Consider the following 72,089-nt stretch of genomic DNA (forward strand, 5'->3'; position numbering starts at 1 on the left):
TTAAGCATATTACATTGTTTTATCCACCAATTAAAATGCGGGCATCATACATTATTTATACAATTCATATCGGGTATATAACACTCGCTAATTATTCTTACCCTATTTGTTGTGGAATATCATATTACATCTTCATTTGCAAATCAACTTTACTAAGGTGGCTTTAGTGCAATTTGTATCCCCAAATCCGTTTATTTACACTACAGTTAATTTCCTACTACTGTACAACTGCAGTTGATCACATTCTAAGTATACACATTCATAACTATTTAAAGTGAGAAAATATTTATCAGTATCCAAGTTTACATTTATTTATATCTTTTTTTTATTTTTTTTAGTGTGTGTGCTATTATGGTTCTACACTTTATAACTAGAGCAATCATTCTTTGATTGTGCAATTTATAAAATATACCATACATATCAACTGGCTTCAACCAATCCATTGTTACCAATTACTACTTCCACCAATATATATATCACAAATATCCTACCCGTCAGCGTGGCTTCTGGAATTGTACAGGCAATAACTAAATTAAACAGACCTGTGTGACGTGTCAATTTTTAGCTTTTACATCAATACATCCACAATATTATGTAAATGGTTCTCAAGAAGCAAGTCTTCCAATTTTACAGATCTTAAACTTAGCCAACTAAGTAGGATCGACAGGCCTTTTGTAATACTGACACTGTAGCCATCTACTCCAGATCTTTTCAAATGTAATCTCAGCCTCACGGGAGATATCAACATATTTCTCATGAGCTACGATTGAATTAATAAGTGCAATCCAAGCATTTACTTCAGTTCCCCGTGGTGCCATCCATAGCCTAGCTATCATCACCTTAGCCAATGAACACAGAATAAAAGCACATATTTGAATGCATGAATCTAAAACATTAAACTCCAATATCCCAAGGGAACAAAACCTAGGAGTTAGCACATTAACCAGTACTCCCATATTTATTAACACTTGAATTACCCTACTCCAACAAAAACCCACCAAGCCCATAGCAGATGTAAAAAGTTCCTGGAGCACCAGCACATTTTGGCCATATATCGGAATCTTGACCAGCAAATTTCATAAGTCTAACCGGGGTGAGATATGTCCTCTGTAATATGAACATTTGAATTTGCTGAAATCTTATTGAGTTGTACTTTGTAGCACATTGGGAGGATGCCAGTGCCGTGTTCCATGCTTCATCACTTATTAGGCCAATATCACGCTCCTATTTATTCTTAAACCTGGGAAGATCCTCCCAATGATAAGCACTTAACAATGACCCATAAATACAGGAAAACATTTTTCTGGAACCAAGGTCCCTTATGAATTTTTTAACAGGTGAATCTACTATGCACTGAAATAGTTTATGGAATTGGGCTGATAATGCATGTCTCAGCTGTAAGTACCTATAGAAATATGATGCTGGTATCTCAAACTCTTCCTGCAGCTGAGAAAATGATTTCAATGTCTGGGAGCTATATACTTGACCTATAGAAGATATTCCTATAGCACTCCAGGCCCTATCTATGTGCAGGTAACTCACTCAGCCCTTTTGAGTTTATCAGGAGTGTCAGGATCTAATTCCTCATATTCCATTACTCTAGTTGCCAATCCCCAGATTTTAACTGCCTGAGTAATAATACCTGGAACTATACGGAAAAAACTCCCTGCAAGCAAAGTTTGCAATGGGCTATGTCCTGAAGTAAATTGTGATATTAACATATCTGTCAGTGTGTTCCCAGATTCTTTTCCTACCCATTCTCGTAAATGTGCCAATTGGGCCGCAATATAATATAATTTAAAATTTGGAAGTGCCAATATACCCTTTTACCTAGCTCTAGTGACCCTGTTAATCTGGATCCTTGGATGCCGGTTACTCCCAACCAGCGATGATACCAAACTATTCAGTTTCCTAAATATGGATTCTGGTATATATAATAGAGACTGTTGAAACGGATACAAAAATTTTGGTTGGACCACCATTTGTACTAGATTAACCTGACCCATTACCGTAAGAGGAAATTTGTTCCATGATTTTATCTTGGCTTTTACATTTTCGAATAATGTCTGTATATTAAGCAAAACAAAGTCTTGTGAAGGCATTGTTATCCATACACCTACAGTAGGTACATAAAGCTATTGACAAATTTAGGAGGCACATTTATATAAGGAACCAAGGGACATACCCCTGAAAATGGGAGAATATGTGACTTTCTTTAATTTGCACTGAAACCCGAGTACTTCCCAAAAGTTTGGATCATCTCCAGGATTATAGGAATACATGTTACATAGTTGGATAAGAAAATGAATAAATCATCAGCATATAAAGCAACTGTATCCCTCCTGTCCCCTGCTCTAAACCCCACTATCTCAAATCAAATATCGCAAAATGTTCTGGCTATAAGAGGAGATAATTGGATTGCAGCCCAACACAATTCTAAGTAAATTTTCCCAAGGGTGTCTTGAAATCTATCTATCATCTCACCATAGAACCTGCTACATAAGTGTCTTTAAAAAACACATAAAACTACACATACTAGTATTTGCCCAATTAACTGACTACTAAAAACCATAATAAATCTTTATCATTAACATTTCCTTTTCTACCAAAGTGCTTTCTTTTCCTACTGCTGAATTGTTCTCCTGACTTTCATTGGCCACATATTTTATGACCGGCAGCCACCAGCACTGGTTTTGCCTATTATATTGACCATGAATAATTTGAATTGTTCCTGGACCACCAACCCAGGGCACCCCTGCAAGTATCCCGAGGCACCCCAGGGAGCCACGGCACACAGTTTGGGAACCTCTGCCCTAATAGAAAGAAAGGAACAAGTTACAGAAAATAGTAAATGACATGTATGGCTGCACATTATGGCCCTCATTCCGAGTTGTTCGCTCGCTAGCTGCTTTTAGCAGCATTGCACACGCTAAGCCGCCGCCCTCTGGGAGTGTATCTTAGCATAGCAGAATTGCGAACGAAAGATTCGCAAAATTGCGAATAGAAATTTCTTAGCAGTTTCTGAGTAGCTCGGGACTTACTCCTACACTGCGATCAGTTCAGTCAGTTTCGTTCCTGGTTTGACGTCACAAACACACCCAGCGTTCGCCCAGGCACTCCCCCGTTTCTCCAGCCACTCCCGCGTTTTTCCCAGAAACGGCAGCGTTTTTTCACACACACCCATAAAACGGCCAGTTTCCGCCCAGAAACACCCACTTCCTGTCAATCACACTACGATCACCAGAACGATGAAAAATCCTCGTTATGCCGTGAGTAAAATACCTAACTTTTGAGTAAAATAACTAAGCGCATGCGCTCTGCGAACATTGCGCATGCGCAGTAAGCAACTAATCGCAATTTAGCGAAATTCGGAATGAGGGCCTATATGTGGTAATTTTTAACCAGAATGTGTTCATTCATGGTCTGACAATCAATGAGTTGTCATTCTACAGATGCGAGATTGACAAATGTTAATTACTGTATAACAATGAAAGAAGATGTCCACTCAATTAAAGATTATTATTGCCAATGGGTTATATATTAGAGGGCCTGCCAATATTTATTATTGATTATCCTTCTGCTTAAAGGCTCATGCAGTCCGGTGTGGAAAAATAACACCTGCTAAAAGTGAAGATTCAAAACCTTGTTTATAGTTCTCCCTTACAGCAGAGTGGGCGAGATGCAATATGCTTACATACAGTATGCGGCCAAACCCCCAAAAATGCAGTTTCTGGAGGTTTAGCTGCATACCACACATGCACCAAGTCCCGTAATGCAATAGATTCCTGGGCTTGGATGCGATGGGCAACGCCATCTTCAGATGGCGCTGCCCAATAGAAGCCAATGGGCTTATATCGCACAGCCCCTTCTGAGAGGGATCCAACTAGAGCCCTCCCAGTACCCTACGTGGTGTGCGCGTCACTCGACGCATGCGCAAATAGGACTCGGGGTTATAGACCAAGAAGTCCACAAAGGGCAGATCTTACCATAAGACATTTCCTCTGTGATTTTCTTCATGCAAACGGCATTAGTAAACACTGATATGCATGCGGTGAGTGGCGGGATGCACCGCAAGCAAAATGCGAAGCTTGCTGCATCTCGCCCAGTGTGTTGACAATGGAGAATGGGTGTGGTATATTTTGTTGGCAGTCAGAATGTTGACAGCATTATGATGACATGTTCCTAATGTTGACATTTGGGATGTCAACATGTAGTACAGAATGTCGACAGGTCAAATTGCAAATGTCAACAGTCGGTATGTAGATAATAGGATTTCCTGTTCACTTTTCATCTAAACCTATCGCCAACCCTAATTGCAGCATAACCATGATTGTACCCTTTCCCTAGAATCATTGTTGTCATTCTGGCTGTCAATATTCAGACCACAGGGACATTCTGGTGTTGACATTGTCAATGTCAACTATCATACCATACAGCATAGTATACAATGTATATATAATGAGTACATCTTTAGAACTGCATTTCACGTAGAGGGGACAATGAAGAGCTAGATGCAAGTTGTGTAATGTATGGCTCTTGTGTGTTTTTGCACAGAATACAGTATGCTTTGGAACCAAGCATAGGCAAGTACATACCAAGAGGTGTCACAAGGAAGGTGACAGGAAAATGGCTGCTCATGCGCAGTGATAGGGAATCTGGTGCTGCACTGTGACATTCTTGTGCAGTGCCCAGCTCCTGGTACCGAGGAGGAACCAGCAGTGCAGCCAGTGGCGCCAGGGGCAGCACAGCCTCTGCTCCGGGAATGATGGGTACCCCCCCAGTGGTACCGGGGGATTCAACTGAAATAAAAACTTGCTTCCCGAGAGGTCACACCACCTCATCACAAAGCCATGCCATCATTTTGGTCTCATGTGTCTTTGACATGCAAGGGAGGACTGTTTACTGCATCATGTGTCACTGACCCTAGTGCCACCTCTGTATATACCCAACTCAGTCGTATCTCCACATTCCACTGAAGGGGCATAGTTGGGTGGTAATGAAGCATATGAGCATAGGCTAAGTTTAGAGAGGGCGTATCAAGTGCATCTAGATGGAGTTTGCAGGCTTCTCTAAGCTGTGTGTACATGGAGATCTGCATATTTTTAGATGGATCTCTTGATTCATGGACTGGTGCACTGTAATGATCATACCGGTCAACTGTCCTGATTCCAGCGGGACAGTCCTGCCATTCAGACAATGTCACGCTGTCACGCCTATAGGAGAGCCTGCGATCATCGCTGCTCTGCTGTGCAAAGCAGCCGGTGATCACTGAATAGATACTGTGCGAATGTGCACAGTATCTATCAATGCAGGGAGTCAGACGGGGGGCTACCCAGTTGCTCAGGGAGTGTTGGGCACCCCCCAAAGTGATGATAACGGGGTCATGAAGCGATGGCCTGCCCCTTTATGTGAGGTCCTGACCCTTTTATCATAGGCCCCACCCCTTTTCCAGGCACAGATGTGCCTCCGGCAACACCAGGACCCGCATCCACAGCTGTTCAAATTGGGCGGTATGGTAATGATGACCACTATGAAACCAAACATCATGGTAATGCTATGTTGCGGCATGCAGTGCTAAGTTCCACCCACGGTTCCCCCATGTAAAGTGAATGGATAGTAGGTGTATGCATCTGCACGCTCTCCCTATCCCGTGAGATGCATCGCGGCAACAACAGAAGAGGACACATCTGTATGGGTGAATATCTTCATTTTGTTCTGTGCTGGGCCAGATTAACAATGGGACGGATGGAACTACAGCTCCAGGCCTCCATATAAAAATAGGTCCATCATGCTGGCAGCAGGATGATGACAGCTACCCAATCATAAATCAGAAGTATTAAAATTGGTTTTGTCATTTCTCACAAAATTATCCAATTTTTCTGTTTATATATTTATTTATATGACTCAGGTCACACCCAGACAGCGCTGGTCACAAGACCTCTCCATCTCACTATAGACCCCTTGAAAATGTTCAGCTCCAGGCCCATGTGGCCCTTAATCTGGCCCTGGTTCTGTGCACATTTAATGAATGTGCAATTTCAGCTGAATTACGAGCAAATGTGATTAAGCTCCAGGTAGTGCACATGGAGACTGCAAGCAATATCATATTTGATGCAGAGCAAAGTGATGTTAACACTTGTTAGTAAAAGTAAGTATCCAGGTCTTTGCACTATTTTCTAATATCAGTGTTAAAGCTGACCTCATATTTTCGGCAACATTTAAGCTAGGTAAACACTAAAAGTCCATCAGTCAGATGATCAGATTAAATGATCTGTGCCCTGGAGTGTTTATCTGATCAGTTTAGTATGCATGGTCTTCCATAGGGTCGGGAGCAGAGGTGTCACTGGATGTGGTGACACTCTGTGCGCACCCTTGATGTTGCAGCGCATCGGAGGCGCGCTCGCGGCACAAAGGGGCGTGACTATAAATAAAGGGGGAGTAGCCTTGCGGGATCGTCACTCCGGGTACGTGCCCAGCATCTCCGGAGATGCTGTATTGAGCTGTCTACCAGCTCTTTCGGCTCCTCTTCTATAACAGGAGCGGGGTGCTGTAGCAGACTTTCACACTGCAGCCCCTGGCTCCTGTCACTGCGGAGGAACCAACATTTTGGTGTCACACTTTTCAGGCATCGCACCCAGATGCAGGCCACACCCGTGACGCCACTGGTCGGGAGGTCAGCATCTGAAATATTAAACTGCAAATAAGATACAATCTCCTGATCCGAGAGTTGGGGTAGCGCTTTAAGCTTCGACCTATACAAACATGGGGAATGGAAGATCAGCCATTGTCGGATGATGAACGAACCCACAACTGTATAGGTGTATACCCAACTTTAGGTTAAATGTTTAGCTGCAACATTGTTATAACAAACTAAAAAAGAACTGCAGTCCTGTCTGTCTGACTACTTCTATTGTAGAGTACAGGAAAAAGGCAGCTCTGATAGTGCCCTGTCTAATTGGAACCTGACCATGCGTTTCAAGATAAAGTATAAATTAGAGATGAGCGCCGGAAATTTTTCGGGTTTTGTGTTTTGGTTTTGGGTTCGGTTCCGCGGCCGTGTTTTGGGTTCGACCGCGTTTTGGCAAAACCTCACCGAATTTTTTTTGTCGGATTCGGGTGTGTTTTGGATTCGGGTGTTTTTTTCAAAAAACCCTAAAAAACAGCTTAAATCATAGAATTTGGGGGTAATTTTGATCCCAAAGTATTATTAACCTCAAAAAACATAATTTACACTCATTTTCAGCCTATTCTGAACACATCACACCTCACAATATTATTTTTAGTCCTAAAATTTGCACCGAGGTCGCTGTGTGAGTAAGATAAGCGACCCTAGTGGCCGACACAAACACCGGGCCCATCTAGGAGTGGCACTGCAGTGTCACGCAGGATGGCCCTTCCAAAAAACCCTCCCCAAACAGCACATGACGCAAAGAAAAAAAGAGGCGCAATGAGGTAGCTGACTGTGTGAGTAAGATTAGCGACCCTAGTGGCCGACACAAACACCGGGCACATCTAGGAGTGGCACTGCAGTGTCACGCAGGATGTCCCTTCCAAAAAACCCTCCCCAAACAGCACATGACGCAAAGAAAAAAAGAGGCGCAATGAGGTAGCTGACTGTGTGAGTAAGATAAGCGACCCTAGTGGCCGACACAAACACCGGGCCCATCTAGGAGTGGCACTGCAGTGTCACGCAGGATGGCCCTTCCAAAAAACCCTCCCCAATCAGCACATGATGCAAAGAAAAAGAAAAGAAAAAAGAGGTGCAAGATGGAATTATCCTTGGGCCCTCCCACCCACCCTTATGTTGTATAAACAAAACAGGACATGCACACTTTAACCAACCCATCATTTCAGTGACAGGGTCTGCCACACGACTGTGACTGATATGACGGGTTGGTTTGGACCCCCCCCAAAAAAGAAGCAATTAATCTCTCCTTGCACAAACTGGCTCTACAGAGGCAAGATGTCCACCTCATCTTCACCCTCCGATATATCACCGTGTACATCCCCCTCCTCACAGATTATCAATTCGTCCCCACTGGAATCCACCATCTCAGCTCCCTGTGTACTTTGTGGAGGCAATTGCTGCTGGTCAATGTCTCCGCGGAGGAATTGATTATAATTCATTTTAATGAACATCATCTTCTCCACATTTTCTGGATGTAACCTCGTACGCCGATTGCTGACAAGGTGAGCGGCGGCACTAAACACTCTTTCGGAGTACACACTTGTGGGAGGGCAACTTAGGTAGAATAAAGCCAGTTTGTGCAAGGGCCTCCAAATTGCCTCTTTTTCCTGCCAGTATAAGTACGGACTGTGTGACGTGCCTACTTGGATGCGGTCACTCATATAATCCTCCACCATTCTATCAATGTTGAGAGAATCATATGCAGTGACAGTAGACGACATGTCCGTAATCGTTGTCAGGTCCTTCAGTCCGGACCAGATGTCAGCATCAGCAGTCGCTCCAGACTGCCCTGCATCACCGCCAGCGGGTGGGCTCGGAATTCTGAGCCTTTTCCTCGCACCCCCAGTTGCGGGAGAATGTGAAGGAGGAGATGTTGACAGGTCGCGTTCCGCTTGACTTGACAATTTTCTCACCAGCAGGTCTTTCAACCCCAGCAGACCTGTGTCTGCCGGAAAGAGAGATCCAAGGTAGGCTTTAAATCTAGGATCGAGCACGGTGGCCAAAATGTAGTGCTCTGATTTCAACAGATTGACCACCCGTGAATCCTTGTTAAGCGAATTAAGGGCTGCATCCACAAGTCCCACATGCCTAGCGGAATCGCTCCGTGTTAGCTCCTTCTTCAATGCCTCCAGCTTCTTCTGCAAAAGCCTGATGAGGGGAATGACCTGACTCAGGCTGGCAGTGTCTGAACTGACTTCACGTGTGGCAAGTTCAAAGGGCATCAGAACCTTGCACAACGTTGAAATCATTCTCCACTGCACTTGAGACAGGTGCATTCCATCTCCTATATCGTGCTCAATTGTATAGGCTTGAATGGCCTTTTGCTGCTCCTCCAACCTCTGAAGCATATAGAGGGTTGAATTCCACCTCGTTACCACTTCTTGCTTCAGATGATGGCAGGGCAGGTTCAGTAGTTTTTGGTGGTGCTCCAGTCTTCTGTACGTGGTGCCTGTACGCCGAAAGTGTCCCGCAATTTTTCTGGCCACCGACAGCATCTCTTGCACGCCCCTGTCGTTTTTTAAAAAATTCTGCACCACCAAATTCAAGGTATGTGCAAAACATGGGACGTGCTGGAATTTGCCCATATTTAATGCACACACAATATTGCTGGCGTTGTCCGATGCCACAAATCCACAGGAGAGTCCAATTGGGGTAAGCCATTCCGCGATGATCTTCCTCAGTTGCCGTAAGAGGTTTTCAGCTGTGTGCGTATTCTGGAAAGCGGTGATACAAAGCGTAGCCTGCCTAGGAAAGAGTTGGCGTTTGCGAGATGCTGCTACTGGTGCCGCCGCTGCTGTTCTTGCGGCGGGAGTCCATACATCTACCCAGTGGGCTGTCACAGTCATATAGTCCTGACCCTGCCCTGCTCCACTTGTCCACATGTCCGTGGTTAAGTGGACATTGGGTACAACTGCATTTTTTAGGACACTGGTGAGTCTTTTTCTGAGGTCCGTGTACATTTTCGGTATCGCCTGCCTAGAGAAGTGGAACCTAGATGGTATTTGGTAACGGGGGCACACTGCCTCAATAAATTGTCTAGTTCCCTGTGAACTAACGGCGGATACCGGACGCACGTCTAACACCAACATAGTTGTCAAGGACTCAGTTATCCGCTTTGCAGTAGGATGACTGCTGTGATATTTCATCTTCCTCGCAAAGGACTGTTGAACAGTCAATTGCTTACTGGAAGTAGTACAAGTGGGCTTACGACTTCCCCTCTGGGATGACCATCGACTCCCAGCGGCAACAACAGCAGCGCCAGCAGCAGTAGGCGTTACACGCAAGGATGCATCGGAGGAATCCCAGGCAGGAGAGGACTCGTCAGACTTGCCAGTGACATGGCCTGCAGGACTATTGGCATTCCTGGGGAAGGAGGAAATTGACACTGAGGGAGTTGGTGGGGTGGTTTGCGTGAGCTTGGTTACAAGAGGAAGGGATTTACTGGTCAGTGGACTGCTTCCGCTGTCACCCAAAGTTTTTGAACTTGTCACTGACTTATTATGAATGCGCTGCAGGTGACGTATAAGGGAGGATGTTCCGAGGTGGTTAACGTCCTTACCCCTACTTATTACAGCTTGACAAAGGGAACACACGGCTTGACACCTGTTGTCCGCATTTCTGGTGAAATACCTCCACACCGAAGAGCTGATTTTTTTGGTATTTTCACCTGGCATGTCAACGGCCATATTCCTCCCACGGACAACAGGTGTCTCCCCGGGTGCCTGACTTAAACAAACCACCTCACCATCAGAATCCTCCTGGTCAATTTCCTCCCCAGCGCCAGCAACACCCATATCCTCCTCATCCTGGTGTACTTCAACACTGACATCTTCAATCTGACTATCAGGAACTGGACTGCGGGTGCTCCTTCCAGCACTTGCAGGGGGCATGCAAATAGTGGAAGGCGCATGCTCTTCACGTCCAGTGTTGGGAAGGTCAGGCATCGCAAACGACACAATTGGACTCTCCTTGTGGATTTGGGATTTCAAAGAACGCACAGTTCTTTGCGGTGCTTTTGCCAGCTTGAGTCTTTTCAGTTTTCTAGCGAGAGGCTGAGTGCTTCCATCCTCATGTGAAGCTGAACCACTAGCCATGAACATAGGCCAGGGCCTCAGCCGTTCCTTGCCACTCCGTGTGGTAAATGGCATATTGGCAAGTTTACGCTTCTCCTCCGACAATTTTATTTTAGGTTTTGGAGTCCTTTTTTTTCTGATATTTGGTGTTTTGGATTTGACATGCTCTGTACTATGACATTGGGCATCGGCCTTGGCAGACGACGTTGCTGGCATTTCATCGTCTCGGCCATGACTAGTGGCAGCAGCTTCAGCACGAGGTGGAAGTGGATCTTGATCTTTCCCTAATTTTGGAACCTCAACTTTTTTGTTCTCCATATTTTATAGGCAGAACTAAAAGGCACCTCAGGTAAACAATGGAGATGGATGGATTGGATACTAGTATACAATTATGGACGGACTGCCACGGTTAGGTGGTATAAAAAAACCACGGTTAGGTGGTATATATTATAATAATAATACAATTATGGATGGACGGACTGCCTGCCGACTGCCGACACAGAGGTAGCCACAGCCGTGAACTACCGCACTGTACACTGGTTGATAAAGAGATAGTAGTATACTCGTAACAACTAGTATGACACTATGACGACGGTATAAAGAATGAAAAAAAAACCACGGTTAGGTGGTATATATTATAATAATAATACAATTATGGATGGACGGACTGCCTGCCGACTGCCGACACAGAGGTAGCCACAGCCGTGAACTACCGCACTGTACACTGGTTGATAAAGAGATAGTAGTATACTCGTAACAACTAGTATGACACTATGACGACGGTATAAAGAATGCAAAAAAAAACACAGTTAGGTGGTATATATTATAATAATAATACAATTATGGATGGACGGACTGCCTGCCGACTGCCGACACAGAGGTAGCCACAGCCGTGAACTACCGCACTGTACACTGGTTGATAAAGAGATAGTAGTATACTCGTAACAATTAGGATGACACTATGACGGTATAAAGAATGAAAAAAAAACCACGGTTAGGTGGTATATATTGTAATACAATTATGGATGGACGGACTGCCTGCCGAGTTCCGACACAGAGGTAGCCACAGCCGTGAACTACCGCACTGTACACTGGTTGATAAAGAGATAGTAGTATACTCGTAACAACTAGTATGACACTATGACGACGGTATAAAGAATGAAAAAAAAACCACGGTTAGGTGGTATATATTATAATAATAATACAATTATGGATGGACGGACTGCCTGCCGACTGCCGACACAGAGGTAGCCACAGCCGTGAACTACCGCACTGTACACTGGTTGATAAAGAGATAGTAGTATACTCGTAACAATTAGGATGACACTATGACGGTATAAAGAATGAAAAAAAAACCACGGTTAGGTGGTATATATTATAATACAATTATGGATGGACGGACTGCCTGCCGAGTTCCGACACAGAGGTAGCCACAGCCGTGAACTACCGCACTGTACACTGGTTGATAAAGAGATAGTAGTATACTCGTAACAACTAGTATGACACTATGACGGTATAAAGAATGAAAAAAAAACCACGGTTAGGTGGTATATATTATAATAATAATACAATTATGGATGGACGGACTGCCTGCCGACTGCCGACACAGAGGTAGCCACAGCCGTGAACTACCGCACTGTACACTGGTTGATAAAGAGATAGTAGTATACTCGTAACAATTAGGATGACACTATGACGGTATAAAGAATGAAAAAAAAAACACAGTTAGGTGGTATATATTGTAATACAATTATGGATGGACGGACTGCCTGCCGAGTTCCGACACAGAGGTAGCCACAGCCGTGAACTACCGCACTGTACACTGGTTGATAAAGAGATAGTAGTATACTCGTAACAACTAGTATGACACTATGACGGTATAAAGAATGAAAAAAAAACCACGGTTAGGTGGCATATATTATAATAATAATACAATTATGGATGGACGGACTGCCTGCCGACACAGAGGTAGCCACAGCCGTGAACTACCGCACTGTACACTGGTTGATAAAGAGATAGTAGTATACTCGTAACAATTAGGATGACACTATGACGGTATAAAGAATGAAAAAAAAAACACGGTTAGGTGGTATATATTGTAATACAATTATGGATGGACGGACTGCCTGCCGAGTTCCGACACAGAGGTAGCCACAGCCGTGAACTACCGCACTGTACACTGGTTGATAAAGAGATAGTAGTATACTCGTAACAACTAGTATGACACTATGACGGTATAAAGAATGAAAAAAAAACCACGGTTAGGTGGTATATATTATAATAATAATACAATTATGGATGGACGGACTGCCTGCCGACTGCCGACACAGAGGTAGCCACAGCCGTGAACTACCGCACTGTACACTGGTTGATAAAGAGATAGTAGTATACTCGTAACAATTAGGATGACACTATGACGGTATAAAGAATGAAAAAAAAACCACGGTTAGGTGGTAGGTATATAATAATAAATAATACAATTCTGGTCGGACGGACTGCCTGCCGTGTGCCGACACAGAGGTAGCCACAGCCGTGAACTACCGCACTGTACACTGGTTGATAAAGAGATAGTAGTATACTCGTAACAATTAGGATGACACTATGACGGTATAAAGAATGAAAAAAAAACCACGGTTAGGTGGTAGGTATATAATAATAAATAATACAATTCTGGTCGGACGGACTGCCTGCCGTGTGCCGACACAGAGGTAGCCACAGCCGTGAACTACCGCACTGTACACTGGTTGATAAAGAGATAGTAGTATACTCGTAACAATTAGGATGACACTATGACGGTATAAAGAATGAAAAAAAAAACACGGTTAGGTGGTAGGTATATAATAATAAATAATACAATTCTGGTCGGACGGACTGCCTGCCGTGTGCCGACACAGAGGTAGCCACAGCCGTGAACTACCGCACTGTACACTGGTTGATAAAGAGATAGTAGTATACTCGTAACAATTAGGATGACACTATGACGGTATAAAGAATGAAAAAAAAACCACGGTTAGGTGGTAGGTATATAATAATAAATAATACAATTCTGGTCGGACGGACTGCCTGCCGTGTGCCGACACAGAGGTAGCCACAGCCGTGAACTACCGCACTGTACTGTGTCTGCTGCTAATATAGACTGGTTGATATTTAAAGAGATATTAGTAGTATACAACAATACTATACTGGTGGTCAGGCACTGGTCACCACTCCTGCAGCAAAAGTGTGCACTGTTAATTAATATAATTGTACTCCTGGCTCCTGCTAACAACCTGCAGTGCTCCCCAGTCTCCCCCACAATTAATTATAAGCTTTTAATTTATACATTGATGACTGTGCAGCACACTGGGCTGAGCTGAGTGCACACAGACTGAGTCACACTGTGTGACTGACTGTGCTGTGTATCGTTTTTTTTTTCAGGCAGAGAACGGATATAGCAGAGAGAAGTGAACGGATATATTATATTAAATAAAAGTTAACTAGCAACTGCACTGGTCACTGACTGTGGTAAACTAACTCTGTCTGCGACTCTGCACAATCTCTCTCTATCTAATCTATCTATCTCTATTCTAATGGAGAGGACGCCAGACACGTCCTCTCCCTATCAATCTCAATGCACGAGTGAAAATGGCGGCGACGCGCGGCTCCTTATATAGAATCCGAGTCTCGCGATAGAATCCGAGCCTCGCGAGAATCCGACAGCGTCATGATGACGTTCGGGCGCGCTCGGGTTAACCGAGCAAGGCGGGAAGATCCGAGTCGCTCGGACCCGTGAAAAAAAAAGTGAAGTTCGTGCGGGTTCGGATTCAAAGAAACCAAACCCGCTCATCTCTAGTATAAATTGGGTAAAATTACCACAAACATAGGCAAATATCAACATCTGTTGTACACCTCTGATTGCATTTACCAACATACATGTTAAATCCCATTAGAATTAGACACTGAGGTTATGCTCCTTCTCCACATGCTGCATGATTCAACAAATTTCCCATTATCAGCTGCGATAAAGCAGGGTGTGTGACCACCTTAAGTTTTCCACTTTAAGACCGAAGAAATGTTTATAAAAATGTAAATTTTATTGCCAGCTTGGGGATGTTTTATTGAAATTAATAATAATTAGTAATAAGTACACACAGACAGATGAGTCACTTACATGAGTAAGACCTGGTGAGGCTCATATTAAATGGCTATGCGGGTTGCCATCAGAAGGGGTCGTGGCTTGGTACACTTCCCGACCCCCGTTTCCGTCACTTCGAAAGTATGGGAGACGCTGGCTGACCTCGGAGACTGCAGTGCCGGCTTCTATATGGTGACAGAAGCCGGGCACTGCACATACTGTATGTTACAGGGCAGTATACGGCTACTGTCACTGAGCAGGAGCCAACACTTAGGTTACACCCTTCGACGGGTGACATCCGGGAGCTGGCCATACCCCTGCACCCCCTTTGTGATGCCACTGTACACAGACTTCTTTCACTATCTTCAAATTCTCCATCGCAGACATGCACTAGGCAATCCGTCCACCTAATCCCGCCGGGAGTGCACAGAGATGCTCTCCCTGGTGAATGGGGTGTGTCTCCATCACGGACAGCAGACTCCGACATATTGCTGGAGCCTATGGCTCTGTGGAGAGGTAGGGGCCCCCTCCTCTCTGAAGACGCCCCTGATACACACCCTCTGTGGCAAGGGCTCTACCCCTGTACCTATCCTCTCACTTGGAATGTGGGCAAGTAAGCTTAATTTCTCTTGTGCTAATTAAAGCTATGAGCCAACTGCTTTTAATTCTAGTGTTATCTATGTTTTTTATGGTGAAGTGTAAAAAAACACATGTTTTTGTAAAGTATTAGTGTTTACAATTTACCGGAAATATTCTGGGCCTAATTCAAAGTTATGAGCAATCTGTAGCTGGGGCAGATGTAAAATGTGCAGTGAGATTTATACTTGGGAGGGAGTGTCCTAGCTTAATTCTCAATTTCAGTGTAAAAAAAAAAAGGTGAGCAGTATTTTTTTACTACATACAAATTAATTAGGTCCATAGTTTGTCCAGATACAAATTGCTCTTTTTTGTTCCCTTTTTTATTTGTGCCTAACCTGTGAGTGTTCGAACTCAAAATCAGTCCAGGTTTCCTTGCTCTCCTGTATATTTGTTCATTTCCACTTAATTAAACCTTTCCCTGTGCACAGTTAATAAGTATGTGAAATAGTTACAATATTGTTGCTTGCTCAGCTATTTTCTACCCTGGTGACTCTCCCTGAATTCTGTATGATATAAATATTACCTTATACATATGTATATTCATCACTACACTGAGTCCCTGGCAGAATAGTCCAATTACTTCTTTCTTTCTTTTTTCCCACTTGCTTTTATTTCATATTTTGGCAGTGTTTCCCTCAGGTTATCTTTGAACTGCATGTCCCCTTCCTCCTAAAGGCTGACAGTACAAGCCCTCTTGGCAGCTGAGCCGTTGGGATTGTAGAAAGTAACAAGACTGGTTTCCCTGATGTGGCAACTTTACCAATCAAGTAGACTAAGTATAATGGACCAGACTAATTGATATCAAAAGAGAAATAAAATAGACAATTTTTAAAAACAGTTATATTGAAGTAAAGACTCCTCCAAACAATTGATTACCAAATATTTTCCTTTCTTGATTCAGCTTAGTACAAATGGAAAATAAAATCTTCCATTCTTCAACCTGTCTATAACATTAAAATAATCTCGCACCAAGTGAGTTCGCCTCACTTTTTACAGATTGTTTGTGGATATATTGCCCTGAAAATGTATTTCTTACTAGCTGAAGTACCCAGCGTTGACCGGGTTTAAATTTTTAAATTACTAAATTATCAGTGAGTTGCATGTATCTGTTCACATTTAAAAATAATTAGCAGTTTAGCAGCTAAACCAACACACCCATTAGGTGGCTGTCCAGTGTTTTTTTGTTTTTTTGTGGTTGTCGCCAGTAGCCCTGATCCCCAGCTTTCCTTTCTGTTTAGTTTTATAATCACCTTTACACTGCAAGATGGGTTTAAAGTTTTCCTTCTGTTATCAATGTTCCAAGACTTTTGAGTGTACAATATTTTTGTCTTCCCACGTCCATTTCTGTTAGTTATTTCAGGACATTGGGGGTAATTCAGACCTAATCATAGCAGCAAATTTGTTAGCAGTTGAGCAAAACCGTGGTGGTCATTCTGACCTGTTCGCACGCAGCTGTTGTTCGCTGCAGTGCAAACGGGTCAGAACTGCGCATGCGCGGTGTGCACATTGCGCACGCGCTCCGTTGCCCGGCGACAGACGTCGCCAGGCAACAGAGCGCCTAGCGAGAAGAAAAGACGCAGCGCTGGACGGAAGAAGATTGACAGCGGAGAGGCGGTCTGGGGCGGATACTCACCGTTGGAGGTCGTTTTCGGGGAATGGTAAGAAGAACGCAGGCATGGCCAGGCGAACGGAGGGCGGATGTCTGACGTCAGGACCGGGACCTTCATCGCTGGATCTGTCGCACTGGGTAAGTAGCTGCAGGGCTGGTCTTATTTTGCAGGAACATTTTTAAGCATAGCAGGGCTGCACAAGCGAACACAGCCCTGCTATGCTAAAATGCACTCCCCCATAGGCGGAGATTAGTTGATTGCAGCAGCAGCAAAAAGTTGCTGGCTGCGATCAACTCAGAATGACCCCCCCATGTGCACTGCAGGTGTGGCAGATATAACATGTGCAAAGAGAGTTACATTTGGGTGGGTTATTTTGTTTCTGTGCAGGGTAAATACTGCCTGCTTTATTTTTACACTGCAATTTAGATTTAAGTTTGAACACACCCCACCCAAATGTAACTCTCTCTGCACATGTTGTATCTGTCCCCCCGAACCCTGCAGTGCACATGGTTTTGCCCAACTGCTAACAAATTTGCTGCTAAGATCAGGTCTGAATTGAATCATGGTTATTTCTGTCAGTTATTGCAGTTCATCAAAATTTTCATCCAAATCCATCCAGTGGAAGGCCCAGAACAGGTGTCAAAGGGGAACATTTACTAAGCAGTGATAACAGCTGAGAAGTGAGCCAGTGGAGAAGTTGTCCATGGCAACCAATCAACACTGAAGTAACATCTATAATTTGCATATTATAAAATTATACAGAGCTGCTGATTGGTTGATGGGGCAACTTCTCCACTGGCTCACTTCTCCGCTCTTATCACTGCTTAGTAAATGTCCCCCAAAGTTTTGTCTGGTGTACACCAATGGGAGGTCTGACCAGGACATCAACCCTTTAATATGTCCTCTTTCCAGGGCCGGACTAGGACCAAAAATAGGCCCTGGCATTTTTGAAGCACACAGGCCCACCTCGGTGTCAGCATCTGACTCCTCCCCTTACTATTCCCGACTCCTCCTACTTCTTAGTCTAGGCTCTTACAAATATAATTAATATTATAACAACATACAAGTGTACATCATTCTGTATTAAAATACACACAACCATTGGTTGAAGTGGAAATGTTGAAGTGGGGGTATGGAAAATAAAGGTTGTAACTAAGCGCGCGCACTCCAGAAAAGGGGCGTGGACACGCACGCGTCCCATTCACTAGAATGAGAGCGTCTGTGTGCACTCCCGGCGGGGCTAATCGGCGACCAATCAGATAAAGAGTGTCCCATAGAGGCCAATTAAAATGGGACGTGATACACAGACATATGCCCCCAATAGTCCAGTGCCAGATCCACAATTGCCCCCACAGTGCCAGGTATACAAATGCCCCCACAGTGCCAGGTATACAAATGCCCCCACAGTGCCAAATCCACAAATGCCCCCACAGTGCCAGATCCACAAATGCCCCACAGTGCCAGGTATACAAATGCCCCCATAGTACCAGATCCTCAAATGCCCCCACAGTGCCAGATCCACAAATGTCCCACAGTGCCAGGTATACAAATGCCCCCACAGTGCCAGATCCACAAATGCCCCACAGTGCCAGGTATACAAATGCCAGATCCACATGCCCCCCACAGTGCCAGATCCACAAATGCCCCCACAGTGCCAGATCCACAATTGCCCCCACAGTGTCAGGTATACAAATGCCCCCACAGTGCCAGGTAAACAATTGCCCCCACAGTGCCAGCCAATTGCCCCCACAGTGCCAGGTATACAAATGCCCCCACAGTGCCAGCCAATTTCCCCCACAGCAGTGCTGCAGCTGCTTACCGCTGCTGCTGCTCCTCCGGCTGTGATGTGAGGGTGTCAGGAGCTCAGAGCGTGCCAGCGCGGCTATGTCTGGCGGCGTGTAGTGGACTTCAAACCAGCCGCTGGTTCGTGAGCCAATCAGAGCTCGCGGACCGGCAGCGGCGGCTCCTGATTGGCTGCCGGTCCGCGAGCTCTGATTAGCTCACGAACCGGCGGCTTGTTTGAAGTCCGCTACACGCCGCCAGACATAGCCGCGCTGGCGCGCTATCCTCTCCTGACAGCTGAGACACGCTGCTGCCAGACTGAGCGGCAGCGTGTCTCAGTGATACAAGTCGGCTCGGAAGCGCTGGACCGGCCCACGTGGCCATCGGCCCTTCTGGCATTTGCCAGAAGTGCCAGATGGCCAGTCCAGCCCTGCCTCTTTCCAATGTTATCACTCTATGAAGTTTTCATCCAAATCCAGCAAGAGGAAGCTCAGAACAGGCTCACCTGGTCAAAGTTCTGCCCAGCATACACCAACGGGAGGTCCGACTGGGACCCCAACCCACTAGCATGTCTTCTGGGATACAATATTACCACTCTGTGTAGCTTCCTCCAAATCAATCCAAGCTTCCCGGGTCAAAGTTCTGCTCACCGTACATCAATGGGAGTTCCGACTGGACACTAACACTAAAAAGAGAGCTTAGTGTGTGGCGCACTCTTTTGAAATGATTTGATGAATAACAAAGTAAAAACTTAACTTTTATTAGTATATTAAAATAAATCTCTTTGCCAGGCATAATATCCATTTGATAGCCTGAGTACAAAAATGTATTGCCCAAAATTAAATTAATATGTATAAATATCAACTTGAGTCAAATTCTTCAATATAATTATGGCAATATAAACTATATTAGACCTAATGAAATATATTAAAATTCTATTATACCAGCTCTTTATTTATAGTGGATGCGCATGACTTCCGGAGGTGCGGGAATTATACCCGGCCCGGGGTCCAGCACCCGAAAGGTTCCTGATGATTAACGGAGACGCTCCAGCAACATACTAGACCTCACGTCACAATAGGTATTCAGAGCGGCTCTCTCATCCACCGCCTCGCGTCTGCAGCCCCCCCCCCCCTGCAATGTGTATATACGATAGAGGAGGGGGGATGTGAAGCGGGGAAAGCAGAAGCTGCTTGCTCTGTATCTCTCTTTCTGTCCTGAGGTGGACGGTCCTTCCCCGCTCTCATTGATTCCATTCACTGCCCAGGTATTAACCCCGGCACATGGAAAAACAGGAGAAAGGGAATCCGTCGTTATACACCAGGACTCTCTGTCTATCAAACATTACATACCTATTGTTGCTTTAAAATCACTAATTGACAGCAATGTGTGCTATATAAATAGTTGCTAATATGATCATATGCATGGGACCACCGGGTATGATTAAAGGTCTCACTGTACTGACAACAATGTTATAGATATAACAGGTTACCCTACCTAACACTTCTATCTTTTTCATTAAGAGCTGATTGTGGAGGTAATTCTGAGTTGATGACAGCAGGAACTTTGGGGGTAATTCCAAGTTGATCGCAGCAGGAATTTCCAACTTGCCACCGAGTCCACAGTTTGGCAAGCGCAGCAAGCCCGCAAGGGGCTGCATTGTGCTCCTCCCCCCCCCCCCCCCCCGCACCGGTATTCTACTTCCTGTGATCCTGGCGTCGGTATGGTGACCGGTGGGATCCCAAGCGCCGGTCACCCGTACTTAACCCCTGACCGTTCCAACACCAGCAGCTAACGATTTTGACAGCTGCAGTTGGCATTGCCCTATCTCCACAGCAGGACAGTTCTGCTCCAGTCTGTGGTGGGTTCCGGCTCCGGGCTGCATATGAGATCTTGCAATAATAGATCTCGCGCATGCCCAGAGAAGTCAGCCGGGGGGGAGAGACACAGCGCAGCAGCACTAAGATGATGCGCTGTGCGCTCTATCAGGGATCGCAGGAGGCAGGGGGGGGTTTCACTCCCCTGCTGCGGCAGACAGGATGTTAATACATCTTGTCTGTGTAGCTTCCTGCTTTGCCTTGGTAATGAGGTGAAGCAGGAAGTGCTAGTGCCGCTATAATACATCTTCCCAAGTATATTGATGCCGGTTTATTAATGTGAGAAATTATAAATTGTAATATCAAGTGCATATTGTGTATTGGGGACACTGATGTGTGGCATAATTGTGTATCCGGGACATTGTGTATTGGGGACTCTGATATGTGGCATAATTGTGTATTGGAGATACTGATGTGTGGCATACCTGTAATTGTGTATCAGGAGACACTGATGTGTAGCATAACTGTATATCGGGGACACTGATGTGTTGCATAATTGTGTCTCGGGGACACTGATGTGTGGCATACCTGTAATTGTGTATCGGGAGACACTGATGTGTGGCATACCTGTAATTGTGTCTCGGGGACACTGATGTGTGGCATACCTGTAATTGTGTATCAGGAGACACTGATGTGTAGCATTACTGTATATCGGGGACACTGATGTGTTGCATGATTGTGTCTCGGGGACACTGATGCGTGGCATACCTGTAATTGTGTATCGGGAGACATTGATGTATGGCATAATTGTGTAAAGGGACACTGATGTGTGGCATTTGTGTTTATAAAATATGCCACACTGTTTTTATGTTACTTTTGTCTGTAATGTTTAAAGCTTTAAAAAGTTGAATATAAAGATGTAAAATAACACATAATGTAAAGGGCATGAATCTGGAATGAAAATATAGTGCTGTGGATTGTTTGATGGAGGGGGCCCTGAACTGGTATCTTGCCTAGGGCTCCATGAGGTATAAATCCAGCTCTGCCACTTCCCGCTGCTCAAAGACTAAGGACTAGGCAATGTAAGCATGTCTTCCTGTCTCTTTTCTCACTCTGCAAGTTTGTATCATTGTTTCTTAATTTTGTGTGTGCCAGCCTATGTACCTTTTTCCTATATGTGCCAGCATATCTACCTTTCTTCTATATGTGATGGCCTCCTCTGTGTTCCAGCCTATTACCTTTCTCCAGTGGCGGAACTTGTGAGTGGTGGGCCCTTGTGCAAAAATATAACTCATTGCTGGAGTTTTGGGTAGCTCCACCAAATAGGAAGTAATGAACCTGAGGAAGGGCAGCCTCGCCAGCATCGATCAGAGGAATCATAGAATTTTCATGGCAGATAAGAACCACATGGCCCATCTAGTTTGCCCTAAACACACATACACGCACACACTAGGGTTATATTTTGCTGGGAGCCAATTAACCTACCTGTATAATTTTGGTTTGTGAGAGGAAAATGAAGTACCCAAAGGAAACCCACACAAGAACGGGGAGAATATATCAACTCCCCACAGTTAGGGTCATTGTGGAAAATGAACCCACAACCTCAGTGCTGTGAGGCAGTAATGCTAACCATTACACTTTCCGTACTGAGTCAGGATGAATTTTGGTGCGTCTGGTCAGTAGCATCTATGTAGTACTTTGCTTTGTCTTTTATTCTAACATAGATCAAGATGGAAGAAACATTTTCTCTCATTTCTTCTTTATCTAGTCTTGCATCCAGGTCAGCCTCACAAGCTAAATCACGAGCATCACAAGAGTTGAGGCTGATAGTTGCCAAGTCAGAGTATAAAGTGTAAATGAATCCTTTAATGGTGTCTTGACTGAAACATAACGTCTGTACTGTCAGTGCGGGCCTGTAATTTACTCGAATTTTAATCTTGTTATGGAAATTACTAATTTGCAGTAATTGAAGGAAGGAAATGAAGTATCACAAATGAAGTCATTCATATCCTGTATTCTCCCCGCTAGCCAGGGACCAAAAAAGGCAGGTATTAGGCCTGGAGGAAATTTATGAAAAAGTTATTAAAAATCTGAATAATAAGGGAAGGTTAAGGCGGAAGCATGTAGGATCTATTGGCATGATCCAAATTGCAAGGGAGTGGGAAAGGGGCATTTCAAACGTAGGAGCCATAGGAGGGATGAGGGCAACAGAATGCTTAGATTCTCTCCCTTGGTTTGCATTCCATAGGATGCTCTGCCATTTAATATCATTTGTAATCAGGGATACCAAGACCCATAGGGAGGACCTCTGTAAGACTACACGAAGCCGGGGATGATTAGCCACCCATATAAAGGGGAGGTATGGCGTCACAAATATTTAAAAACATAGGGAGAAATATGATTGGGAATGGACTGGAAAAAGATCTAAAACTCTAGGGAGTATATTCATTGTAAGTGTAACCGATACTAATCAAAGAACTAAAAGGATGAGACTGTGGAAGATTTACTAAAGCTTCTAAAAATAATAACGTGGTGGGGTTGCCCATATCAACCAATCACATTCTGTCTATCATTTTCTAGAATACAATAAAGAAATGATAGCTACAATTTGATTGGACGCTATGGGCAACACAACCACTGCTTTAGAAGCTTTAGTAAATCTAAAGGTGGGTACATACTAGGCGACGTGCTCTATGAGCGACGTCGCCTAGTGTTTCCCCCTCCCAGGCCGGGCAGTCGGTGGCAGGACGTACACACTGAGCAATATTACGACCATATCGCTCAGCGACGTCACACAATGGCCGGGCCGTGCAGGCAGCTCTTGGACATCAGTTCAAATTGAGCTGCCTGCACGGCCGACAGCGAGGGTTGTTAACAACCCGCAGGGCCACGCATCGCTCAGCGATGGCATACTCACTTGCCGAGAAAGTGAGCGACGTCGCTCAGGCAGAGTGAAAATGGGCGATGACGCTCATTTTCTCTGCAAGTGTGTATGCACCTTAAGCGTCAAGGTCGTCTGTTAATATGGGGGAGAGATGTGTAAGCAATGTAAAGAGTGGAGAAGTACACAAGTAGATAAGTTGTCTATAGTAATTAATCAGTTTTGAGGTAGCATTTATCAAGTACATTCTATAAAATTATAGGAAGAAGTTTACTGGTTAAAATGGGCAAATTCTCCAGTGGTCCACTTCTCCACTCTACACTGCTTAATACATCTTCCCCATAGACTCCTACAATATTCTGCTGGTTCCATTTGAATAAAAGTGCGGCTGCAATTAAACTTTTTATTTATTTTAAAAACTTCAGATGTTCCAAAAATATGGAGACAATTAATCTATTTTCTCTAACGTCCTAGTGGATGCTGGGGACTCCGTAAGGACCATGGGGAATAGACGGGCTCCACAGGAGACTGGGCACTCTAAAGAAAGATTTAGTACTACCTGGTGTGCACTGGCTCTTCCCTCTATGCCCCTCCTCCAGATCTCAGTTAGAATCTGTGCCCGGCCAGAGCTGGGTGCTTTTAGTGAGCTCTCCTGAGCTTGCTAATAAGAAAGTATTTTAGTTAGGTTTTTTTATTTTCAGAGAGCTTCTGCTGGCAACAGACTCTCTGCTACGTGGGACTGAGGGGAGAGAAGCAAACCTACTAACTGCGGCTAGGTTGCGCTTCTTAGGCTACTGGACACCATTAGCTCCAGAGGGATCGAACACAGGACCTGACCTTGTCGTCCGTTCCCGGAGCCGCGACGCCGTCCCCCTCGCAGAGCCAGAAGTCAGAAGCCGGCAGAAGCAAGAAGACATCGAAATCGGCGGCAGACGACTCCTGTCTTCATATGAGGTAGCGCACAGCACTGCAGCTGTGCGCCATTGCGCCTACACTACCCACACACTCCGGTCACTGTAGGGTGCAGGGCGCAGAGGGGGGCGCCCTGGGCAGCAATTAGGATACCTCTTGGCAAAAAGACACATATATACAGCTGGGCACTGTATATATGTACGAGCCCCCGCCATTTTATTACACAGACCCGGGACAGAAGCCCGCCGCTGAGGGGCGGGGCCTTCTTCCTCAGCACTAACCAGCGCCATTTTCTCTTCACAGCTCCGCTGAGAGGAAGCTCCCCAGGCTCTCCCCTGCAGTATCAAGGTAGAAAAAGGGTAAAAAGAGAGGGGGGGCACATAAATTTAGGCGCAAATTATCATAAACAGCAGCTACTGGGTAAACACTAAGTTACTGTGTAATCCCTGGGTTATATAGCGCTGGGGTGTGTGCTGGCATACTCTCTCTCTGTCTCCCCAAAAGGCCTTGTGGGGTCCTGTCCTCAATTAGAGCATTCCCTGTGTGTGTGCGGTGTGTCGGTACGTTTGTGTCGACATGTTTGACGAGGACGGTTACGTGGAGGCAGAACAAGTGCAAGTGACTGTGGTGTCGCTGCCGACGGCGCCGACACCTGATTGGATGGATATGTGGAAGGTGTTAAATGATAACGTAAGCTCCTTGCATAAAAGGTTGGATAATCAGTCAGGGTCTCAACCCGTGTCTGATTCTGCAGCTCAGAGGCCGTCAAGGTCTCAAAAGCACCCACTATCCCAGTTGGTTGACACAGATGTCGACACGGATTCTGACTCCAGTGTCGATGACGATGATGCAAAATTGCAGCCTAAAATGGCAAAAGCCATCCGCTACATGATTATAGCAATGAAGGATGTATTGCACATATCAGAGGTAAACCCTGTCCCTGACAAAAGGGTGTATTTGTACGGGGAGAAAAAGCAAGAGGTGACTTTTCCCCCTTCACATGAATTAAATGAATTATGTGAAAAAGCGTGGGATTCCCCCGATAAGAAAGTGCTGATTTCCAAAAGGTTACTTATGGCGTACCCTTTCCCGCCAACGGACAGGATGCGCTGGGAATCCTCCCCTAGGGTAGATAAGGCTCTGACACGCTTATCTAAGAAGGTGGCCCTGCCGTCACAGGATACGGCCGCCCTAAAGGATCCTGCAGATAGGAAGCAGGAAAGTATCCTGAAGTCTGTTTATGCACACTCAGGTACTATACTGAGGCCGGCAATTGCGTCGGCCTGGATGTGTAGTGCTGTAGCAGCATGGACAGATAATCTGTCTGAGGAAATGGATACCTTAGACAAGGATACCATTTTACTGACCCTGGGGCATATAAAAGACGCTGTCCTATATATGAGGGATGCCCAGAGGGACATTTGCCTACTGGGCTCTAGAATAAATGCAATGTCAATTTCTGCCAGAAGGGTCCTGTGGACTCGGCAATGGACAGGTGATGCCGACTCCAAAAAGCACATGGAGGTGTTACCTTACAAGGGTGAGGAATTGTTTGGGGACGGTCTCTCGGACCTAGTTTCCACAGCTACGGCTTGGAAGTCAAACTTTTTGCCATATATTCCCTCACAGCCTAAGAGAGCACCGTAATACCAAATGCAGTCCTTTCGATCACAGAGAAGCAAGAAGGTCAGAGGTGCGTCCTTTCTTGCCAGAGGCAGGGGTAGAGGAAAGAAGCTGCACCATACAGCTAGTTCCCAGGAACAGAAGTCCTCCCCGGCTTCCACTAAATCCACCGCATGACGCTGGGGCTCCACAGGTGGAGCCAGGAGCGGTGGGGGCGCGTCTCCGAAATTTCAGCCACCAGTGGGTTCGCTCACAGGTGGATCCCTGGGCTATACAGATTGTGTCTCAGGGATACGAGCTGGAATTCGAAGTGATGCCCCCTCGCCGTTACCTCAAATCGGCCCTGCCAGCTTCCCCCATAGAAAGGGAAGTAGTGTTAGCGGCAATTCACAAGTTATATCTCCAGCAGGTGGTGGTGAAGGTTCCCCTCCTTCAACAAGGAAGAGGATACTATTCCACAATGTTTGTGGTACCGAAACCGGACGGTTCAGTCAGACCCATATTGAATTTAAAATCCCTGAACATTTATCTGAAAAGATCCAAGTTCAAAATGGAATCGCTCAGAGCGGTCATTGCAAGCCTGGAAGAGGGGGATTTTATGGTGTCTCTGGACATCAAGGATGCTTACTTGCATGTCCCCATTTATCCACCTCATCAGGAGTACCTCAGATTTGTGGTACAGGACTGTCATTACCAATTCCAGACGTTGCCGTTTAGGCTCTCCACGGCACCGAGAATATTTACCAAGGTAATGGCAGACATGCTCCTTCGAAAGCAAGGAGTCACAATTATCCCATACTTGGACGATCTCCTCATAAAGGCGAGGTCCAGAGAGCAATTGCTAATCAGCGTAGCACACTCTCAGGAGGTGTTGCAACAGCACGGCTGGATTATGAATATTCCAAAGTCGCAGCTGATTCCTACTACGCGTCTGCCTTTTCTGGGCATGATTCTGGACACGGACCAGAAGAAGGTGTTTCTCCCGGCGGAGAAGGCTCAAGAGCTCGTCACTCTAGTCAGAGACCTCTTAAAACCGAAACAGGTGTCGGTGCATCGCTGCACGCGAGTCCTGGGAAAGATGGTGGCATCATACGAAGCCATTCCCTTCGGCAGGTTCCATGCAAGGATCTTTCAGGGGGATCTGTTGGACAAGTGGTCCGGATCGCATCTTCAGATGCATCGGCTGATCACCCTGTCCCCGAGGGCCAGGGTGTCTCTTCTGTGGTGGCTGCAGAGTGCTCACCTTCTCGAGGGCCGCAGGTTCGGCATACAGGACTGTGTCCTGGTGACCACGGTTGCGAGCCTCCAAGGATGGGGGGCAGTCACTCAGGGAAGAAACTTCCAAGGGTTGTGGACGAGTCAGGAGGCTTGTCTGCACATAAATATCCTGGAACTAAGGGCCATATACAACGCCCTGAGTCAAGCGGAGCCTCTGCTTCGCAACCAACCGGTGCTGATTCAGTCAGACAACATCACCGCAGTGGCTCATGTAAACCGCCAGGGCGGCACAAGAAGCAGAGTGGCGATGGCAGAAGCCACCAGGATTCTTCGTTGGGCGGAGAATCACGTGCAAGCACTGTCAGCAGTGTTCATTCCGGGAGTGGACAACTGGGAAGCAGATTTCCTCAGCAGGCACGACCTCCACCCGGGAGAGTGGGGACTTCATCACGAAGTCTTCACTCAGAATACAAATCGATGGGAACTGCCACAGGTGGACAGGATGGCGTCCCGTCTCAACAAAAAGCTAGAAAGGTATTGCGCCAGGTCAAGAGACCCTTAGGCGATAGCTGTGGACGCCCTGGTAACACCGTGGGTGTTCCAGTCGGTCTATGTGTTTCCTCCTCTTCCTCTCATACCCAAGGTGCTGAGAATCGTAAGAAAAAGAGGAGTGAGAACAATATTCATTGTTCCAGATTGGCCAAGAAGGACTTGGTACCCGGAACTGCAAGAAATGCTCACAGAGGACCCATGGCCTTTGCCTCTCAGACAGGACCTGTTGCAACAGGGGCCCTGTCTGTTCCAAGACTTACCGCGGCTGCGTTTGATGGCATGGCGGTTGAACGCAGGATCCTAGCGGACAAAGGCATTCCGGATGATGTTATTCCTACGCTGATAAAGGCTAGGAAGGACGTGACAGCAAAACACTATCACCGTATATGGCGAAAAGATGTTGCCTGGTGTGAGGCCAGGAAGGCCCCTACAGAGGAATTCCAGCTGGGCCGGTTCCTGCACTTCCTACAGTCTGGAGTGACTATGGGCCTGAAGTTGGGGTCCATAAAGGTCCAGATTTCGTCCCTATCCATTTTCTTTCAAAAGGAACTGGCTTCTCTTCCTGAAGTTCAGACGTTTGTTAAGGGAGTGCTGAATATTCAGCCCCCTTTTGTGCCACCAGTGGCACCTTGGGATCTCAACGTGGTGTTGGGTTTCCTGAAATCCCACTGGTTTGAGCCACTTAGGACCGTGGAGCTAAAGTATCTCACGTGGAAGGTGGTCATGTTATTGGCCTTAGCTTCGGCTAGGCGTGTGTCAGAATTGGCGGCTTTGTCTTGTAAAAGCCCCTATCTGGTTTTCCATATGGACAGGGCAGAATTACGGACTCGTCCGCAATTTCTGCCTAAAGTGGTGTCATCTTTTCATTTGAACCAACCTATTTGGTGCCTGCGGCTACTCGTGACTTGGAGGATTCCAAGTTGCTTGATGTAGTCAGGGCTTTGAAGATCTATGTAGCCAGGACGGCTGGAGTCAGGAAGACTGACTCGCTGTTTATCCTGTATGCATCCAACAAGCTGGGTGCTCCTGCTTCAAAGCAAACTATTGCTCGCTGGATCTGTGGCACGATTCAGCAGGCTTATTCTGCGGCTGAATTGCCGCATCCAAAATCAGTGAAAGCCCATTCCACAAGGAAAGTGGGCTCTTCTTGGGCGGCTGCCCGAGGGGTCTCGGCATTACAGCTTTGCCGAGCAGCTACTTAATCGGGTTCAAACACATTTGCAAAGTTCTACAAGTTTGATATCCTGGCTGAGGAGGACCTTGAGTTTGCCCATTCGGTGCTGCAGAGTCATCCGCACTCTCCCGCCCGTTTGGGAGCTTTGGTATAATCCCCATGGTCCTTACGGAGTCCCCAGAATCCACTAGGACGTTAGAGAAAATAAGATTTCTCTGACGTCCTAGTGGATGCTGGGGACTCCGTAAGGACCATGGGGAATAGCGGCTCCGCAGGAGACTGGGCACAAAAGTAAAGCTTTAGAACTACCTGGTGTGCACTGGCTCCTCCCCCCATGACCCTCCTCCAAGCCTCAGTTAGATTTTTGTGCCCGAACGAGAAGGGTGCACACTAGGTGGCTCTCCTGAGCTGCTTAGTGAAAAGTTTAGTTTTAGGTTTTTTATGTTCAGTGAGACCTGCTGGCAACAGGCTCACTGCATCGAGGGACTAAGGGGAGAAGAAGCGAACTCACCTACGTGCAGAGTGGATTGGGCTTCTTAGGCTACTGGACATTAGCTCCAGAGGGACCGATCACAGGCCCAGCCATGGATAGGTCCCAGAGCCGCGCCGCCGGCCCCCTTACAGAGCCAGAAGACAGAAGAGGTCCGGAAAATCGGCGGCAGAAGACGTCCTGTCTTCAACAAGGTAGCGCACAGCACTGCAGCTGTGCGCCATTGCTCTCAGCACACTTCACACTCCGGTCACTGAGGGTGCAGGGCGCTGGGGGGGGGCGCCCTGAGACGCAATAAAAACACCTTGGATGGCAAAAAAAATGCATCACATATAGCTCCTGGGCTATATGGATGAATTTAACCCCTGCCAGAATACACAGAAAAATGGGAGATAAGGCCGCCGAGAAGGGGGCGGAGCCTATCTCCTCAGCACACTGGCGCCATTTTCCCTCACAGCTCCGTTGGAGGGAAGCTCCCTGGCTCTCCCCTGCAGTCACTACACTACAGAAAGGGTTAAAAAAGAGAGGGGGGCACTAATTACGCGCAGTATTAAAAAATACAGCAGCTATAAGGGGAAAAACACTTATATAAGGTTATCCCTGTATATATATAGCGCTCTGGTGTGTGCTGGCAAACTCTCCCTCTGTCTCCCCAAAGGGCTAGTGGGGTCCTGTCCTCTATCAGAGCATTCCCTGTGTGTGTGCTGTGTGTCGGTACGTTTGTGTCGACATGTATGAGGAGAAAAATGATGTGGAGACGGAGCAGATTGCCTGTAATAGTGATGTCACCCCCTAGGGGGTCGACACCTGAGTGGATGAACTGTTGGAAGGAATTACATGACAGTGTCAGCTCTGTATAAAAGACAGTGGTTGACATGAGACAGCCGGCTACTCAGCTTGTGCCTGTCCAGACGTCTCATAGGCCGTCAGGGGCTCTAAAGCGCCCGTTACCTCAGATGGCAGATATAGACGCCGACACGGATACTGACTCCAGTGTCGACGGTGAAGAGACAAATGTGACTTCCAGTAGGGCCACACGTTACATGATTGAGGCAATGAAAAATGTTTTACACATTTCTGATAATACGAGTACCACCAAAAAGGGGTATTATGTTCGGTGAGGAAAAACTACCTGTAGTTTTCCTGAATCTGAGAAATTAAATGAGGTGTGTGATGATGCGTGGGTTTCCCCCGATAACAACTGATAATTTCTAAAATGTTATTGGCATTATATCCTTTCCCGCCAGAGGTTAGGGTGCGTTGGGAAACACCCCCTAGGGTGGATAAAGCGCTCACACGCTTGTAAGAACAAGGGCTCTACCCTCTCCTGAGATGGCCGCCCTTAAGGATCCTGCTGATAGAAAGCAGGAGGGTATTCCTAAAATGTATTTACACACATACTGGTGTTATACTGCGACCAGCAATCGCCTCAGCCTGGATGTGCAGTGCTGGGTTGGTGTAGTCGGATTCCCTGACTGAAAATATTGATACCCTAGATAGGGACAGTATATTATTGCCTATAGAGCATTTAAAAGATGCATTTCTATATATGCGTGATGCACAGCGGAATATTTGCCGACTGGCATCAAGTCTAAGTGCGTTGTCCATTTCTGCCAGTAGAGGGTTATGGACACGACAGTGGTCAGGTGATGCGGATTCCAAACGGCATTTGGAAGTATTGCCTTATTAAGGGGAGGAGTTATTTGGGGTCGGTCTTTCAGACCTGGTGGCCACGGCAACAGCTGGGAAATCCACGTTTGTACCCCAGGTCGCCTCTCAACATAAGAAGACGCCGTATTATCAGGCGCAGTCTTTTCGTGGGCAAGCGGGCAAAAGGTTCCTCATTTCTGCCCCGTGACAGAGGGAGAGAAAAAAGGCTGCAGAAATCAGCCAGTTCCCAGGAACAGAAGCCCTCTCCCGCCTCTGCCAAGCCTTCAGTATGACGCTGGGGCTTTACAAGCAGAATCAGGCACGGTGGGGGCCCGTCTCAATGAATTTCAGCGCGCAGTGGGCTCACTCGCAAGTAGACCCCTGGATCCTTCAGGTGATATCTCAGGGGTACAAATTGGAATTCGAGACGTCTCCCCCTCGCCGTTTCCTAAAGTCGGCTTTACCGATGTCTCCTTCTGACAGGGAGGCAGTTTTGGAAGCCATTCACAAGCTGTATTCCCACCAGGTGATAATCAAGGTACCCCTCCTGCAACAGGGAACGGGGTATTATTCCACACTGTTGTGGTACCGAAGTCAGACGGCTCGGTGAGACCGATTCTAAATCTAAAATCTTGAACACTTACATACAGAGGTTCAAATTCAAGATTGAGTCACTCAGAGCAGTGATTGCGAACCTGGAAGAAGGGGACTACATGATGTCTCGGGACATCAAGGATGCTTACCTTCATGTCCCAATTTACCCTTCTCACCAAGGGTACCTCAGGTTTATGGTACAGAACTGTCACTATCAGTTTCAGACGCTGCCGTATGGATGGTCCACGGCACCCCGGGTCTTTACCAAGGTAATGGCCGAAATGATGATACTCCTTCGAAGGAAGGGAATTTTAGTTATCCCTTACTTGGACAATTCCCTGATAAGGGTAAGATCCAGGGAACAGTTGGAGGTCGGTGTAGCACTATCTCAGGTAGTGTTGCGGCAGCACGATTGGATTCTCAATATTCCAAAATCGCAGCTGATTCCGACGACTCGTCTTCTGTTCCTAGGGATGATCCTGGACACAGTCCAGAAAAAGGTGTTTCTCCCGGAGGAGAAAGTCAGGGAGTTATCCGAGCTAGTCGGGAACCTCCTATAACTGAGCCAAGTCTCAGTACATCAATGAAAGGGTTCTGGGAAAAATGGTGGCTTCCTACGAAGCAATCCCATTCGGCAGATTCCACGCAAGAACTTTCCAGTGGGACCTGCTGGACAAATGGTCCGGGTCGCATCTTCAGATGCATCAGCGGATAACCCTGTCACCAAGCACAAGGGTGTCTCTCCTGTGGTGGTTGCAGAGTGCTCATCTTCTAGAGGGCCGCAGATTCGACATTCAGGACTGGGTCCTGGTGACCACGGATGCCAGCCTGCGAGGCTGGGGAGCAGTCACACAGGGAAGGAATTTCCAGAGCTTATGGTCAAGCCTGGAGACATCACTTCACATAAATATCCTGAAGCTAAGGGCCATTTACAATGCTCTAAGCTCAGCAAGACCTCTGCTTCAAGGTCACCCGGAGTTGATCCATTCGGACAACATCACGGCAGTCACCCACGTAAACAGACAGGGTGACACAAGAAGCAGGAGGGCAATGGCAGAAGCTGCAAGGATTCTTCGCTGGGCGGAAAATCATGTGATAGCACTGTCAGCAGTATTCATTCCGGGAGTGGACAACTGGGAAGCAGACTTCCTCAGCAGACACGACCTCCACCCGGGAGAGTGGGGACTTCACCCAGAAGTCTTCCACATGTTTATAAAACTCAACAGTAGACGCTCTGGTAACACAGTGGGTGTACCAGTCAGTGTATGTGTTCCCTCCTCTGCCTCTCATACCCAAGGTACTGAGAATTATAAGATGGAGAGGAGTAAGCACTATATTCGTGGCTCCGGATTGGCCAAGAAGGACTTGGTAACCGGAACTTCAAGAGATGCTCACGGAGGATCCGTGGCCTCTACCTCTAAGAAGGGACCTGCTCCAGCAAGGACCCTGTTTGTTCCAAGACTTACCGCGGCTGCGTTTGACGGCATGGCGGTTGAACGCCGGATCCTGAAGGAGAAAGGCATTCCGGATGAAGTCATTCCTATCCTGATCAAAGCCAGGAAAGATATAACCGCAAAACATTATCACCGCATTTGGCGAAAATATGTTGCGTGGTGCGAGGCCAGTAAGGCCCCGACGGAGGAATTTTCAACTAGGTCGATTCCTACATTTCCTGCAAACAGGAGTGTCTATGGGCCTGAAATGGGGGTCCATTAAGGTTCAAATTTCGGCCCTGTCAATTTTCTTCCAAAAAGAACTAGCTTCAGTCCCTGAAGTTCAGACGTTTGTGAAAGGGGTACTGTATATACAGCCTCCTTTTGTGCCTCCAGTGGCACCTTGGGATCTAAATGTAGTTTTTGGGTTCCAAAAGTCACATTGGTTTGAACCACTTAAATATGTGGAGTTAAAATATCTCACATGGAAAGTGGTCATGCTGTTGGCCCTGGCCTGGGCCAGGTGCGTGTCAGAATTGGCGGCTTTATCCTGTAAAAGCCCTCATCTGATTTTCCATTCGGACAGGGCGGAATTGAGGACTTGTCCTCAGTTTCTCCCTAAGGTGGTTTTCAGCGTTTCACCTGAATCAACCTATTGTGGTGCCTGCGGCTACTAGGGACTTGGAGGACTCCAAGTTGCTAGACGTTGTCAGGGCCCCTGGAAATATAGGTTTCCAGGACGGCTGGAGTCAGAAAATCTGACTCGTTGTTTATTCTGTATGCACCCAACAAGCTGGGTGCTCCTGCTTCTAAGCAGACTATTGCTCGTTGGATTTGTAGTACAATTCAGCTTGCACATTCTGTGGCAGGCCTGCCACAGCCAAAATCTGTAAAAGCCCATTCCACAAGGAAGGGGGCTCATCTTGGGCGGCTGCCCGAGGGGTCTCGGCTTTACAACTTTGCCGAGCAGCTACTTGGTCAGGAGCAAATACGTTTGTAAAATTCTACAAATTTGATACCCTGGCTGAGGAGGACCTGGAGTTCTCTCAATTGGTGCTGCAGAGTCATCCGCACTCTCCCGCCCGTTTGGGAGCTTTGGTATAATCCCCACGGTCCTTACGGAGTCCCCAGCATCCACTAGGACGTCAGAGAAAATAAGAATTTACTTACCGATAATTCTATTTCTCGTAGTCCGTAGTGGATGCTGGGCGCCCATCCCAAGTGCGGATTGTCTGCAATACTGGTACATAGTTATTGTTACCAAAAAATCGGGTTATTGCTGTAGTGAGCCATCTTTTCTAGAGGCTCCTCTGTTATCATGCTGTTAACTGGGTTTAGATCACAAGTTATATGGTGTGATTGGTGTGGCTGGTATGAGTCTTACCCGGGATTCAAAATCCTTCCTTATTGTGTACGCTCGTCCGGGCACAGTATCCTAACTGAGGCTTGGAGGAGGGTCATGGGGGGAGGAGCCAGTGCACACCAGGTAGTTCTAAAGCTTTACTTTTGTGCCCAGTCTCCTGCGGAGCCGCTATTCCCCATGGTCCTTACGGAGTCCCCAGCATCCACTACGGACTACGAGAAATAGAATTATCGGTAAGTAAATTCTTATTTTTACTCACTGGTAAATCTATTTCTCGTAGTCCGTAGTGGATGCTGGGCGCCCGTCCCAAGTGCGGACTTTCTGCAATACGTGTATATAGTTATTGCTTACTAAAGGGTTATGTTATGTGGCATCAGTTGAGTGATGCTTGTTTGTTGTTCATACTGTTAACTGGGTAAGTTTATCTCGAGTTATACGGTGTGATTGGTGTGGCTGGTATGAGTCTTACCCTGGATTCCAAAATCCTTTCCTTGTAATGTCAGCTCTTCCGGGCACAGTTTCCTTAACTGAGGTCTGGAGGAGGGGCATAGAGGGAGGAGCCAGTGCACACCAGGTAGTACTAAATCTTTCTTTAGAGTGCCCAGTCTCCTGCGGAGCCCGTCTATTCCTCATTGTCCTTACGGAGTCCCCAGCATCCACTACAGACTACGAGAAATAGATTTACCGGTGAGTAAAATCTTATTTTTGCTTTCAATCTACAGATCTCTAAAGGCAAAAAATATTAATATGTGAGTGCTATGCACTTGAACCAATCAGCAATTAGCTTTAATAGATATCGTGACAATGAAAGGTAATTGCTGATTGGCTGTTAATGGTTGCTGCACTGTCTGTTGTACTTTGCTAATAAAAAGCCCTTGTGAGCACATTTGTAGCTTCTTGGTTCAGTAAGAAAACATTTACTGCCTCCCTTGTCATATGGTACATGCTCATTTAGCTAACATTTACAGCTTTGTGTTTGACGCAGTCAATTGTATATTATATTAGTGTTATTTAGCTATTCAGCATAACACAAAGCCATCTACTTCCCAAGTGGAGAAGTATTGAAGCCACTAATAAATGTGTGGCAGTTAATTAACTATGATGTAAACCATAGAATGCCAGTATAAAGAAAATATCTGTGTCATCTATATAGTATAAAAAGCAAATTAGCAATTATGTAGTTTCAACTGGACGTTCTCCATTAATTTTTTCTACGAAAATTTGTTTTATTGTGGTTCTTGCTGTTATTTCACCGCAAATATGATCAGAGATGTGCAGCTCTGTTCTCCAGAAATCTGAATCCACCCACATTTTATGGATCTGAACGGAACCAAAACACGGTCTGGATCTTCCCAACAGAACCGATCCGAGGTGAGTTTTTATTGATTTTTATCAATCATATTGATTTTTTTTTACTGATTTTTAACCTAGCCAAAAAATAAATCCCAACCAAAACACTTGAGGGTGGTTTTGCCAAAACTAGAGATGTGTGGCGTACACTTTTCGGGTTTTGTGTTTTGTCTTTGTATCTCAATCCCCGCTCGTGTTTTGGATCTGGAAAGGTTTTGCCAAAACCACCCTTTCAGGTTTTGGTTTTAGTTTTGGATCTGGATGATTTTTAAAAAAAAAACATAAAAACTAGTGATGTGCACCGGAAATTTTTCGGGTTTTGTGTTTTGGTTTTGGGTTCGGTTCCGCGGCCGTGTTTTGGATTCGGACGCGTTTTGGCAAAACCTCACCGAAAAATTTTTGTCGGATTCGGGTGTGTTTTGGATTCGGGTGTTTTTTTCAAAAAACCCTCAAAAACAGCTTAAATCATAGAATTTGGGGGTCATTTTGATCCCAAAGTATTATTATCCTCAATAACTATAATTTCCACTCATTTTCAGTCTATTCTGAACACCTCACACCTCACAATATTATTTTTAGTCCTAAAATTTGCACCGAGGTAGCTGTGTGACTAAGCTAAGCGACCCAAGTGGCCGACACAAACACCTGGCCCATCTAGGAGTGGCACTGCAGTGTCAGACAGGATGGCACTTGAAAAAAATACTTCCCAAACAGCACATGACGCAAAGAAAAAAAGAGGCGCACCAAGGTCGCTGTGTGACTAAGCTAAGCGACACAAGTGGCCGACACAAACACCTGGCCCATCTAGGAGTGGCACTGCAGTGTCACGCAGGATGGCCCTTCAAAAAAATACTCCCCAAACAGCACATGACGCAAAGAAAAAAAAGAGGTGCAATGAGGTAGCTGTGTGACTAAGCTCAGCGACCCAAGTGGCCGACACAAACACCTGGCCCATCTAGGAGTGGCACTGCAGTGTCACGCAGGATGGCCCTTCAAAAAAATACTCCCCAAACAGCACATGACGCAAAGAAAAAAAGAGGCGCAATGAGGTAGCTGTGTGACTAAGATAAGCGACCCAAGTGGCTGACACAAACACCTGGCCCATCTAGGAGTGGCACTGCAGTGTCACGCAGGATGGCACTTCAAAAAAATACTCCCCAAACAGCACATGACGCAAAGAAAAAAAGAGGCGCAGTGAGGTAGCTGTGTGACTAAGATAAGCGACCCAAGTGGCCGACACAAACACCTGGCCCATCTAGGAGTGGCACTGCAGTGTCACGCAGGATGGCCCTTCAAAAAAATACTCCCCAAACAGCACATGACGCAAAGAAAAAAAGAGGCGCAATGAGGTAGCTGTGTGACTAAGATAAGCGACCCAAGTGGCCGACACAAACACCGGGCCCATCTAGGAGTGGCACTGCAGTGTCACGCAGGATGGCCCTTCAAAAAAATACTCCCCAAACAGCACATGACGCAAAGAAAAATGAAAGAAAAAAGAGGTGCAAGATGGAATTGTCCTTGGGCCCTCCCACCCACCCTTATGTTGTATAAACAGGACATGCACACTTTAACGAACCCATCATTTCAGCGACAGGGTCTGCCACACGACTGATTGAAATGACTGGTTGGTTTGGGCCCCCACCAAAAAAGAAGCAATCAATCTCTCCTTGCACAAACTGGCTCTACAGAGGCAAGATGTCCACCTCATCATCATCGTCCGATTCATCACCCCTTTCACTGTGTACATACCCCTCCTCACAGATTATTAATTCGTCCCCACTGGAATCCACCATCTCAGGTCCCCGTGTACTTTCTGGAGGCAATTGCTGCTGGTGAATGTCTCCACGGAGGAATTGATTATAATTCATTTTAATGAACATCATCTTCTCCACATTTTCTGGAAGTAACCTCGTACGCCGATTGCTGACAAGGTGAGCCGCGGCACTAAACACTCTTTCGGAGTACACACTGGAGGGAGGGCAACTTAGGTAGAATAAAGCCAGTTTCTGCAAGGGCCTCCAAATTGCCTCTTTTTCCTGCCAGTATACGTACGGACTGTCTGAGGTGCCTACTTGGATGTGGTCACTCATATAATCCTCCACCATTCTTTCAATGGTGACAGAATCATATGCAGTGACAGTAGACGACATGTCAGTAATCGTTGGCAGGTCCTTCAGTCCGGACCAGATGTCAGCACTCGCTCCAGACTGCCCTGCATCACCGCCAGCGGGTGGGCTCGGAATTCGTAGCCTTTTCCTCGCACCCCCAGTTGCGGGAGAATGTGAAGGAGGAGATGTTGACGGGTCACGTTCCGCTTGACTTGACAATTTTCTCACCAGCAGGTCTTTGAACCTCTGCAGACTTGTGTCTGCCGGAAAGAGAGATACAACGTAGGTTTTAAATCTAGGATCGAGCACGGTGGCCAAAATGTAGTGCTCTGATTTCAACAGATTGACCACCCGTGAATCCTGGTTAAGCGAATGAAGGGCTCCATCCACAAGTCCCACATGCCTAGCGGAATCGCTCTGTTTTAGCTCCTCCTTCAATGCCTCCAGCTTCTTCTGCAAAAGCCTGATGAGGGGAATGACCTGACTCAGGCTGGCAGTGTCTGAACTGACTTCACGTGTGGCAAGTTCAAAAGGTTGCAGAACCTTGCACAACGTTGAAATCATTCTCCACTGCGCTTGAGACAGGTGCATTCCACCTCCTTTGCCTATATCGTGGCCAGATGTATAGGCTTGAATGGCCTTTTGCTGCTCCTCCATCCTCTGAAGCATATAGAGGGTTGAATTCCACCTCGTTACCACCTCTTGCTTCAGATGATGGCAGGGCAGGTTCAGGTGTTTTTGGTGGTGCTCCAGTCTTCTGTACGCGGTGCCTGTACGCCGAAAGTGGCCCGCAATTCTTCTGGCCACCGACAGCATCTCTTGCACGCCCCTGTCGTTTTTTAAATAATTCTGCACCACCAAATTCAAGGTATGTGCAAAACATGGGACGTGCTGGAATTTGCCCAGATGTAATGCACGCAGAATATTGCTGGCGTTGTCCGATGCCACAAATCCTCAGGAGAGTCCAATTGGGGTAAGCCATTCTGCGATGATCTTCCTCAGTTGCCGTAAGAGGTTTTCAGCTGTGTGCGTATTCTGGAAAGCGGTGATACAAAGCGTAGCCTGCCTAGGAACGAGTTGGCGTTTGCGAGATTGCTGCTACTGGTGCCTCCGCTGCTGTTCTTGCAGCGGGAGGCAATACATCTACCCAGTGGGCTCTCACAGTCATATAGTCCTGAGTCTGCCCTGCTCCACTTGTCCACATGTCAGTGGTTAAGTGGACATTGGGTACAACTGCATTTTTTAGGACACTGGTGACTCTTTTTCTGACGTCCGTGTACATTCTCGGTATCGCCTGCCTAGAGAAGTGGAACCTAGATGGTATTTGGTAACGGGGGCACACTACCTCAAGCAATTCTCTAGTTCCTCGTGAACTAACGGCGGATACTGGACGCACGTCTAACACCAACATAGTTGTCAAGGCCTGAGTTATCCGCTTTGCAACAGGATGACTGCTGTGATATTTCATCTTCCGCGCAAAGGACTGTTGGACAGTCAATTGCTTACTGGAAGTAGTACAAGTGGTCTTCCGACTTCCCCTCTGGGATGACGATCGACTCCCAGCAGCAACAACAGCAGCGCCAGCAGCAGTAGGCGTTACACTCAAGGATGCATCGGAGGAATCCCAGGCAGGAGAGGACTCGTCAGACTTGCCAGTGACATGGCCTGCAGGACTATTGGCTTTCCTGGGTAAGGAGGAAATTGACACTGAGGGAGATGGTGGTGTGGTTTGCGGGAGCTTGGTTACAAGAGGAAGGGGTTTACTGGTCAGTGGACTGCTTCCGCTGTCGCCCAAAGTTTTTGAACTTGTCACTGACTTATTATGAATGCGCTGCAGGTGATATATAAGGGAGGATGTTCCGAGGTGGTTAACGTCCTTACCCTTACTTATTACAGCTTGACAAAGGCAACACACGGCTTGACACCAGTTGTCCGCATTTCTGTTGAAATAATTCCACACTGAAGAGCTGATTTTTTTTGTATTTTGACCAGGCATGTCAATGGCCATATTCCTCCCACGGACAACAGGTGTCTCCCCGGGTGCCTGACTTAAACAAACCACCTCACCATCAGAATCCTCCTTGTCAATTTCCTCCCCAGCGCCAGCAACACCCATATCCTCATCCTGGTGTACTTCAACACTGACATCTTCAATTTGACTATCAGGAACTGGACTGCGGGTGCTCCTTCCAGCACTTGCAGGGGGCGTGCAAATGGTGGAAGGCGCAAGCTCTTCCCGTCTAGTGTTGGGAAGGTCAGGCATCGCAACCGACACAATTGGACTCTCCTTGGGGATTTGTGATTTCGAAGAACGCACAGTTCTTTGCTGTGCTTTTGCCAGCTTAAGTCTTTTCTTTTTTCTAGCGAGAGGATGAGTGCTTCCATCCTCATGTGAAGCTGAACCACTAGCCATGAACATAGGCCAGGGCCTCAGCCGTACCTTGCCACTCCGTGTCGTAAATGGCATATTGGCAAGTTTACGCTTCTCCTCAGACGCTTTTAATTTTGATTTTTGGTTCATTTTACTGATCTTTTGTGTTTTGGATTTTACATGCTCTGTACTATGACATTGGGCATCGGCCTTGGCAGACGACGTTGATGGCATTTCATCGTCTCGGCCATGACTAGTGGCAGCAGCTTCAGCACGAGGTGGAAGTGGATCTTGATCTTTCCCTATTTTTTTAACCTCCACATTTTTGTTCTCCATATTTTAATGCGCACAACTAAAAGCCACCACAGGTATACAATGTAGATGGATGGATAGCATAGTATTATATTACTTATGGAGGACGAGTGCACTGACGACACAGAGGTAGGTACAGCCGTGGCCTACCGTACTGCTATATATATATATAATATACTGTATAATAATAACGGACCTGGTGGACACTGTCAGCAGACTGCTAAACTAGTATGAAGGAAAAAAAAAACACCACAGGTATACAATGTAGATGGATGGATAGTATAGTATTATATTACTTATGGACGACGAGTGCACTGACGACACAGAGGTAGGAACAGCCGTGGCCTACCGTACTGCTATATATATATATATATATATATATAATATACTGTATAATAATAATAACGGACCTGGTGTACACTGTCAGCAGACTGCTAAACTAGTATGAAGAAAAAAAAAGCCACCACAGGTATACAATGTAGATGGATGGATAGTATAGTATTATATTACTTATGGAGGACGAGTGCACTGACGACACAGAGGTAGGTACAGCCGTGGCCTACCGTACTGCTATATATATATATATATATATATATATATATAATATACTGTATAATAATAACGGACCTGGTGGACACTGTCAGCAGACTGCTAAACTAGTATGAAGAAAAAAAAAACCACCACAGGTATACAATGTAGATGGATGGATAGTATAGTATTATATTACTTATGGACGACGAGTGCACTGACGACACAGAGGTAGGTACAGCCGTGGCCTACCGTACTGCTATATATATATATATATATATATATAATATACTGTATAATAATAACGGACCTGGTGGACACTGTCAGCAGACTGCTAAACTAGTATGAAGAAAAAAAAAACCACCACAGGTATACAATGTAGATGGATGGATAGTATAGTATTATATTACTTATGGACGACGAGTGCACTGACGACACAGAGGTAGGTACAGCCGTGGCCTACCGTACTGCTATATATATATATATATATATATATATAATATACTGTATAATAATGATAACGGACCTGGTGGACACTGTCAGCAGACTGCTAAACTAGTATGAAGAAAAAAAAAGCCACCACAGGTATACAATGTAGATGGATGGATAGTATAGTATTATATTACTTATGGACGACGAGTGCACTGACGACACAGAGGTAGGTACAGCCGTGGCCTACCGTACTGCTATATATATATAATATACTGTATAATAATAATAACGGACCTGGTGGACACTGTCAGCAGACTGCTAAACTAGTATGAAGGAAAAAAAAGCCACCACAGGTATACAATGTAGATGGATGGATAGTATAGTATTACAGGTTGAGTATCCCATATCCAAATATTCCGAAATACGGAATATTCCGAAATACAGACTTTTTTGAGTGAGAGTGAGATAGTGAAACCTTTGTTTTTTGATGGCTCAATGTACACAAACTTTGTTTAATACACAAAGCTATTAAAAATATTGTATTAAATGACCTTCAGGCTGTGTGTATAAGGTGTATATGAAACATAAATGAATTGTGTGAATGTACACAGACTTTGTATAATGCACAAAGTTATAAAAAATATTGGCTAAAATGACCTTCAGGCTGTGTGTATAAGGTGTATATGTAACATAAATGCATTCTGTGCTTAGACTTAGGTCCCATCACCATGATATCTCATTATGGTATGCAATTATTCCAAAATACGGAAAAATCCCATATCCAAAATACCTCTGGTCCCAAGCATTTTGGATAAGGGAGACTCAACCTGTATATTACTTATGGACGACGAGTGCACTGACGACACAGAGGTAGGTACAGCCGTGGCCTACCGTACTGCTATATATATATATATAATATACTGTATAATAATAACGGACCTGGTGGACACTGTCAGCAGACTGCTAAACTAGTAGTATAAAGAAAAAAAAAGCCACCACAGGAGTGTTTTTCAGGCAGACAAACGTATACTGGACTGGTGGTCACTGTCAGCAAAACTGTGCACTGTACTCCTGCTATAACTGCTCTCCAGTCCCCACAATTAGGCAGTGTGAGCAGTGCACTCAGCACAGATATATCATGCAGCAGTGCAGCACACTGAGTGAGCACAGATATGGTGGAGCGATTTTTTCAGGCAGAGAAACGACGGATTAAACTCACTGGTGGTATTATAATCAAAACCCTGCACTGTACTCCCTAACAGCTGCTCCCCGTCCCCAATCCTCCCCACAATTATAACTAAGTCACTCAGTATTTTCTACTATAACGGAGAGGACGCCAGCCACGTCCTCTCCCTATCAATCTCAATGTACGTGTGAAAATGGCGGCGACGCGCGGCTGCTTATATAGAATCCGAATCTCGCGAGAGTCCGACAGCGGGATGATGACATTCGGGCGCGCTCGGTTTACCCGAGCCACACGGGAGAATCCGAGCACGGCTCGGACCCGTGTAAAAAGGCTGAAGTTCGGGTGGGTCGGTTTTCGAGAAACCGAACCCGCTCATCACTAATAAAAACAGCTAAAATCACAGAATTTGGGGGTGACTTATTTTGTGAAAATCTCGTGGGTTTCTTTTTTTTCCATTTTTCTATTGCATTTTTATTTACATATTTTGTGGCAGATGCCTTATTTTTGTTTTTCACAGCTCCCTGTTACACGCATGTGAGCATACCTGTGTGTCCCAGTTACACGCATGTGAGCATACCTGTGTGTCTTGTTTATTTTATTCATATTTTATTTTTTAAATAAAGCAGCCCCTCCTGAGCCTCCACAGCAGCCCCGGATGGGGTGGGTTCGGTAAAGTACTTAGCACGACTGTGCAGTAATTTTTTTTGTTACTGAGCCCCTGCCCTAGTGGAGCTTACCACTCTACAGTCCAAACTCATTTCATACTATAAGTAGGACTGTGGGAGGAAGCAATGCTAACCTCCATGCCCACAGCATGCCTCAGCCTGGCAAGCCAGACATCTTCCTGGCTGTAAGCCACCATGAGACTCCATACTGGGCCTTATTCAGTAACTGTTTGTGCCATACAGGAGCTCCTGGCCCATCTAGTGCTGTAGGGCAATGGAAAGCCGATGCAATGTAATATCACTGAAACTCTGTTCTTCTAACACCATGAGGTTTTGCGATAACCCTACGCAGCCCTTAGGAAAAGAAGATCCCTGTACAACAAATGCGCATCTTAGTTCTAAATAAATAATCCCAAAATGTGGAACATCAATAATATATCAAAATTAAGGTTGACTAATTGGAGCCATTCATTTGAGTGAGTCCCTAACATGAAATAATTGAGAAGAACCTCTCTCTAATGCTCTGGCAGAAAATATCACGTTTACCTCTCTGACAGTTGTGCTGGATTATGATTCAGTCTCTTCTGAGTCACACTGACTTTGGCCACACTTCGGCAATTTCCATTTCCACCTTTGCGGCTAGTTTTCACAAATCTGTTTGTGATGTTGAAGCTTGTTTCATATCTGCACTAGATTTTCATTTAAACCTAGGATAAAGTACAGCAGCACCCCTGGAGTTATACAGCATAGGCAGCACCCCTGGAGAATTACACAGCACAGCAGACAGGCAACAGCATCCCTGGACTTAAACGGCAGTGGGGCAGCATCCCTGGACTGATAGGACAGGGGGGCAGCACCCCATATAGGGCAGCACCCCTGGAATGATGTGGCAAAGAAAAGACGTGCATGATGGAATTGTCCTTGAGCCCTCCCACCCACCTTTATGTTGTATAAACAGGACATGCACACTTTAACAAACCAATAATTTCAGCAACAGGGTCTGGCTGAAATGATTGGTTTGTTTGGGCTCCCACCAAAAAAGAAGCAATTAATCTCTCCTTGCACAAACTGGCTCTACAGTGGCAAGATGTTGTCCTCATCCTCAAATTCCCCCACCTTAAGTGTTTACATCCTCATCCTCACAGAGAAATAATATTCAAACAAACCACATAATTTAAGTTTCAGTGTGTTACGCTATTACCCAAAGTTTCTGAACTTAACAATGACTTATGCTGAATGTGCTGCAGGTGACCTATAAGGGAGGATGTTCCAAGGTGGTTAATGTCCTTACCCCTACTTTATGGATTGACAAAGGCAACAGATAGTTTGACACCTGTTGTCTGGATTTGTGGAGAAATAATTCCACGCCAAATAGATTGGCTTTTTTGGTATTTTGCCCAGGCATGACAATGGGCTTTTTCATCCCATGGCCAACAACTGTCTCCACTGGTGCCTTATTCAAACAAACATCACTATCAGAATCCTCGCCAACCTCCTCCGCAAAGTCAGCAACACCCATATCCTCCTCATCCTGGTGTACTTCTACAGTGACGTCCTCAATCTCAATATCAGCAACTGGACTGGTGGTGCGCCTTCCAGTATTTGCAGAGGGCGTGCAAATGATGGTAGGAGCCACCTCTCCCCATACAGTGTTGTGAAAGTCAGGCCTAGACATTGCAACCGCGGACAGTGCCAGCACCCCTGTATTTTCACAACACCCCTGTAATTTTACAGCATACAAGACAGGGCCAGTGTACATTGATTTTCACTGTACCCTAGAATTATTACAGCATACAAGACAGGGCCAGTGTACATTGGTTTTCACTGTACCCTAGAAATATTACAGCATACAAGACAGGGCCAGTGTACATTGATTTTCACTGCACCCCTGAATTTTTATAGCATACAGGGCCAGTGTAATATGTTATTTGAACAGTAGCACCCCTATATTTTATAGTATACAGCAGTGTGCTTTTCATTTTTAACACCCGCACCCCTGAATTTTTACAACATACTGGGCCAGCAGCCCCCCTATATTTTACATCATACTGGAACAGTGTGCTTTTAATTTTCAACAACTGAACCCCTGAATTTTTATAGCATACAGGGCCAGTGTAATGTTATTTGAACAGCAGCACCCCTATATTTTACAGCATACAGCCGTGTGCTTTTAATTTTTAACAACTGCACCCCTGAATTTTAATAACATACAGGGACAGTGTAATGTTATTTAAACTGCAGCACCCCTATATTTTACAGCATACAGCAATGTGCTTTTAGTTTTTAACAACTGCATCCCTGAATTTTTATAGCATACAGGGCCAGTGTAATGTTATTTGAACAACAATACCCCTATATTTTACAGCATACAGCAGTGTGCATTTAATTTTTAACAACGGTACCCCTGAATTTTTATAGCATACAGGACGTGTAATGTTATTTGAACAGCAACATCCCTATATTTTACACCATACAGCAGTGTGCTTTTAATTTTTAACAACTGCACCCCTGAATTTTTACAACATACAGGGGCAGCAGCACCCCTATATTCTACAGCATTCAGGAGCAGTGTGCTTTTAATTTTTAACAACTGCACCCCTGAATTTTTACAACATACATGGCCAGCAGCACCCCTATATTTTACAGCATACTGGAGCAGTGTGCGTTACATTTTTAACAACTACACCCCTGAATTTTTATAGCATACAGGGACAGTGTAATGTTATTTGAGCAGCAGCACCCCAATATTTTACAACATACAGGAGCAATGTGCTTTTAATTTTTAAAAACTGCACCTCTGAATTTGTACAACATACAGGGTCAGAAGCGCCCCTATATTTTAAAGCATACAGGAGCAGTGTGCTTTTAATTTTTAACAACTGCACCCCTGAATTTTTACAACATACTGGGCCAGCGGCACTCCTATATTCTACAGTATACTGGAACAGTGTGCTTTAAATTTTTACCAACTGCACCCCTGAATTTTAGTAGAATACAGGGCCAGTGTAATGTTATTTGAACAGCAACACCCCTATATTTTACAGCATACAGCAGTGTGCATTTAATTTTTACCAACTGCACCCCTGAATTTTAGTAGCATGCAGGGCCAGTGTAATGTTATGTGAACAGCAACACCCCTATATTTTATAGCATACAGCAGTGTGCTTTTAATTTTTAACAACTGCACCCCTGAATTTTAATAGCATACAGGGCCAGTGTCATGTTATTTAAATTGCAGCACCCCTATATTCTACAGCATACAGCAATGTGCTTTTAGTTTTTAACAACTGCACCCCTGAATTTTTATAGCATACAGGGACAGTGTAATGTTATTTGAATAGCAGCACCCCAATATTTTACAACATACAGGAGCAGTGTGCTTTTAATTTTTAAAAACTGCACCTCTGAATTTTTACAACATACACGGCCAGGCGCACCCCTATATTTTACAGCATACATGAGGACAGTGCCCCTGCGCGCTGTACAACACAGTGAAAGCCAGGACAGCAACACCCATGTGCAGCTGCAGCACCCGGCCGTAACAGCACATGAAACAACAGTGACAGCCAGGACAGCACCCATAACACAGCACAGGTACATCACAGTGACTGCAGCAGCACCCCTACAGAGCACACACTAACCCCACCCGACTCCACCACCCACAGAGAGACAGAAGTCTGTCTCCCTCACTCTCCAAGTCCGAAGTGAAAATGGCAGTGACGCGGGGCTGTTGATATGGGATCCAAACATGCGAGAATCCAGCGGGATGATGACATTTTGCCTTGTTCTGGTTTCCAAGTCTGGCGGGAAATCCCGAGCCAGACTCTGATCCGGGCTCGGAACCAGATGTTCGGGGGGTTCGATTCTCAGGGTACTGAGGACCTAATTCAGACCTGATCGTAGCCCTGCTAAATTTTGCAGGGCTATGATTAGGCACACTGACATGCGGGGGGACGCCCAGCACAGGGCTAGTCCGCCCTGCATGTCAGTCCCCACCCCCGCAGAAGTACAAAAGCATCGCACAGCGGCAATGCTTTTGCTCTTCAGGAGTAGCTCCTGGCCAGTGCAGCTTTTGTATGCTGGCCGGGAGCTACTCGTCGCTGCCTGGGTCCCAGCGGCTGTGTGTGATGTCATGCAGCCGCTGGGCCCGCCCCTCGCACGATCCTGCCACGCCTGCGTTGGCCGGACCGCACCCACAAAACGGTGGCCAAACACCACCGTCCCCTCCCACCCAGCGACCGCCTCTGCCTGTCAGTCAGACAGAGGCAATCGCTAGGCAACGACAGCCGTCAGCTATCAGCCATGCGCCGGCGCACTGTGACGCCGGTGCATGCGCACTTCTCATACCTCCGAACTTTATTCAATGTGTAAGAGGGACACACGCGTGGCAAAGCCGCGCACACTCCCATAAAGGGGCGTGGACTCTGGAAAGGGGCGTGGCTTTGCGGTGATGTCGCAATTTAGGGCACGCCTCCCTTGTCTGTCACTGAAGGGGGCATGCCCAGCGCGCTGTGAGCTGCTGGCATGCCCCCTTCTCCCTCTGTCACTCATGAATAGACGCTGTGCGCATGCACACAGCGTCTATTCTCAGCTGCTCTGCTAAGCAGGGCAGTGAGAGACAGAGCCTCCCAACTGCCCCCACATACACACACACACTGCAGGACACTGCGGCCCGTGGATGGGGCAGCAGGACAGTCCCCAAAAAACGGGACTGTCCCGCAAAAATCGGGACAGTTGGGAGGTATGACTTCTGACCTGAATGCTGTGATGAACGGCAGCGTGCAATCAGGTCAGAATGAACCCCTGAACCTGCTCATCTCTAGCTAAAACCAAAAGCAAAACACGATGATGAATTAAAACTAAAACCAAAGCATGCATGTCCACGCACATTTCTAGATATTATCACTGGTTTACATATTTATAATAAACAGGAAATACAAATGTGCCATACCTAAACACTTGCTTGAATAAAACAGGCTATCAGGTTCCTTGCTTTGCAAAATATGCTCCAGCTACTACTGTTTTACTGGGGTTAAATTCACCACAAATATTGCACATGACTACGTCTAGTTCTCCGCAACACCAGTGTATTATTCAAAGTTAAATGATCAACATGTTTATGCCACTTACGCTTCTGAGAAATCTGAATGTCATCTTGTTCAGAGATAACTGACAATCTGAATGTATAAATAGCAATATGTAAATGAATGTCTTTATTTTGATTTTTTTACCTTCCCCTCCCAACAGATTTAAGCCCCCAATATTTTTGATACTTTGAAATACCTTCTGTATAACAGCTTTCATCTTCTTTGACAAAATGAGACACTGCCAGAGAACAACTATGATTAAAGCAAAAAGTCCTTTTAAGAATGTCAAAAAAGACTATCTTCTTAACCCTGAATCAAACTATTCTCCCTGGCTCTATCTTCCCAAAATAATTAGCAGGAAAAGAAGCAGATATGAACTATGGGGGTCATTCCGAGTTGTTCGCTCGCAAGCGGATTTTAGCAGATTTGCTCATGCTAAGCCGCCGCCTACTGGGAGTGAATCTTAGCATCTTAAAATTGCGAACGATGTATTCGCAATATTGCGATTACACACCTCGTAGCAGTTTCTGAGTAGCTCCAGACTTACTCGGCTTCTGCGATCATTTCACTGCTTGTCGTTCCTGGTTTGACGTCACAAACACACCCAGCGTTCGCCCAGACACTCCCCCGTTTCTCCGGACACTCCTGCGTTTTTTCCGGAAACGGTAGCGTTTTTTCCCACACGCCCATAAAACGGCCTGTTTCCGCCCAGTAACACCCATTTCCTGTCAATCACATTACGATCGCCAGAACGAAGAAAAAGCCGTGAGTAAAAATCCTAACTACATAGCAAATTTACTTGGCGCAGTCGCAGTGCGGACATTGCGCATGCGCATTAAGCGGAAAATCGTTGCGATGCGAAGATTTTTACCGAGCGAACAACTCGGAATGACCCCCAATGTGATAACAGAAGATAACCTGCGCTCTTTTGATTGTTACATTTGTCTAAGATCAAGCGTATGATGTTCTGTCCCACTCCAGAGAAATCATTGACAGTCTGATGGGTGGACAAGCCACCTTGGCTTGAGGCCAGAATGCTGTATGCTTGGAGACCAAGGTGCCAGGTTTCCTGGGTGATGGAGCCATAAAATGCATGGGTTTGGATCAGGAAATCTGCACTAGGGGGTCTGAGTAAAGCTTGCAGGTACTATGCAATTGTGGCACCCCAGAAAGTGAGTGTGTGTACCTCTTTAAGAAGAGACTTAAGGTGGGTACACACTAGGCGATGTGCTCAGTGATCGACATTGCCTAGTGTTTCCCCTCTCAAGTCGGGCCACCTGACGGCGGGCATACACACTGTGCGATATCACAGTGACGTCATGCCACGGCCGGTTGGAGCATGCAGCTTGGGACGATGAGTTTAAATTGAGGGCCTAATTCAGACCTGATCACAGAAGCAACATTTTTCTCTAATGGGCAAAGCCATGTGAACTGCAGGTGGGGCAGATGTAACATGTGCAGAGAGAGTTAGATTTGGGTGGGGTGTGTTCAAACTGAAATCTGAATTGCAGTGTAAAAATAAAGCAGCCAGTATTTACCCTGCAGAGAAACAAAATAACCCACCCAAATCTAACTCTCTCTGCACATTATATCTGCCCTGCCTGCAGTGCTCATGGTTTTGACCATTAGAGAAAGATTTTGCTGCTGTGATCAGGTCTGAATTAGGCCCTGAGCTGCATGCATGGCCGAGACTGAGGGTCGTTAATGACCCACGGGGCTGCGCATTGCTCGTCATCGGCTGCATACACACTGGGCGATATAGTAAACTATATCGCTCAGGAGGGGGAAAATAAGCAATATAGTTTACTATATCACTAAGTGTGTACCCACTTTAACAATGTCTTAAGTCTCTTGAACCATCATGCTAGTACAGCAAGGGTTAGAGTCCACTCACATGGTCTAACTGGTGAGTGCTGATTGGGAAGGAAGTCTGGGAGCAGAGGAGCCATGTGGGGAGAAGAAGGTGGAGCTGAGTGGAAGCCATTGTGGTGTTGGACACGCGGAGAGGAGTGGAGCTGACAAGACGGAGCAAACCAGGTGGTCACTCCGAGTGGTGGAGAGCAGCGCTGCACTGCTGAGGCAGCAGAGTGATATCGGAGAGCAGGCGTGAGACATCGCAGCTGGGGACCGGACACTGCCAGGCCTATTGATAGGTGCAGATACTGCGGCCATCTTGTAACGCTGAAAACCACTGAGACAGGTCCAGTTAATGGAGTAGCTACCACAGAGGATCGGAGTGAGTACACAGAAACTGTTGGTATGGAGAGTTGCAAGCAGGCAAGTGCCAGGCCCAATTATCCTTTAGTAACATACATTACACTGCGCAGTATTGTTGGAAGAGAAGGCTTGTCACCAGGCCCTATATTAACAGCTTACAAACCAGCCCTAATTGGAATACAATTGTCAGGATGGAGACACACTTTCTCAGAAGAGCTTGAGAGACATTTAGTCATTTTCAGGAGTGCAGAGACTGAATTATTTACACAAGGAATATTGAGCTATTTAAGAAGGAGAGACTGAGGTAACCTATTCAAGGAACCCTTACTACAGAGTAAGCTGCTTTTGTAGGGACACTAGGATACCTTCGCTATTTACATAATCTTTGCATAATTGATTCACAGTGACATTCCTAAATTGCTTTACAAGTGCCTTTACCAATCCATGGCAACACTGTGGCACTTGAGGCTCAAAACAGAGCTCCAATGTAATTTGCCTGTGAAGATTTAAACTTCATTATTAGGGAAATTAAGGAATTTAGCAACTGTCATTGAGAATTGTATTTTTCATCACTCTTGTCATTATTGTTGTGTTATCAGAATATGCGTATATCTGACTAGATTGACTGTCCCATTTAATTACTAAATTGTCTAGTGCATTGTAAGCTATTGCAACACCCCGGGGTTGGCGGGTATGTCTAAGTGGTTGAGAGAGGTATCACAGGTATTGGGTGGCTATGTGACGGACCTTTCATAGTGAAATGTTCTCCTCATACCTTGTCCTGTAGTACTGTGTTCAGAGAGGTAGGATAGATTGATATGCAACAGTAGTGAATCAACAATTCCAACAGGAGGGATTTCTATTGAGCCGCAATGAACTCTGGATTGAAGATGATTGTTTAATTGGCCCAGACATCTGTAATACCTCTCCCAACCACATAGACATACCGGCCAACCCCGAGGTGTTACACAATCACAATCTCTGCAGCACTTTTTAATTTACTATGCCCACTGGCCATATTTATTTTATTCAAACTTAGAACTTTTTTAATGTGTGCATGCCTCACACTTGAATATTTGGTGTATTTGATTGTGATTCATACAGACAAATGCTGTAGATACTGTAGAAGATGAATTGTATTGCCAGGGTCACATGGGGTGGGTAAAAGGTGCTTATTAACGTGCCCCTGCCTGCCTGACAGAGTAGCATCTATTTAACAAAAACTTACAAATTATTCCATGAATCAGAGATGTAAAATGTGGCAAAATATGCTTATAATATTATTTTACTATTATTATTTTACATTTCTGGTACTTACATTGGGTCAAATAGCTGTTATATGCATATTTTTTTATAAATGTAAACAAATTATAGAAAAAAAATTTCAGCAGAATAAGTGCTAAAATAAAATTTGGGGTACATATAAATGGGTATAAGTATATATTTGGGTCATTTTAGGGGACTTTTAAATAAACAGACTGATTACTCCCACCTGCAAGTCTAAATTAAAAATAATAAATAAAAACTCTAAGTGCCTAATTAGTCATTCAGGGGTGTGTCCCATGGGTCCTGAACTAATTCCCAACATTTTTAGGTTAAAATAGGGATTTTTCCCAATGTTTCATCTGCTTAGAGGTAGTGAATTGAAAAATTCTGACATCACCTACCCTGAGTGTGTGCTGTTGCAATCAAAACAGATTGTGTCAGAAAGCAGCAGTGCAGTGCTGAAGGGGGGCATGGGCTTGCCTTATTGGGGGAGATGTATCATACATCTAAGATGGTGTAGTAGGGTATGCCGGCGGCCAGCATACCGGCGCTGGAATCCCGGCAGCTGGGCAAGCGCAAATGATCCCCTTAGCCACGCTATCTATTCTCCCTGCAGGGGGGTCGTGGACCCCCAAGAGGGAGAAAAGGTGTCGGTATGCCGGGTGTCGGGATTCCAGCGCCGGTATACTGTGCGCCGGGATCCTGACAGCCGGCAAACTGAAGACCACCCATTTAAGAGAGGAAAAGTGGAGAAGTTGTCCTTAACAACCGATCAGTTCTGTCATTTTGTAGACTGGGCAATATAAATAACAGAAGTTTATTGGTTGCTATGGGCAACTCCACTGTATCTATGCCAGATGTACTAAGCCTTGGATAGTAATAAAGTGGAGAGATATAAACTACCAGCCAATCAGTTCCTAACTGTCACTTTTCAAACACAGGGGTCTATTTACTAGGCCTTGGATAGTAATAAAGTGGATGGAGATAAATTACCAACCAATCAGCTCCTGTCATTTTTGAAACCCAGCCTGTGACATGGCAGTCTGACGCTGATTGGCTAGTACTTTATCTCCATCCACTTTATCTTCATCCAAGGCTTAGTAAATAGACACCACAGCCTCTAACATGGCAGTTAGGAGCTGATTGGTTGGTACTTTATCTTTATCCACTTTATCACTCTCCAAGGCTTGGTACATCTCCCCTGTACTGGTTTGATACATCTCTCATATTAGAAGTCTGGGCCCTGGTACTATCTATCTTCCTTCAAGGCACCACTGAATTCTGGAGGAAAAGCAAGGAAATGGTCTATGGCGCCAAGGTGAGTGGTGTATAATTAATAGATGTCAAATTCTGTAAATCAGCAGCCACCCGGAGCTGGAGATGCCGAATCCAGACAAACAGAGACAACACAAATAAATATTCCAGGTGGCGCTTAAAAGTACAGAAAACAATTAAACATGTTAAAATAAAAAATATTTTTGTTTATTATTGATAAAAAAGAGATAATATAGTGTAGTATACACTGGTAACACAAACTCCCGGGAGTAAACAATATAAAATAAATATAAAATCCACACCACAGTTAGGAGCCTGATAGATGCTCACTAGATCAATACTGGCTATACTGATAAAAGATAAATGGTTGTAACATTATACATTGATGGCCATAACTGCTGTATAGTATATATTAATATGATCTAATCACACAGGTGTGCACTCCAGCGCTAGATGTTATGTAAAATAAAAGTTATATGAAAGTCACTCACATGTACATGGAGAATCCTTAGGTGCCAAACAATGATGACAACACTCCGTATGAGGCACCTTAAACTGTCATAATTTGAAGCAGACACTTATGTGTAACAGGGTGTCTGGACCTTCGCTAAATAGCGGGACTGAGGTGTACCGTATGTATACGGAGTAGTTGGATGAATGTGATATCAACCGCCAAAGTAATTTATCCGGTCTGGCAGCGGAGGCGATGAGTGGGCACCCAGGGTGCGTTGCTGGGGTAAGAAGAAAACCCGTGAAGGTCTTGAAGTTTGAATTTGGCGCTGCGCTTCCGTGCTGGGAGCGCTGCGCGTCCGGCAATGAGCGCCCCAGTGGTGTAGCCTCGGTCCGGCCGCGGAGGCAGATGATGATCACCTGTACTGAGCACCCTGTATCAAGGTATAGCCGCGGAGATCTCCTTGTTGTGAGTCGCGCTGTAACCCCTGCAGGGAGCGATGTGATGGAAGTAGTCAGCTCCGTCAGTTTACAGCTGGATCAGGTGTAGAGATGGAGAGCAGTCTCCGTCCGAGCACTGACTATCTCCCATGTGCTGCACTGGTGTCAGCTGGGCCAAAAACGTTCCAGGTATCTGGCTGTTAATGCAAGATTGTAGCCCTCTGGATATGCTGGGCGTGGAATGAAGTTCTGTCGGGGGAGAATTATTAGAATGTCCTGTATCCTTAACGCGTTTCAACGCACAGCAGGGCGTCTTTATCCAAAGGCAGGTATGATCAATGTATAATGTTACAACCATTTATCTTTTATCAGTGTAGCCAGTATTGATCTAGTGAGCATCTATCAGGCTCCTAACTGTGGTGTGGATTTTATATTTATTTTATATTGTTTACTCCCGGGAGTTTGTGTTACCAGTGTATACTACACTATATTATCTCTTTTTTATCAATAATAAACAAAAATATTTTTTATTTTAACATGTTTAATTGTTTTCTGTACTTTTAAGCTCCACCTGGAATATTTATTTGTGTTACCACTGAATTCTGGGCAGATTGAATGGGGATCCGGTCTGAAGATCGACAGTGTCTAGGTCGACAATGTTTAGGTCGACCACTATAGGTCGACAGTCACTAGGTCGACATGGATGGAAGGTCGACAGGGTTTCTAGGTCGACATGTGCTAGGTCGACAGGTCTAAAGGTCGACATGAGTTTTTTTTTTAAAAATTTATTTTTTTGAATTTTTTCATACTTAACGATCCACGTGGACTACGATTGGAACGGTAAAGTGTGCCGAGCGAAGCGAAGGCACCATGCCCGAAGCATGGCGAGCGAAGCGAGCCATGCGAGGGGACGCGGTGCACTAATTTGGGATCCCGGTCACTCTACGAAGAAAACGACACCAAAAAAAAAAAATCCTCATGTCGACCTAGACACTGTCGATTTGATGAACCACACTCGGTTGAATGCCCAGTCTGTTTAGGATATTATTTTGCACTCCCATAGAGGGATGCAGTTAATTTGCTGGCTGTCTGGATCCCGGCGGTCAGGATACTGACATTGAAATCCTGACAGCCGACAATGCCAACAGCCGGAATCCTTGCTCACAGGGCTATTCCCACTCATGGGTGTCCATAGAATAGAACCTGTGGCGAGCGCAGCAAGCCCGCAAGGAGACTCTTCGCACTCACCCCACTGCCAGCATACTGGCAGACAGGATGCCGCTGTCGGTATACTGACAGCCAGCATTCCGGACGACGGTAAATCATACTGATCCCCCCCATAGATATCACCATATTGGCTTACAAACCATAGCATACAAGTTTGCACTTTCAAAATGTACTGTCACATTCTCCAACACATCTATTTCAGCCTGATATACCATGTGAAAAACATATATATTATTTTTTTCTAGTCAATTACAGTAATAAAATAAATATGAGTGTGGTATGGATAGGGGCACCACTGCTTTTCTGTTAGTTGTCTATATTGGACTGAATATATATTTTCAATTTGATGTTTTAGACACCAGGGTAGTTTTACACTGAGAAGACTAACAGGTACATTGCATTTCATATGTGTCTGAGGATACTGTAAATGTATACTTGTACAATATTAAATACAGCCTTATGGTATTATGACTATCCAGTGAAAATAAATTCCTCAGTGGCTCTATTCTAGTACCAGGGGACAACAAATGACGCCCACTCCCCACACAACTTTCTCATATGAATGATAATGTGGAACAATGTGTGGAGATAGTGGCTCGCGCTATATGTTGTCCATACAGTTCATTTCAAGCACAGCACACTCTACCATTCTCTAACACACACAAGAAAAAATGAAAGGATACGCTCCATTGGCAGTTCCATCGCCTTCATTTTCTTCTCCCTTCAGATCTCTCCCATCCCTGACCTAATTCCAATCTAGAGAAACACCGATCATCCTTTTACAATGAACAACTTCTGTGCACCCCAGCAACAGTTCTAAGTCTGCCAGCTTTATGTGACTGATCAGATCTCAAAGTAATTACAAACATACCATCATCTTTATGGCATTTATATATCCTCTAAAAGGATCGCTTCTTGCAGAGAGCCTTCTATAGTGTATGCCAGATCAGGGCCGTTTCTTGGGGCAGGCGAGCAGTGGCTCCTATTTCTCCCCGAGTAACTCGCTCGGGGGGCGGAGTTTCATGGAATGACGCGGTTGCGTCCTTACGTCACGACGCAACCCCGTCACGACGCAACCCCCACCCCCACCCCGAGCGGAGTACAGGAAGTACAGAGGGGGATCCAAGTTAGGAAGAGGAAAAGGCCGGCGCGAGGAGCGACTGGTGAAGTGGGCCGAAGAGAGGTAATCGCCTCTGTAAATATTCTCTCTCTCTCTCAATGTGTAAAATGGGGACACCTGCCGTAATGTGTGAAATGGGGACTCTTGCCTGCCGTAATGTGTGAAATGGGGACTCTTGCCTGCCGTAATGTGGGGATTTAATGTATCAAGGGCATTGCGGTGTGTGGCATAATATGGTGCAGGGGGCATTACTGTGTGGGGCTTAATATGGTAGAATTTTTTTCTTCCTGTGGTGGTCGTGATCTGTTGGAGCAGGGTCAAAAACTGGATTGTGAGGTCGTCTTTTCAGACAAGGCCATGCCCATTTAAATGAGGCCACACCCAATTAGATTAGGTCACGCCCCTTGCCGGGTGCGCGCGCAAGATTTTTTTTTTATCTAGGTGTGGGGGGGGGGGGGGGCACATTTTTTATGTCCTGGGGGGGCGCATTTTTAAATCTCGCACTGGGAGCCAAATTGGCTAGAAACAGCCCTGTGCCAGATACTGTATGAAAGGTGACAGTTACTGCAGATGACATGGTCTATTCTCAGTTCTCTACAGATAAATTGAAGGGCAATATATTCTCAATAGACATACAGTAGCTGGACTGTATCTGAGTGAAGCAGAAATGTATAAGGCGGAAGAGTTTGGGTATTAAATCAAGTTGTATAGATCAAGTACATATATAATTGTAAAAATCACATACTGCTTAACATTATTGACAATTGTTCCTGATTTGGACAATTGATTTTACATTTTGTTAAGGGGTTTCCTATATGTAGAAAATCTTTTTTCTTTCCAGAACATTTTTGGAGGTCACTGAATCTCATGTGGATTTTCCAATTATCTGCTCAGAGTCACCAGTCACGGGAACAGAAACACAGACCTTGCAGTCTGGGGACCACGTAAAGGTGGGAAAATCGATCCTGCCCAGACTGAATGCGACAGCTGCCACAACTAGTCCAATGTGTTGCCATACTACAAAATCACTCTGCGCTATTTATATAAACCATGTACACACATTTTATTTAATAAATCAATCGCATTGATCAGTATATAATATAAATGCGGTCACCATATAAGATTATTCAATAAAAAATATATATACTAAAATTCATGCCACTTTACATAAAGCGCAATAATTCCTATTTCTAATGCCGGCTCTTTAAACTAATTTGAATGGAGGCAGATTGGATCGTTTTCTAATCTGAATGAAGTTATTAAATGACACCTCGCTGCAATAGCCAAGGTGTATAATAAATGTCCTTTGTTATCTAGATTTAATAAAGCTGAAAGATCTTCAATACATTCCTTTAACAGGTGCAAAGAGAAAGGGTATTAGACCTGATGATTTGATTACCACTTGGTCAGTAATGTGGTGGTCTCGGAGGACCAGTGTGCAGATAACAATAAATTCCAGAAAGCCCGGACAAGCCGCCTATAAATGTACCAAGCTCACCCTCCGTCATAGTTCATACGATGTGTCCAGCTGAACATATGCTGTGTTAACCGTCCAGGTGCGGCTGGGAGGCTCTGGACGTCTCCGTCCTCCAAGATGTATTGCTGCTGCAGCATACCCTCCAACATTTTACACAGAAAAATCGGTACAAATCCGAAAAAGGGGCGTGGCCACGGGTGAAATGGGGCGTGGCCACGCCCCTTTTCCTATACTTTCAATGGAAGTTTGGAGAGCCAAAAATCGGTACAGACCATGAAAAAAAGGTACTGTACCTATTAAAAAGGTACAGTTGGAGGGTATGCTGCAGTTCCCAAATGCCGCTGGTAAATTAGGCTGGCGTCCGGCGTTACACAATGTCTGTGCACAAATGTCCACAATGGCGGTAGCACTGTCACCAATAGTCCCTTCTCCTAGAAGAAGTTTCCTGTAAATAGCAGCTGCAAGTATAAGAGGTTGTGGAGAGTTCTGTAGACCTCACTAAAGAACTGAAGGTGGGCAGTATAAAAAGATTTATTCTTATAGTACAATTTGTAATATTTAATCACTGACAGTATGCCTGTCCTTTACCTGCTCTATAATTGTGTAGTATGGCTTATAATGTTCTATCAGCCCTCATTGACTGGTAGCACTCAGCCAGACCAGTCCATCCCATTCACCTCTGCTCGGTTCCCCAGACTACTTTTTTTCTAGTCAGTCTCCACAGCAACACAAATTCCATTTCTACTTCCTCCATTCCACAGGACTTCTCTTCTGATGCTCCTCTGTATCAATACAATACCCAATTTTTATTTCAGTGTTATAACTCCACTACTCCTTGCTCCATACCACAATACTGCGTATCCAAGTTCTTTACTCCACTCACCAAGTCAGTTCTTATCTGATCATTAGGTATATTCCTATTTAATTCCCTGCACAGAAGTTTTATCCCAATTTTCACCTTACGCCAGTCCTTAGCACTGTCCTAACATCATCTCAGTTGTAAATGCAATATATACAATTGTATTCATAGCCCACTGATATCATGTGATGTTTTAGTTCATTATAGTTGCCTTTGTTCCCAATATAAAACTCAAAGTCTATTCTTTAACATTGATTTTTACATAAGGTACAGTATTGTAGAATGTTCTGCAAATATACACCTCTGTGTCATTATGGTATGTATAGTATGACTATGTGAGCAAGCATTACAACTCCACTATTTAGAAAAACCCATAAAAGAGACTCACTTGTTGTAATACAGTACTCACATATGTTCTTATATAGACAACAGAAATTCATTATATTCCTTACAAATAATCCTATCATTCTCCGCACAGACTATCGATTGAACATTGTATATTATTAACAAAAGAACTCTTCATTGGCACATCTGAAATTTGTTACAAATGGAAACAATTACCATATGAGTGATAGTTTGCACAGAAAGTTAAGATATTACTAGAACCCATGTATTCCAGCAGCACATGGCCATCCAACCCATCTACAATCATTATTCCATGCAAATATATCAATAGCCTTTATTGTGCCAGTTGCCAGCTACAATTCATAGATCTTGTCACCCATTGGGGCCTGTTTTTCAATTATTTGCAGGCTATCACCCAAAAAGCTCCTATAGGTGTCCGACTATTCTGGGGCTTGGCCCCAGTATCTTACACCATCTGAAAATGCAGAAGTGTTAGTTTTATTTTTAATCAGTTGCCGAGCAACTCAGCAGTCCAGGAATAGGGAAAGTCATAGTTTAATATATTAATACTTCCATTCAGGGGCATATGAATAGAGGAGGGGACCATGTGCAGTTTCCGTCTGGGCCCCCTCTAGCTGGCAGTGCAGAGATTCTGGGCACTAGGGTCACTAAGAGAACCTAGCGCTGCCCCTTAGTCTAGTGCACATATACCAAAGCTAGGAAAATGGCGCTGCAGTGATATATGCAGCGCTGCTTCTGCCAGCAGGGGAATTCAGAGAGCTAAGCATAGAAAAAAAGGGTGCAGTATGTGCACCCATTATAGATAAGCAACTGCTTCTATTTATTAGCTCACTTATCACTCATAAGAGCTGTTCAAACTGCATAAGATTATACACAAGAATGTACTGTGTTACATAGGCTACTATTGCATCTTTTCTATATTTTTACACCTAAGCCTATGGGTTAAATCTCTGGGTTAGTAAATCAGCCACCAGGTCATGGGCAACCTGGTGGCAGAGAGTTTTGCATTGCTGACTTGTAGCACTGGGGTTTTGAGTTCAATTCCCCATCAGAACCCTATTTATGTCATTATCATTATCAATGTACAACTTCCTGTGCACCTAGTTTTTAGTAGAGATGTGCGGCAGGCACTTTTCATGTTTTGTGTTTGGTTCTAATCCCTGCTCTTGTTTTGGTTTTGAATTGGTTTTGCCAAAACCACCCTTTCGTGTTTTGGTTTTGGATCTAGATGATTTTTGAAAAAAACATAAAAACAGCTAAAATCACAGAATTTGGGGGTAATTTTGATCCTACGGTATTATTAACCTAAGTAACATTCATTCCCACTCATTTTCAGTCTATTCTGAGCACCTTACACCTCACAATATTGTTTTTAGGCCAAAAGGTTGCACCGACGTGGCTGTATGACTAAGCTAAGTGACACAAGTGTGCGGCACAAACACCTGGCCCATATAGGAGTGGCACTGCAGTGGAAGACAGGATGACAGATTTAAAACCTAGGCCCCAAACAGCACATCATGCAAAGAAGAAAAAGAGGTGCAATGAGGTAGCTGTATGACTAAGCTAAGCGACACAAGTGTGCTGCACAAATACTTGGCCCATCTAGGAGTGGCACTGCAGTGGCAGACAGGATGGCACTTAAAAAAACTAGGCCCAAACAGCACATGATGCAAAGAAGAAAAAGATGTGCAAGATGGAATTGTCCTTGGGCCCTCCAACTCACCCTTATATTGTATAAACAGGACATGTACACTTTAACAAACCAATCATTTCAGCGACAGGGTCTGCCACACGACTGTGGCTGAAATGACGGTTTGTATGGTCCCCCACCAAAAAATAAGCAATCAATCTCTCCTTGCACAAACTGGCTCTACAGAGGCAAGATGTCGACCTCATCCTCCGATTCCTCACCCCTTTCACTGTGTACAGCCTCCTCCTCACAGAGTATTAATTTGTCCCCACTGGAATCCACCATCACAGGTCCCTGTGTACTTTCTGGAGGCAATTGCTGGTAAAGGTCTTCCCGGAGGAATTTATAATTCATTTTAATGAACATCATCTTCTCCACATTTTGTGGAAGTAACCTCCTACGCCAATCGCTGACAAGGTTACTGGCTGCACTAAACACTCTTTCGGAGTACACACTGGAGGAGGGGGCCAACTTAGGTAAAAATAGGATTTTGATTACCTACCGGTAAATCCTTTTCTCGTAGTCCGTAGAGGATGCTGGGGTCCATATTAGTACCATGGGGTATAGACGGTCCACCAGGAGCCATTGGCACTTTAAGAGTTTAATAGTGTGGGCTGGCTCCTCCCTCTATGCCCCTCCTACCAGACTCAGTCTAGAAACTGTGCCCGAGGAGACAACAAACTTTGAGAGAAGGAATTACACAGATAGTGGCGAGATTCATAGCAGCTCACACAGCATGCAAATCCGGCCAACATGCCGGAAAAACTCAGCAACAGCTGAAAACCGTAAATAACGCAGAACTTACCTAGGAATCAAGCAGAACTGAACTATAAAACCAAAGCAGGAAAACGCAGCGCTGGGCGGGCGCCCAGCATCCTCACAGACTACGAAAAAAGGATTTACCGGTAGGTAACCAAATCCTAATTTCTCTTACTTCCTAGAGGATGCTGGGGTCCATATTAGTACCATGGGGATGTACCAAAGCTCCCAGTACAGTGAGGCTCCTGCAACACTGCTTGACCAAACTTGAGGCCATTAGAGGCCAAATTATCGAACTTGTAAAACTTGGCAAACGTGTTCGACCCAGACCAAGTAGCTGCTCGGCAGAGTTGTACCGCCGAGATGCCTTGGGCAGCCACCCAGGAAGAGCCCACTTTACGAGTAGACTGGGCCTTTACAGATTTCGGACACGTCAATCCTGCCGTGGAATAGGCATGCCGGATTGTGAATCTGATCCAGTGTGAAATCGACTGCTTAAAAGCGCGACATCCAATTTTCTTGGGATCATAGAGGACAAACAGAGAGTCACTTTTCCTATGACGAGCCGTCCTCTTCACGTAAATCTTCAAAGTCCTCACTACATCCAAGGCCTTTGAAGTAATTGAGGAGTCAGTAGCCACTGGCACCACAATAGGTTGGTTGATATGGAAAGCCGACAAAACCTTAGGCAGGAACTGTGGACGAGTCCTAAGTTCCGCCCTGTCCTAATGGAAGATCAGATAGGGGCCCCAATTCCGACACGCGTCATGCAGAAGCCAAGGCCAACAAGATGACCGCCTTCCACGTGAGAAACTTGAGATCGGCCTCCTGTAGAGGCTCAAACCAAGCAGATTGCAGGAACTGCAACACCACATCAAGATCCCATGGTGCCGTAGGTGCCACAAAGGGAGGCTGGATGTGCAGAACCCCTTTCAAAAAGGTCTGAACCTCAGGAAGAACAGCCAATTGTTTTTGGAAGAAGATGGACAAAGCAGAGATCTGGACCTTGATGGAGCCCAATCTCAGTCCCATATCCACTCCTGCTTGCAGGAAAAGGAGAAAACATCCAAGTTGAAACTCCACCATAGAAAACTTCTTGGTCTCACACCAAGAAACATTTCATCCAAATGCGATGGTAATGTTTAGACGTTACCCCCTTCCTGGCCTGTATCAGGGTAGGAATGACCTCACTCAGGATACCTTTCCGAGCTAAGATCTGGCGTTCAACCGCCATGCCATCAAACGTAGCTGCGGTATGTCTTGATAAGCGAACGGCCCCTGCAGGAGCAGATCCTCCCGAAGAGGTAAAGGCCGTGGATCTTCCAGCAGAAGATCCAGCAGATCCGCGTACCAAGCCCTCCTTGGCCAGTCCGGAGCAATGAGGATTGCCAGAACATTTGTTCTTCTCACGAGCTGAAGAACCTTTGGTATCAGAGGAAGTGGAGGGAACACATACACTGACTTGAACACCCACGGTGTTACCAGTGCGTCCACCGCCACTGCCTGTGGGTCTCTTGACCTGGAACAGTACCTCCGTAGCTTCTTGTTGAGGTGGGAGGCCATCATGTCTATGTGAGGAACCCTCCACCAACCGGTTACCTCCTCGAACACCTCCGGAAGGAGGCCCCACTCCCCTGGATGGAGATCGTGTCTGCTGAGGAAGTCTGCTTCCCAGTCGTCTACGCCCGGAATGAAGATTGCCGACATCGTCACCGCATGCCTTTCTGCCCAGATGAGGATTTTTGACACCTCTGACATGGCAGCCCTGCTCTTCGTTCTGCCATATCGGTTTATGTAGGCCACTGTGGTCACATTGTCCGACTGCACCTGAACAGCCCGATCCTGTAGAAGGTGTGCTGCTTGCAGAAGGGCGTTGTACACGGTCCTGAGTTCCAGGATGTTTATTGGGAGAAGTGGTTCTTGATCCGACCATCGTCCCTGAAAAGTTTCCCCCAGAGCGACTGCTCCCCAAGCTCTTAGACTTGCATCTGTGGTTAAAAGGATCCAGTCTTGAATTCCGAATCATCGCCCTTCCAGAAGGTGCGGAAGTTGCAGCCACCAGAGGAGTGAAATCCTGGCTTTCGGAGACAGGCGTATCCTCTTGTGCATGTGTAGGTGAGAGCCTGACCACTGGTCCAAGAGGTCCAGCTGAAAAGGTTGAGCATGAAACTTGCCATACTGCAGAGCCTCGTAGGCAGCAACCATCTTCCCCAGAAGGCGTATGCATTGATGAACCGATACCTGGGTAGGCTTTAGGACATCCCGGACCATTGTTTGAATCACCAACGCTTTCTCCACCGGGAGAAATACCCTCTGCACTTCTGTGTCGAGGATCATTCCCAGGAAAGACAGCCGCCTTGTCGGCTCCAGATGAGACTTTGGAAGGTTCAGGATCCAACCGTGCTTCCTGAGCAGGTGTGTCGTGAGCGCAATGGACCGCAACAACCTCTCCCTGGACAACGCCTTGGTCAAGAGATCGTCCAGATATGGAATTATGTTCACCCCCTGTTTGCAGAGGAGAACCATCATATCCGCCAACACCTTGGTGAAGATCCTCAGTGCTGTGGAGAGGAAGGAAAATTACTAGAAGAAAACAGTTGCGCACAGACACTTATAATGCAGCCCAGATTCAGAAAGCAGGTGGTACCTTTCTGGACATTTCTTCTACCCATTGTGAGGGTGAAACAACTTGTTCTCTACGACGATCCTGGACCGGCTGGCTCGGACTCTATCTACCGTGAGAACTCTACCTTCCCTTGGGGATTTTGTTATATGCTTATATGAATCTTATATCCTGTAAGTGCGACCTTGAATAAATTATTTTGTTTTTAACAAACGGTGTTGCACTAAACCCCTTTCCTTTACCTTTGAGTTACATTTGGATGAATGGATTAAAAGAAGTTTATTCTATCTACCGTGAGAACTCCACCTTCCCTTGGGGATTTTGTTATATGCTTATATGAATCTTATATCCTGTAAGTGCGACCTTGAATAAATTTTCTCTGTTTTTAACAAACGGTGTTGCACTAAACCCCTTTCCTTTACCTTTGAGTTTCATACTGGATGAAGGACTAAAAGAAGTTTACTCCAGATGTGGAGGATTATGGGCAATTATATATCTAATTGAATGTGAGTGTAAACACTATATGCTTTATAGGAGTGTTACCCACTTTTAATCACAGTGTTGCACTAAGGAAATTATTCTTTTGTCCGAGGTACAATTTACATCAGAGTGTATCTTCAAAAAGAAAACCATATAAGTTGAAGAAAACACTGAGGACATTTTTACAGGGAAGACGTGTTTTTAAATTTTTTAAATTGTTCTAAATTGTTTTTTTCACTTTTGCGCCACTGGGTTTCTCTCTTTTTTCCTGCTGTGGAGAGGCCAAACGGCAGCGCCTGGAACTGATAGTGATCGTCCATCAACGCAAACCTGAGATATGCTTGATGCGGCACCCAAATGGGAATGTGGAGGTAAGCATCCTTGATGTCCAGAGACACCAGGAACTCCCCCTCTGTCAGTCCTGAGATGACAGCTCTCAGAGATTCCATCTTGAATTTGAACTCCCTGAGATAAGGGTTCAAAGACTTTAAGTTTAGAATAGGCCGTACCGAACCATCCGGTTTTGGTACCACAAAAAGGTTTGAATAATAACCCTTGTTCCACTGCTGAAGTGGGACCGGAACAATGACCTCTGACACCACCAATTTTCTGACGGCCTCCAGAAGAATTGTCCTGTCTGCCAGCAGGGCTGGCAAGCCTGACTTGAAGAAACGTTGAGGCGGGGGATCTTGAAACTCCAGTCTGTACCCTCTGGACACTATATCCAGGACCCAGGGGTCCAGACCCGACGACAACCAGACGTGGCTGAACTGCCGGAGTCTTGCACCCACCTGACCCTCCTCCAGGCCTAGCTGTCCACCGTCATGCGGAGAACTTAGGGGTATCAGGGGTATCAGAAGCGGGCTTCTGGGTCTGGGAACCTGCGGGAGCAGGTTTCTTTCCTTTGGCACGACCACCTCTGAAGAAGGTGTTCAAAGGCTTATTCTTTCTAGGCCTCACGGGCCGAAAGGACTGTGACGTGGTAGATGAAAAAGACTTCTTCGTAGCCGGTGCAGCTGAGGGGAGAAAAGGAGACTCACCCGCGGTAGCCATGGCAATCCACGCATCCAGCGCCTCCCCAAAGAGAGCCTGACCTTTGTATGGTAGGCCCTCCACATACTTCCTGGACCAGTTGCGCAGGACATGGAGGAGATCCCCGCAGCCATGGAACCCAGGTCTTTCATGGAATCCACCAGGAACCCTGCAGAATCCTGAATATTACGTAAAAATAAATCAACGTCACCTTTGTCCAACGTAGTCGATTCCTCCTGCAGAGTGATTGACCACCTGGCAATAGTTTTAGCAATCCAAGCACAGGCTATAGTAGGCCGCAATATAGCCCCTGAAGCCGTGTAAATGGATTTCAGCAAAGCATCCACCTTGTGATCTGCCGGGTCCTTTAACGCGGTAGATCCCGGGACAGGTAATACCACCTGTTTGGACAGCCTGGAGACAGAGGCGTCGACTATCGGTGGGGACTCCCATCTCTTCCTATCTTCCTCTGGGAAGGGAAAAGTTACCAAGACTCTCTTGGGAATCTGGAATTTCTTTTCCGGAGTTTCCCATGCCTTTTCAAAGATAGCATTTAATTCTTTGGATGCCGGGAAGGTGAGGGGGGACTTCTTATTATCTGTAAAGAAGGCCTCCTCCACCTGTTCCAGAGCTGTGTCCGAAATGTGTAAAACATCCCTAACAGCCTCAATCATCAACTGCACCCCCTTGGCAAGTGATGCCGTCCCCCTCAACACATCCCCATCACCGTCTGCAGCGTCAGAGTCGGTGTCCGTGTCATCCTGCATAATTGCAAGTGCACGTTTGTGAGAATGTACCGCAGGGGACCCCGAGGAGGCAGTATCAGACCATACAACCATAGAGGACTGGAGGACTCGAGTGGCATGCTCAGTCCTAGCAACTCTATCAGAAATCTGAGAAATAGTGTCCCTCAGAGAGACTAACCATTCTTGCTCTCTAGCTGGGATCTGTGCAAAAACAGTGCAATCCTGATTACATGGAATGGAGTCTTCCTGGGAAGACAAATCCTCTGCAGCATATGAAACAGTGTCCCTAGACATGTTCTCACACACCCTCAAACACCCCACAAACACACAGGGTAATATGTAGACAGAGTTTCCCCCCAAGAATGGCAGATAGACACAGAGATTGGAGCCAAACCACACACAGCGCTATTAGAGGTATAGGGAGTCCCTAACAGCGCTATTAGAGGTATAGGGAGTCCCTTAATAGGTGACACAGCCTCCCCCCCCCTTCTACAACCCCCTGGTACCGTACAGATGGGTCCACTCTGAGAATCTCCGCCCCCTCAATGGCGCTATCTTCCCGACAGTCTTGTAGTGGACAGTGTAGGGTCCGGAGCTGGCCCAAGGCGCCCCTCCAATCGCCGCACCGCAGTACAGCTGAGCCTTCCAGGATCGCGGTTAAGACCGCGCTCCTACCCTCTAGCCGCCCTCTTCACACTGTCCCCCCGCTTGCAAGGGGGAACAGTGACTCACTCGCCACACTTCAGCTCCCTGAGGGGGTGGCGGCTGGCTGCCAGGGCGAGCACTCCCATGCGGCGGGGCGCGATCAGACCCCTCTGGAGCTCAATGTCCAGTCAGCGGGAGCAGTGGCTCATGACCCCGCAGGATGGACACTGCCCCCCCCCCCCCCCCCCCTCAGTCCCTTTCTGCAGGGAGGCTGTCGCCAGCAGCCTCCCTGTAAAATAACAAACTCTGAAAAGAAAGAGATAACTTTTTCTAAGAGAACTCTGATGAGCTCCCCTAGCTGTGACCGGCTCCTCTGGGCACATTTTCTAAACTGAGTCTGGTAGGAGGGGCATAGAGGGAGGCCCAGCCCACACTATTAAACTCTTAAAGTGCCAATGGCTCCTGGTGGACCCGTCTATACCCCATGGTACTAATATGGACCCCAGCATCCTCTAGGACGTAAGAGAAATAAAGCCAGTTTGTGCATGGGCATCCAAATTGTCTCTTTTTCCTGCCAGTATACATACGGAATGTCTGACATGCCTACTTGGATGCTGTCACTCATATAATCATCCACCATTCTTTCAATGGTGACAGAATCATATGCAGTGACAGTAGACATGTCAATAATCGTTGGCAGGTCCTTCAGTCCGACCAGATGTCAGCACTCGCTCCTGACTGCCCTGCATCACCACCAGCAGGTGGGCTAGAAAATCTTATCCTTTTCCTCGCGGCCCCAGGAGAAAGTGAAGGAGGAGCTGTTGACGGGTCATGTTCCGCAAGCACCAGAGCCAGATTTACATGCAATATATGAACCAAAACATACATCTGGGCATTATACACAGGTGCAGCAGTATAAACTCCTAAAAATTTGGCAAGTTTTGATCAGAGATGTGCAGAAAACTTAGCCAGGTGAGGCACTGCCTCACCTACTGTACCATGGACTTTTTACTCCAGAGTTTGGGCTATAAAAATTATTAGCATAATGCAAAGAAGATATTTCAAATGCATTCTTTGTATTTTTCATATACTTTATGCAATTAAAATTCTGGTACAAACACTAGTATGACAAGAAAGGCTCTGCTTCGCCTGCCTCACCCCACCGCACGTCACTGGTTGATGGGTCACATTCCGATTGAGTTGATAATTTACTCACAAGCAGGTCTTTGCACCTCTGCAGACTTGTGTCTATCGGAAAAAGAGATACAATGTAGGCTTTAAACCTAGGATCAAGCACAGTGGCCAAAATGTAGTGCTCTGATTTCAACAGATTGACCAGCCTTGAATCCTGGCAAAGCAAATGAAGGGCTCCATCCACAAGTCCCACATACTTTGCGGAATCGCTCCATCTTAGCTCCTCCTTCAATTTCTCCAGCTGCTTCTGCAAAAGCCTGATGAGGGGAATGACCTGACTCAAGCTGGCAGTGTCTGAACTGACTTCACATGTGGCAAGTTCGAAGGGTTGAAGAACCTTGCACAAGACGGAAATCATTCTCCACTGCACTTAAGTCAAGTGCATTCCCCCTCCTTTGCCTATATTGTAGGTGGATGTATAGGCTTCAATGGCCTTTTGCTGCTCCTCCATCCTCTGAAGCATATAGAGTGTTGCTGTCCACCTCGTTACCACCTCTTGCTTCAGGTGATGGCTGGGCAGGTTCAGTTGTGTTTGATGGCGCTCCAGTCTTTGGCACGTGGTGGCTGAATGCCGAAAGTGGACCACAATTTTTTGGGCCACCGACAGTATCTCCTGCACGCCCTGTGATTTATCAAAAAATTCTGCACCACCCAAATTAATTGTATGGGCAAAACATGGGACATGCTGGAATTTGCCCAGGTGTAATGCACGCACAATATTGGTGGCGTTGTCCGATATCACAAATCCCTAGGAGAGTCTAATTGGGGTAAGCCATTGTGCAATGATGTCCCTCAGTTTTTGTAAGAGGTTGTCAGCGGTGTGCCTCTTACAGAAAGCGGTTGGTGTTTGCAAGATGCTGCTACTGGTGCCACTGCTGTGGTTGTTGCGGGAGGCCATACATGTACCCAGTTGGCCGTCACAGTCATATAGTCCTTAGTCTGCCCTGTTCCACTTGTCCACATGTCCGTGGTTAAGTGGACAATGGGTACAACTGCATTTTTTAGGACACTGAGGACACTTTTTCTGACGTCTCTGTACATTCTCAGTATCGCCTACCTAGTGAAGTGGAACCTAGATGGGATTTGATACCGGGGACACAGTACCTCAAACAATTCGCTAAGTCCCACTGAACTAATGGCGGATACCGGACGCACGTCTAACACCAACATAGCTGTCACGGCCTCAGTTATACACTTTGCAAAAGGATGACTGCTGTCATATTTCATCTTCCTCACAAAGGACTGTTGAACAGTCAATTGCTTAGCTGAAGTAGTACAAGTGGTCTTCCGACTTCCCCTCTGGGATGACAATCGACTCCCAGCAGCAACAACAGCAGCAGCGGCAGCAACAGCAGGCGTACCACTGAAGGATCCTCCGGAGGAATCCCGGTTAAGAGAGGACTCCTCAGTCTTGACAGTGACATGGCCTGCAGGACTACTGATGTTCCTGACTGAGGAGGAAGTTGACGTTGAGGGAGTTGGTGGTGTGGCTAGCAGGTGCTTGGGTACAGGAGTAAGAAGGGATTTAGGTGTCAGTGGACTGTTTACGCTCTTACCCAAAGTTTCACAACTTGACACAGACTTCTGATGAATGCGCTGCAGGTCACATATAAGGGAGAATGTTCCTAGGTGGTTAACGTCCTTACCCCTACTTATTACAGATTGACAGAGGCAACACATGGCTTGACACCAGTTGTCTGGATTTGTGGAGAAATAATTCCACACCGAAGAGTTGGCTTTTTTGGTATTTTGCCCAGGCATCACAATGGGCTTATTCATCCCATGGACAAGAGGTGTCTCCCCCGGTGCCTGATATAAATAACCACATCACCATTAGAATCCTCATCGTCAACTTCCTCCTCAGCGCCAGCAACACCCATATCCTCATCCTGGGATACTTCAATTATATGGATTTATATGGAATTATACAGCAGGATCACTGGACTTTTACGCCAGTACCACTGGATCTATATAGGCAGTATCACTGCACTGGACTTATACGCCAGTACCACTGGAATTATACGGCAGGATCACTGGACTTATACGCCAGTACCACTGGAATAATAAGGCAGGATCACTGGAGTTATACGGCAGGATCACTGGACTGGACTTATACGCCAGTACCACTGTAATTATATGACAGGATCATTGGACTTATACGGCAGGATCACTAAATTTATACGGCAGTACCGCTAGACATATATGGCAGTACCACTGGACATATACAGCAGTTTCAATGGACATATATAGCAGTACCGCTGGACATATTCGGCAGTATCAATGGACATATATGGCAGTATCACTGGACTGGACTTATACGCCAGTACCACTGTAATTACACAGCAGGATCACTGGACTTATACGGCAGGATCACTGGAATTATACGGCAGGATCACTGGAATTATACGGCAAGATCACTGGAATTATACGGTACGATCATTGGACTTATAAGGCAGGATCACTGGAATTATACGGCAGGATCATTTGATTTATACGGCAGGATCACTGGAATTATACGGCAGGATCACTGGATTTATACGGCAGTACCGCTGGAGATATACGGCAGTATCAATGGACATATACGGCAGTATCACTGGACATATACGTCAGTATCACTGGTCTGGACTTATACGCCAGTATCACTGTAATTATACGGCAGGATCACTGGAATTATACGTCAGTACCGCTGGACATATACAGCAGTATCAATGGACATATACGGTAGGATCACTGGACATATAGGGCAGTACCACTGGACATATATACGGCAGGCCGGCAGCACAGGGACACCACCACTGGACTGATGCAGGACAACACAGCACCACTGCAGTGGACTGGACTTATACAGCAGCACTGGACATATGGCAGCAGAGGACACCACCACTGTGACTGGACTGATGCAGCACAAGACACCACCACTGGACTAATGCAGCACAACACAGCACCACTGGACTGGACTTATACAGCAGCACTGGACATGTGGCAGCAGAGGACACCACCACTGTGACTGGACTGATGCAGCACAAGACACCACCACTGGACTAATGCAGCACAACACAGCACCACTGGACTGGACTTATACAGCAGCACTGGACATGTGGCAGCAGAGGACACCACCACTGTGACTGGACTGATGCAGCACAAGACACCACCACTGGACTAATGCAGCACAACACAGCACCACTGGACTGGACTTATACAGCAGCACTGGACATGTGGCAGCAGAGGACACCACCACTGTGACTGCACAGATGCAGCACAAGACACGGACACTGAGGACGGAGACACGTCCTCTCTCTACACTGTCCAATGCCAGAGTGAAAATGGCGGCGATGTGCAGCTGTTTATATGGAATCCATACCCCGCGAGGATCCGACAGCTGGATCATGACGTTTTGTCTCATTCTGGTTTCCGAACCAGGCGGGAAAACCCGAGCCTAACTTGGATTAGGGCTCATGATGTGAAGTCCGGTAGGGTTCGGTTCTCTGAGAACCGAACCCGCTCATCTCTAGTTTTTAGCATCCACAAGCCAGGCACAATCCTATCTGTTCTGCAGCCATTGGAGTTGCA

This window comes from Pseudophryne corroboree, chromosome 9, assembly GCF_028390025.1.
Source record: "Pseudophryne corroboree isolate aPseCor3 chromosome 9, aPseCor3.hap2, whole genome shotgun sequence".
Taxonomy (NCBI): domain Eukaryota; kingdom Metazoa; phylum Chordata; class Amphibia; order Anura; family Myobatrachidae; genus Pseudophryne; species Pseudophryne corroboree.